Raw genomic sequence first — 72,089 nt, 5'->3', positions numbered from 1 at the left:
AGGGGTAGTATACTCTATCTGTTCATAACAAAATTTAGACATATAAGAATTTTGCTGTTTCGGAAGTGAACGGTCAATAGAAATGCAGAGATAACTGGTTCTTCACAGTGAATCGCCATTGTTGTGGTCACCAACAACCCCCCTCTTCATTTGATATTAGTAATAACATCAAGCAAAGGGGGACCCTTAGCCAAAAATCCAAAAAATATTTTTGTTTAAAAAATTCTTTTGTATCAGCTCCCTAAAAGCTATATCGCGTCGCAACGAAAAAAGGAGCGCTTGCCCAAAGCGCATAAATACACTAAAAAGGAGCGACGCGAGAACCCATCGCATCGCGCGCATTAAGAGCGTTTGAAAAAGGAGAACCTAAAGAAACGCCGACGGCCGATATGCGACGTCGCACGTCGCAATGCCACACGAGCAGCACAAAATGACAAAGTGAAAACCTTGCGATGTTGCGATCTGCGACCATGCAAATTTGCGATCTGCGATATTAGCGATCTGCGATATTAGCGATCTGCGATATCAACGATCTGCGATAACACTTAATGACGTCGCAGCCATCGATACTGTGATACCAATCGCAGAAAAAACTCATCGCAAGAATTCTCCGACATACACGGTAGATTCAAATTTGAAAGCGCGCCTTAAGGGAAATTAATGACCGCATGCTCGAATATCCAGAAATGATTGCATCGCATTTATTGAAGAGTCAAGTTATGATGAATGTCATTAATTTTGCATTCATTAGAATTTAATGCTTTCATGTCAATCTTTTCGTCATTTCCCTTCTTCTTTGCGTAAACTGCAAGACATGCAACTGATATAAATCTATATGCAGGAAACATCTAAGGAGAAGGGAAGAGCGCCAATAAGACAACAGAGAGAAGATGCCTCCGCAATTGGATGCCGCATGCAGCAGAGCCGCGGATTCCAGAATATCGCCCAACAGGCACTGATGAAAATAGACTGTCCAAGACTCAGAGTCAAAGGCGCACAAAAGCAGCGTGTTTACAAAAGATCCTGAAGCTCAGACTTGGTAAAGCAGAGAAAGAAGCACAAGAGAAGAAAGACGCTCCAGAAAAGCCTGGAACAAAGAACAGAAACAGTTCTCGAAACAGGGGATTGTCCATACAGCGCGACTTCTAAGTCATTGAGTCATTCGCACGACCGGAAACCGAAATAGCAACAGCAAAATCAGTTCGAAAAGAAACTGGGTTGTACTAAGTGTGCGCACAGCGAATACACCCAGCTAGAGAAAGGTTTTCGAAAATATCTTCTAATCTAACAGAAAGAGGTGCCAGCGCTTGTTGTTTCTAATTTTCAAGCTCGAACAAAAGGAAAGGACAACCAGCCGACTCTTTCAGGGCGAACAGCACATTGCTTACAGCACTAAGGAACAGATACAGAAACGGTTAGAAATTAGATTCAGTTTTTAGAAATAAATTTGTTTTTAGTAAAAGGGCGGTCATTTGAAGCCGTTCCCTGAATTTGTGTAAAGTAAAATTAGTCGGTTACTAGTATTTAACCCTTCTCGTTGCATTGGAGAAGGGTCCGAAATTTTGTCAAAAAACTTGTCCTCAGAACATGCACTTTTGCACCCTCGGAGGGGGTTTTTGATGAATGGACGGATCAAGATTTATTTATGTTTGCATTTTAATACCTGCTACTGATGTTGCACTTCTATACTCTTAGTAGGCATTAGAAGCAAGTAGAAATAGATCATTATTGCTTAAGGTCTGTAAGTTTAAAATCAGTCATAAATGGTACTTTTATCTCTTGACTAGTTTCTGCTTGCATTCTTAGAGTAATATACAGCTGATGTTATTTATATGTTAACGTATGAATGAGTGGACTACCATTTGGCACTTTTGTACGGTGGAGTCATTGATTTGTGCTTAATACATGAATAGATGATTATGAAATATGCTGTTCACAACCGTTTTGCTTAACTTCTTACGCAAGATGGTTCATCTTTATTGATTTATATTCTCATGATAGCTGAATAATATTCATTACCAGTTATTCTGTGAAATCTTTCTAGATTGCATAATGGAAAAATTCTGTCCCGGGTTAGTGTAGATTAGATGTATTGTTTTTGTTAGATTAAAGTAGTATAAAGTCATTTCAGAATTTAGAATTAGATTAGTTCAAGAATAATTACAGATTTTCTACTATCATTTTCTACACACACACATCACCATTTTCTACACACACACACACCCCTTAGAACGGGAAGCTGGTCCCGTCATCCCCAGTCGGACCCGCTACACCAAACGGGCACGGAGCCGCCAACCAGGTTCCCGACCTGGTGGGTATCCCCCTTGTTGTTGACCCGATTTCGGGGCCCTCAACATGACCTTATTTCCCTCTATTATCTTAATATTTCCCTCTACATTATCTTCCAGGTCATATCCAGCAGTTGGGATTCTATCATCGTCATAAAACTCAGATTTAGTAGTTGGGGTTTTCACGGGGCACATTAGATTGTTTATGCAATGACGGTTTTGGCTACCATACTACAGATCAAATTGTTGTTTCACATTCGGCAGGACCAAGACCTTGGGGTTCTATTACTATAATCTAGGCCACTGCAGTATTGATCAATAGGGAGTAAAAGTCCTTTTAGTGTTAGAAAAAAAAAAAAGAAACTTCACAATCATGTATGTGGTCCCATGTCTAAATCACTTGGAGGTCATCTATATTATGTTACTTTCGTTGACGATCATTCAAGGAAAACTTGGTTTTATTTACTTAAATCCAAGGATGAAGTATTCATACAATTTCAAGGATTCAAGGCAAAGGTAGAAAATCCTATAGAAATAAAGATAAAGATTCTTAGGTCAGATAATGGAGGCGAATTTGCTTCCAAAGAAATCATTTCTTTTTGTAAGGAGGTTGGGATTAGGAGGGAGCTTATAGTTCCATAAAATCCTGAGTAGAATGGAGTTATCTGAACGAAAGAATAGAGTTATAGAAGAAAGTGTCAAGGCTATGCTCCATGATCAAGATCTACCAAAATTCCTAAGGGGAGAAGCAATGAAGACTATAGTATACATCGAAAATAGAAGTCCTCACATGTCACTTCGCAATATAACTCCATAAGAAGTCTTCACTGGGAAGAAACCAAATATTGATCATCTCTGGATATTTGGGTGTCCTGTATATATTCACATTCCCAAGGACAAAAGAAAGAAGCTAGACCCGCAAGTAAGAAAGGAATATTCATTGGATATACAACTCTTACAAGCCTTATAGGATGTACATAAAGGAAGGACATCAAATATAAGTAAGAAGAGATGTCATTTTATGAGAGCATTGGCTTCAAGAAATCCAAATATCTCCCATTTGATTCTAATGAGAAGGATCTTCCTATGTTTGAGGAAGAGGTTAATAAGGAAGAAGAAGTCTCTCATCATCAAGAAGAAGGTCCCATTGAACAAAGATCTCTCCCTAAAAGAAGAAAGAGACCTAACTGGTTAACTTCTACACTTCAAGAAGTAGAAGGTCACACCAGAAGAGGAAGATTCAAGGAGAGAAAGAAATTGAAAGCATACTCAAGATATGAAAGATTCATGTCGAATCTCATTGAAGATGAACCTACCGCTTTCGAAGAAGCATCCAAACACCAATAATGGAAGAATGAAATGAATGAGGAATACCAATCTATTATGAATAATGGAGTTTAGGAAATTGTTGCAAGAATAGAAAATAGATCAATGGTAACCTATAAGTGGTTGTATAAGATCAAGAATGTTGCAGATAGAAGAATATATAAATTCAAGGCTAGATTCATGTCTCGAGGCTTCTCTCAGGAAGAAGGCGTTGACTATGAAGAGACCTTTTCTCCCACAATTAGGTATACCACATTCCGATCTCTAATATCTCTCGCCGCATCAATGGGATGGAAGGTACAACAAATAGATGTCAAAACAACATTATTGAATGGTAACACAGATCAATAAGTATATATAGAAAAACCATTGGTATTCGAGGTAAAGGATAAAGAAACTCATGTTTACATATTGAAGAAGGCACTTTATGGCCTCAAGCAAGCTCCTAGGCCTGGTATGGTAGAATGAATGCATACTTGAAAAGGTTGGGTTTCAGGAAAATGATGATAGATCCCAATCTCTACATCAAAGTAGAGTGATGAACCTGCCATCATTCTTCTATATGTAGATTATCTAATACTTGGTGATGAAGAAAGAAATTTTTGGTAGTTGAATTCGATATGAAGGATATAGGACTTATGCCTTATTACTTGGGACTGGAAGTCTGGAAGGAACCAAATGAAACCTACCTGGGACAAGGAAATTATATGATCGAGCTATTGAAAATGTTTTAAATGATGGAATGAAAACCCATGAAAACTCTGATGATCACGAACTTGAAAATGTTAAGGAATTTTGAATCAAGTCCAGTGAATCCTACTAAGTAAAGACAATTGATTGGATCCCTGATGTATCTAGTGAATACTCTGGAAGACATATGTTTTTTAGTAAATATTCTCAATCAATTTCAAATGGATCCTATACATGATCATTGGATAGCTGCCAAGCATATACTGAGATATCTGCAAGGAACCGTCCACTACTGCCTTAAGTATGAAAAAGGAAAAGATGTTCATCTAGAAGGATTTACTGATTCCGATTGGGGAGGAAGCGAGAAGGATGGGGGAAGCACTACAAGAGGATGTTTTAGCTTGGGACCCTCCATGGTCTCTTGGATGAGTAGAAATCAAGAGACATTGGCTTTGAGAAGTGTTGAGGCTAAGTACATTGCAGCGTGTGAAGTGAGCAAGGAAGCAATCTAGTTAACAAAGATGTTATTTGATCTATTTGTAGGATTGTTGGACCCTACCATAATACATTGTGATAATACTAGTTGTATAACACTATCTAATGACCCAATATTTCATGGAAATACAAAGGACATAAAAAATAAGTACCACTACATTCAAAATTTGGTAAAGTATGGTGTACTCAAGCTAGAGTATATCCCCACAAATGATCAAACTGCTGATATTTTGACAAAATATCTTCCCAATAAGAATCCTTTGTATTTTAGAAACAAGCTTGGATTGGTTGGAATAACTTCCCTAGTTGAGAGGGAGAGATAGACACATCATGCTTGCCTTCATTTTGGATGAAAGAATGGAGGATTGAGTAATCATCTGGGATCCAATAATCTTTGAGGATGTCATTGGGAATCTAAGATAAGAGTAGGAAAGAGGATTTATATTATTTGAGGGTTCGGGACCCAAGCTAAGAATAGTCCTAGAAGGTCATACTCGGTGAACACCTGTGTGGGTATGTAGCTTAAGAGACAATGGTGAAGGTGTCTATAATCATTGGTCTTGCCAACATTTTACTCTGATCTATTGAGAGATATAGTTGTTAGTCAAGGCCTTGCTATGTGACAATATTTGTTATAATGATGCTATACAGATGGATTATTGGTCTAACTCTTCTTATGAAATCTCTTCAGTATTGAGAATAGCCATGTACTATTTATGAATACCTCCCTAGTTAAGAGGGAGTGTTGAAGAAAGTGTAACTAGGTTTGGTCTCCATAAATATGAAATTAACTTTTGATTCTTGTATTTTGTAAAATAAATGAAAATGATTATTATTATTATTGAGCTTGGGTTTCTTGCCCAAGAAATTTGTTTTAAAGTTCAAGCACTAATTGAAAGTGCTTCTAGGGTTGTCCTGGTCAAGAAGTCAAATAGGGACATTGTCATCATACAGAGACCTCATCGAGCATCTTGTAAATTTTAAAAATAATTATTTTTTTATTTTACTGAGCCTTCCAATATGAAGTCCACCTCCCAGCCTATCAAGTTGTCCTAGAAGATGGAGTTCGTTCCAAGGAATCTATATATAGGAGATAGTTTGAATTCATTTTGACACATTCATGCCTCTCTCTCATGTGAAATAAGAAGTAGAAAAGGGTGGTGAAGAAGGCAGAAGAAGGAGAAGAAATGTTTCATTTCCTCTCTCTCTTTCTCTCCACACGTGCAAAGAAGAGGGCTAAAATTTTGCATTTTTTCATTAGGTTTTCTATTGCATGGCTAGGCTTTCATTGTGAGGGTTTTATCAGATGAAAAAGGAGTGAAGAAAGGGCCAACAAAGTCCCCTTCTATATCTATCAGACAAATTAGGTCAAGCGAGGTAGCTAGAGACAAACAAGAATTAGTTCTAGTCCACACGTGCGAAGTAGAAGCTATAGCCAGAGGGCCAAAGTTGCAAATCTGCATTTAGGGCTGAAAATATGTAGTTGGAGGTTGAAGAAGTGTTTCCAAAAGAGATTCTGCTAGGTTTGGAAAGCAGTAAAGCAAGCAAATTATTGAGAATATTATCTTGGTCTTGGAAGGGCTTTCATGTTGGTCAAAGGTCTTGGTATTCATCAATAAAGATTCTATAAGAAGAGATTGAAGTCTTTTCCTTTCAAGAGGATAGGTTTTTCCATGGCTTGGAGTGTACATCTTGTTACTTGTATCTTGTTGATATTCTTGGTTTTGGTAGTTGTTTAATGATTGAAGAACACACTATAATAATGTCATCTTGCCCTAGATCCTTCAACACTAGTTACAAAGTGTAAGCTCTTGAGGTGATGATTCATGTTATGTGATTTATATCACTAGTATAATTTCCACTTCTTCCCTATTGTGGGCATCACATGATGAAATTAGTACTGTGGACTATTAAAAATCATGAGAAATTTGGTTGGTTAAGACTAATACTCACGGATATGGTCATACTTTAATGACTTATTACATTTAATCTCGAAAATTTCATCTAATATGTTTCACTGTGAAAGCCCTATTCTTAAATAAAAATACTGAACGGAGCTCTAATTGAATTTTTCATAATGCATAATACTTTTTAAGGTTTTGAAAATGGTGTACCAAGCTAAATTGGCTTGATTGTTGGAAAAGATCCATAGCTAAGCCTACTTATGCCAAAGTAGTCTTGGGATGGTTGACCTCCCTTGAAGTCTTGGATACTGGTTGAAACCCAAATGGTGATGACTGATGTTATGTTATTTATTTTGATAGTATCAAACACACTTCTTCACCCCTGTGGGAATCACCTGATGCAATGAGTACTATTTTGAAAACTTGGTTAGTTGAGACTAATACTCATGGATATGGTCATAGTTTAATGACTTACTCTATGCAGTAAATCTTGAAAATGATATATAATATGTTGCATTGTGAAAGTCCCATGTTTAAATAAAAAAGAGTGAAGGGATATCTAGCTAAATAGTTCATATGACATAATACTTGATAAGGTGGTCGTCATTAAGGATAAAACTCCATAGTTGAGCATACTTGAGCTGGAGGAGTCTTAGGATGGGTGACTTCACTGGACGTCCTAGTTACTAAGGAAAGCCTTAGAGATGATTATTATTGCTATGTAATTTAATTTTCTAGCTCCAATCCCAGTTCTACACCATTGTGATCATCTCTTGAAGAAATGAGTGCCATATGGGCTATTCAAAATCATGAGAAAATTGATCAGTTAAGAATAATACACATGCATATGCTCAATACTTAATAAGCTACTCTACACAATTAATCCAAAAAATGGTATCTACTCTCTCTATCATGTGAGGAGGACTCTTAGGGAGATGTTTGAATGATAATAGAATAATTGATAAATATTGAACTTTTATTTAATTATATATAGTTTCCATGGTGTGTGATTTAATTAGTTAATTCAATTGGTTTCATTTGTATATTTATAATATATTAATTTCTTTTAATTATCTTAACTAAATTAATTTATATTGTCAATGTAGTGAGCGTTAAAATAAAGTAATATTGACACTTTATTCTATGGAGGTAGGGAACGCTCCAATAGAATATAGTGTTGTGTAGTTTAGATAGCTTCCTTAAATTATTGTTGCATAACTTAATTGTGTATTTATCTATTCGTATAGGATTTATATTATTTATTTTCAAAACTAGATATTTGTGGTATGATTCTATTTGCTTATGCAATTTGATAACTCATGTGAGATTATGTTTATTTGTTTATGTAGCTGATTATACATTTATTTATTTATTTACATTTCTTTTATTTTAGATTAGTTCACATTATTTTATGTTTTTTGAATCAATGAGCTTAAGAAAAATTGTTTCATTTGTTAATATAAGTAGAAATAGTAAACATCTTGGCAAGCATTAGAAAATGATCTCCACGGGTGGTGAAGAGTGGGAATTAGCACAAGTCACGCATTCCTTTCTAGAAATATGTTTCTTTTATATCCAACATGTGTGTTTCCTTTTAGTGTGAGGGAATTTTATTTCTTGCAAGTGTGTTTACTTTCTTGGAACTAGCCATAGTCAATTTACTTCTGAATTTATTGAACATGGCCATTCTTGAGAGCTACCTATACTCCCTTTGCAAAATTCATCAATGACACTATAACCATAAAACAAATAAGTGGAATAGAGAGTATAGTCTATGTATACAGTGCATGGTAACATGAATGTTTCATAGGAGCCCTACATTAACAAATACTTGCATAGTCTTTTGATTGTGTTTCTAAAGAAATTATGGATATATCTAAATGGCTTATTATTTCCATAACTATTGTTTTAGATTTACCAAAGGAACATTTTAGTTCTTGCATTACTTTGAATTTCATGTTTTTTCATGTGTATTTTTTTTGTAGAGCACACGATATAGGTTATTTAGACACATTAATTTAATACTTTTGTGGCATATTAAGAGCCATCGATATTGATAACCTCTTTTTTGAAATAATATTGGGAGGATGAAAGAAAAACATTAATGAATGTAGAGGAACAAAGGGGATGCCAAAACCTTCAAAGATTGAGTATGTATTGATTATCAAGGTATGTGATGCATTATTGATATCATGGTTTTGGTAACTTTGCAAATGACGTTTTTTTTTTTGTAAAATCCCTATATTATTCTCACTTGACATTTTTCTTTCTCATTATTCCCCCTCCTTCCCCCTCACCCCTTTCTCCATCAACTAACCCGTGGTTCTTTTCTACAGTATAGCTAGTCATTACTTTTGTGAAAATATATAGTGATGTAATGCTTCAATGTTTAAGAAGTTAATGGTTGGCAATACTATTTCAGCCTAATTGGTAGGGTGTAGTTACATGTATCATTTCCTTTAGTTTCTTCTTGGTGAAATACAACTTCACTATAAGTCCTCAGTGGTGGGTGCACAAAAGAATGTAGAATTGGCATTAGTACACCCTATATCTAGATCATTCTTCTATAGAATTAGTGAGCATGATGGTTAGTTAATTAGGTGACTTGGTAAATGGGAATATGTACATAGAATATTTAATGGTTCAACCTTACATTAATTTTGATGTTTGGCTTTGGAGTACAACAAATTCCTAGTAAATGTATGCCAATGTTTGGACCAAATGTATGCTTGGTTCCCAACTGGTATATTTATCCTAGTCGTAGCATTTAAAACAAACAAAAGAGTATCATCATTTCATATAGTTAATCCAAACTCTCCCCACATACTTTCATGTTTCATATTCTCTAATTTATTTTTGGCAAATGATTGTTACATTGTGAAGAATTCAGGATTTATGTTCGTACATCCTATATCTACATGATTCTCCTATATAGTTGGTGAGTTCCATGGTTCAATACCTAGGTTTCTTGGTAGATGGAAATATATCCATAGGATGACAAATAGTTCATTCCGTACATCAATGTTGATGTTTGTCCCTAGTACAATCGATTCTTGGTCAACTAATACTAGTGTTTTTCCCAATGGTACAATTGGTTCCTAGCTAGTCTATTGTTTTAATTCATATTATAACAAGTAAATTATAAGAGAATCATCATGCCAAAACAAAATTTGTACCTACATGAAAAATTTAGGCAATTTTTCTCCCGCAACATTGTTTTTACAAATTCTCTAAAAATAGAGTTCATCAACATCATCACATTCTTTTTCTGGTAACGGGGCACATTGTGGACTCCCATGATGGTTATGTCAAAATATCATTGTTACCATATTATTATATTGTACCATATTTTGAACAAAAAGCTAACCAAAATTTTCTAGCATGTTGGCTTAAAAACTTTACTGAAGTAGAGTTCAAACATTCCTGCTTTGAGAGGCCATATGGGCATGTTTTTAAAAGGTGTTTCTATCTCCTTGAAATATAGTTTCTAATCCAATTTTTCTTTTCCAATTGGATATAAAAATAAAATATTATGGTTGAAATAGTCATTCAATATCAAACAAAAAAACCAAGGACAATGTTGGGACAATCAGTTTTTGGATGCCTAAATGAATATATATCTCAAAAATGTTTCTATGGTGAATTCATCTATGGGTCTAGTTTACAACACAATTATTGTCACTTAATTTACATGCCTTATGAGAAAATCGTGCTTGAAATACTAATTGGATATCCTAAATATACACTATCTAAACTCTATTTCCTAGTCTATTCATTGACATATTTGACCTGTTGATTTTTGTTGTCTTCAAAATTTATATTGGATATACCCACAACGATTTTGTTTAACATCCAATTTCAATTATTAGAATCCATTAAAAAATGAAAATAAATATACACAAAACAATGGTTGTCAGTCTAGGTGAGAGATAAAAAACAACTCTATCATGTAGGTCATTCTTAGGCAGATTTGGAATAACATATCATGGAATTTTCAAAACATATTTCTACTAGAGATATCCTTATGATTATACCTTATTTGGGATTTGGAATCAATTTAATTTGAAAGAACATAAATAAGTTATTGGAAAAACATTGTTAGGTAGTATAGTTGGCCAACACCTTTAGCAAGTAAAAAATATTGAATTTATTTGTTATTCTTTCTTTGGATCTATCTTATTATCACTATTTGTGAGTTTCTCATATATATTAGGTGAAGAAAGACTGGTCACCTTCCTTCTTCCAAGATCTCATGTTTTCTTGTAGGTAAGTACTACCTCTCACAAGTTCTCAGTGGAACAAGTAGGTCAATCTATTCATAAAAAAAAATTTGAAGACAACATTTCACACAAAAAACATACTCTTTGAGAATTCTAATAGAGTTATGTTGATTCCTTCTATGCACCATGATTGTAAGATTAAATTATTAGAAGCTTGCACCAACAGTGTCTCAGGTAAAGACAAGAACACCAAAATTTTCAATCAATAATACAGATGGATCGAAGAACAAGACAAAGAAAGAATTGTTGTGAAGCTGAAGTAAAGGCAAATTTTCCAATAATCAAGTTCCATTACCACATTTCTATACCATTTCTATAAATAAATCATTTCCTCAAACTTATTATTCATCTTACTCATTCATTAGTACCATGGTATGCTCATGTGTTTCCTTCTTGCTTGTTGAAAATAATTGCATAGTTAAGTTTATGAAGCTCTTTTGCTTATGTTTATTTCATCAAAGTTTAATATTTTAAACCACTAATTTAGCTTAATCACTTCCTACTTCTTGCTACGATTCCGGAACACATATAATAAGGTCATTCAACTCACTTACAATTTTGAGCAGCCTTGTTATTCTATTATTTTTTATAATAAATTTGATTGTGAAAACAAACATCGTAACTTGAAAAATAAAAATAAAAAAATGTAATCCTAATTGTTATTGTGAAAACTCTGTATGTGTAGTTAGACTAATTTTATGTCAAAACCAGTTTGATGAAAATAGAATGAAACCCCTTTGGATAACCAACTACTTGTTAAATTTCACATATTCATCTCTACATTATAAATTACAAGTAGAGTCTTCTAAGTAGGGCCTAGTTGACTAGCTCTTAATGTGGCATCCCCTATAAGTATGGTGGTCAATCACAATAGATCAAATTACTTTAGAAATGACTTTATACACTTATTGAAGTTATTCTTGCACCACCGGAAATTTCCTTGTGTAGAATAGCACTCACTCAAGGGGGAAAGTTTTCCCCTCGCTATAACATCATTTAAAGCTTGGAAATGGCGATGAAAGTTTTTTACATCAATTTTCCAAATTAGGTCCAGTCTCTAAAAATGCTACTTCAATATGGATGAGCAACAATTTAATGATACAATCTATATCACTTATAAAGTGAAGCATATGATTTCAAAGAGCTTTGAAATACTGGATTTAATAAAAACATCTTTAAATACTTCAAATTCAACTTAAAATAGTACATTTTATCTGAACCTAAATATTACTCTAATCAAATTTGATATGGAACGTTCCAAGTTACTTATGGAAGCCTGTAAGCCTACAGTAACACCTTGTTATCAGCATCCAAGATAATCAAAATGTGTGGAGGTTTGCTATTACACCAAAACTCGCAAGTGTCGATAAATGTTACAAACCTGTAACTAGGATCCCCAGGGTGGAAATTATGGATTCTATAGAGGTGCGGTGATTCTTCCAACACCCCCCCTCAAACGCAACTTGCGGGAATCGAACCTGAGCCCAAGCTCTGATACCATGTGGAGGTTCTTTTGTTGAACTTGTGTTAATTGCAGATATGTTCGAAACCTACGGAGAGCAGCCATGTGAGTAGTAGCTATGTCAAGTGTTTCACATCATTTCTCTTTCTTACATTTTAAAATATTCATAGAAATAAGAATACATCATTTTTTCATGTTTTTGTGCACGGAAATTTAAAATTAAATTACTTAAATTGGTATTTTATAGATATTTAATATTATATTATAAAACATGATTTAGATAGTAATTCTAATTGTTTTATGTTTATAGTATTTTTAAATTATTTTAAATATATATATAGAGTTTTAATGCTTTTGGCTTTAAGGATTGAAAAATTATTAATTATTTAAATTTAAGTTATGTTTGAAATGAAAAATTAAAGTTATATAAGCTTTTTAAATTTATATAGTCTGAGTGGGCCTAATGGATAAGAGTATGTGTTTCCTCTTAAAAGGTCACAGGTTCAAAACCAGAGGGGTAGAGTATGTATGCTTTCTCAGACTTAGCATTCAAATCACTGCATTGTGTCTATTAGGTTTTAGGTTCAAATCTAGTAGGTGTAGATCAATTCATGTGAATGGGGTTTGTGTCTATTAGGTTTTAGGTTCAAATCTAGTGGAGAGAGGAACTCAGTAATATTTGTCATTGGAATACCAATGAAATATAGGTAAGTTATTGGTATTTAGGGATTCCACAATCATCATTGGTGAGTGTGTCAAATCTAGTGGAGAGGGAACTCCTAAAGAAAACTTTGAATGGATGTAATCATTTCATGTTGTATGAATATGTAAACACACAATTCAATCTTGGCACATATAAAAAATTAGCGCAATTAATAATTGATGAACAAGAGTATTATCAAAACATTCCATAACAAAAATAAATGATGATAAGTTGGTTCAAATTATCTTTATAATTAGAACTCCTAGAGGAGCTTTTGAATGGGTGTAATCATTCCATGTTGTATGAATATGCAAGCACACAATTCAATCTTGGCACATATAAAAAATTAGTGCAATTAATAATTGATGAACAAGAGTATTATCAAAAAATTTCATAATAAAAATACAAATATTTTGTTTATTCTCCCCTCACAAGGGGACTCCTTATTAACTTTAATAGTAATGTTTATATTATAATAAAAATTTCCAATTTTCATAAGTAAATATATAACTAAGAAATAGAAAATCAAATTTAATTTAAATAAATAATCACAACAATAATCATTATCATCAACTATAATACAAAATAATATTACTATAAGTGAGAAAACATACAATCACATTAATTAAAATTTATATTAAAAAGATAACTTTCAAATGCATTTTTAAATCTTATATAATTAGGTACATAAAATAATACAATATTAATAAATTAAAATAATAAAAGTTGAGACATCTGATTTAAAAGTAAATTTACAAAAACATGTGATTGCCTTTGAAGGACGTGCACACATTGACCTAGGTTTGAAACTCGACTATAATTAAGAAGACACCCACGTTAAAAGTTGATGTGGCCTACACTAATTTTGGAGTGGTTTTGATGGTTTAGATGATCCATGTAACAATTATTAGACCACAAGCTAGTTCTCCAAGTTATGAACACTATACTAAAAAACTCTTGTTAAATAATTAACATCATAGAGATGTAAAAACCTTTGTGATAAATATTTTAATATATATATATATATATATATATATATATTATAAAAAAATTATTTATTTATTATTCAAAAATTAAAGTTTGTCTTAGTGAATAGTAATAATAAATATCATCACCATAGGGAGGTAGGTGCAATAAGGTTTCTCTTTAACCCTAGAGGAAATAATGAATTTACTTTCACATGGACTTTTAGCTTGGCCTCTAATGACCAAGTAGAATCATATGCTTTGTTTCAAGTAGAATTAACCACTTCTCTAAACCCTCTAGAACTAATTATTCCTGACGACTTTAAAAAAACTAGAAAGAACCTTTAGCTTAACAAAACCTAAAAAGACTCCAAATTAAGTTTTATCTTCTACATGGTTCACTTTGTATCAATATATATTCCAATTGTGAAGTATTATATTGTATTCCATAACCTCAACACTAAAACAAACCATTTTTCCAATTTAGCAATTCATGACAAAATGGACAAGATTATTATTAATACTAACATTTATTACCAATCAATCACTTAATGTCCATTCTCATGTTCAAGGAGAAGTTAAGTTTCGAGAAGGTGGTAGGTTCCCATGCTAATGAATTTAGGTGCTCTTCACACCCTTCATTTCATTTGCATGTTGTGACATGATTTAGCCATTATCATATGTTTCTCTTACATAATCCTCATGGCCATGGTGGAATATTTCCCTCAAAGAAGTTATGCTCACCCTAGTGACATAATCATAGACTAATAAGGGGTGAGGTGCATTCTTTGAGGATCATGATGAGTCAAACAAATCTTAGTTGGATTAACGAGTTGAAATATCTATAGTGGAAGTTTTGATACGCATTCAACCTTTCAACATTGGGCCACTACTCTATTAGCTCTTCATCCCACCTTATTGCTACCCTTTTTCTAATGGCATCAACATTAAGACCTTCTACGATAGAAATCATAAGCTTGTTGGTTGCATTTGCAATGTTTGGATTACGCTCATTGCTAGATTGGATTATTGAGGATGTTGTTGTTTAGATTTATGTGTTTCTAGGTAATTTTTCTATGCTTTATCTTGGGTTGTTCTGCCTTCTTTAGAAAGAATTTATATTTTGTTTCTAGAGTTGTTGAGTTTATGCATCAATATTGTAATTTCTATCATCAGATATTTGCATGCTACTAGACTGAGCATGATCAAAGACTATCTCTTGTTGGCCACTTACAACTCTAGTGCTTTGAATTTCTCCTAAGGAATAATAAGTTGTATAAGGGCTTGCAATTGCATCCATAAAATGAATATTTTCTCAACCACATCTACAAGAACATCTACCTAGGCTTTAGCCAAATTAAATATATTTCCTCTTATAAATAGGTGGACTTCTCCACATAGTTACCGAGGATCTCAGAACAAGGATAGTCCATTCACTATTTCTCCTCACTCTATTCTCTAAAACTCTTTGACATACAATAAAAGAGAAGATAGGATAAATGGTGTACCTTTTACTGAAATCCATAAGTAATCTTAAATAGCATTGTTGTAGAAGCTCTTGCTCCAACTCCTAAAGATTGTGTTTCCACAACAAATACCTATATCCTACACATATAAGACAAGAAGAAACCTAGATATATTTTTCAACAATACTCCATCTCTTATATATCTTGTCCCCAAACCAAATTCTCATATCCTACACACATAAGACAATGTGAAACCTAAATCTACCTCCTTAGCAATAATTTGTTAGAGATATACTAGATCTACATTAGACTACTCAAGATTAATATAGATCCAATTACAATCATGCATTGAACAATAAATATTGGGGAGGAAAAAATGAAATTTATGTTAAAATGGAAGGATGATAATACACCATATCTTAAGTGAATGGTAACACATTAAGGCTTCTTAACACTAGCTCTTCCCTAGTTACTGTTTAGAAGTAAGGCTACCTTATGATGGAAACAAGGCTCTGTGAGAATTTTAATAGAATTTACTTACATATCTCTATGGTTTTTATCTCCCTTAGTATTGGATTCATTATGTAAAGTTGTCTAGAAGAGCAGAGGAATAACCTCGATGCATTGGATCTAGAGAATTTAGAGTCTAGTTAAAATTCTCCTAGTATTAGATGAAACAATTCAAACCTTCTCGAAGTGATCTCCTCCTAAACGAGGAATTCTAAAAGCTTCAAAATATGGTGATTCATTTCAAAGATAAATGATGTGATGCATCACTCCTTGGTAGTGAAAAAAGGAGAAATGAAGCACAAAAATTGATCTTTCCTAGGGTTGAAATGGAATGTCCCAACTATGTAACGAGGGAGGATTTTTAAAAAAATCACTACAACAAAACCAGCGATTAGCGTCCCTTTTTACTTCTTTTTTTGCATCTAGAGCCCATTTTTGGTGCTATTTGCGTCCATTTATCAAATATGGTGCAAAACTTGACACAAAATTTGCATCAAGTTTTGCACCAAATCTTACACCAAGTTTAGCACCAGGTATTGCAATAGGTTTTGCACCACGTTTTGCACCAAATTTTATGCCAAGTTTTGTGTCATCCTTTACACCAGGTTTTGTTCCAGGTTTTGCTTCAAGTTTGGCACCTAATTTTTATTTGACATACTTTTGCATCCTCATTTGCATCCACTTTTTGCACCTACACTTGCATCAACTTTTGCATCGACTTTTGCATCCTTTTTTGCATCCTTTTTTAAATCATTTTTTGCATCCATTTTTTCATCCATTTGTGCATCCCTTTTGTGCCAAGTTTTACATCGTGTTTTGTGTCTAGTTTTGCATAAAATTTTGCATCTACTTTTGTTGCATCCACTTTTCCCTCTTGTTTGGCATCCATATTTACATCCTCTTTTGCATCTATTATTGTACCCACTATTGCATCTAATATTTTTGTGCCACAATTAGCGCCTAGTTTGGCACCTCCTTTTGCACCCACTTTTGATTATAATTTTGCATCCACGTTTGCATCCTCATTTGCGTCTAGGTTTTCATCAACTACTACATCTATTTTTGCATCCCTTTTTGTATCCAATTTTGGACTGGGATTTGCATCGGGTTTTGTGTCTCGTTTTGCATCTACTTTTGCATCGACTTCTATTGCATCCACTTTTGCACACAATTTTGCATCCACTATTGCACCCATTTTAAATTTCACTTTTTGCATCCCTTTTTACATCTTCATTTGCATCATACTTTGATTCTTTTTTTGCATCTATCATTACATCCACTTTTGTTATGCCACAATTTGCACCATGTTTTGCACTCACTGTTGTATCCACGTTTGCTTCCAATTTTGCATCCATGTTCACATCCTCTTTTGAATCAAATATTGCATCTATTTTTGCATCCACTTTTATGTCAGGTTTATGCATTGGGTTTTGCATCTCGTTTTGTATCTACTTTTGCATCTACTTACATTATATCCATTTTTTGCATCCAATTTTGTTTTGCCTGTTGCATCAATGTTTGCTTCCACTTTTACATCCATTTTTGCATCTTATTTTGCATATTTTTTGTCTATTGTTACATCCACTTTTGTTGCACCATATCTTGCGCCTACCATTGCAACCACATTTTCTTCCACGTTTGCATCCCCTATTGCATCCACTTTTGTTTCATCCATTTTTGCATATACTTTTGTTTCCGTTGTTGCATCCACATTGTTTCACCACAATTTGTGCCAAGTTTTACACCTATCATTGGACCCATGTTTGCTTCCACTTTTTCCTTCATGTTTGCATCCAAGTTTGCATTGACAACTGCATCTACTTTTGCATCCACTTTTGTGTCAGGTTTTTCATGTTGTTGTGCATCTACTTATGTTGTATCCACTTTTCATCCAATTTTACTTCTATTGTTGCCCACATTTCTATGTTCGCTTTTGCATTCCTTTTCCAACACTCATCATATTTTCTGCATTGATGATATTCCTTATGGCATTAACAATTATGAACAATTGATGACAATGTCAATAATATTGACAATGATGAAAATGAAGATGATGGCGATGACATGAATTGTGATTATGATGATAAAGACGATAGTGGTTACAATGACAATGATGATGATGGCAATGATTATGATGATGACGATGCTAATGACGTTGGCGAATCTTCCCAATTTTAGATGTTGTCATTGTCATAATCATAAGCATTATCTTTAGTGTCAAGATCATCATTTTCATCTAGGTCATCATCAAAAACAATAATGGCATGAATGATGATGATGCATGATTACAACAATGTCGATAGAAATTACATTAATGATGATGATGGGGATGATAAAAATGACAATGACGATGATAATGGTGGTGATGATGATGATCATCGATCATCTGTCAAAAATAGAGTTGTTATTTCTCTTACGTATATCAATGTGTCCTAAACAACCCTTTTCTAGCACTGATCACATTTTTTGGGTTGATGATATTTCTTACAACATCTACAATTATGAACAATTGCAAACAATGTCCATAATGATGATGATGATGGCATGAATGGTGATTATGATGATAATGTAATGATGGCAATAACAATGACAAGGATGATGGTGATGGTGATGACAATGATTATGATAATGAGAATGACCTTACAATCTTATGGATTCGTGAACAATTACTAGTTTCAATACCATCTTCTGGATAAGTATTACTATCATACTTTTTAAATTTTCTGTCTCTCTTGAGGTATCTTACTATAATGGTGTTGTCAACACTAGAAAGATATCTTGTTGTAATGGTGGTTCTAATGTTAGCACTAGCAAAGTTTAGTAGGGAGGATGCTACTACAAGAGGAATTCCTTCTAAGTGACTATGGCATTCAAAATGAGGCTTTATGGGCTGCTTGTTAACACATGTTCTCATGCTCATATAAAATTAATGTGAAAAGTTTCTTTAATTGGTTCCCATGCATAATTGATATTGATAATGGGGTGGTATAAAATTGTAATGGGCATATCCGTTAGTTAGTTATGATGGGTCAACAACATTGAAACCATCCAAGTGACATTTCACCTTGGAACAATCGTCGCTCGTGCGAAAACACGAAGTTTATGTAAATGAAAGTTGTGATTGTAGTGGAATTAAAACCATCGAGAAATATCAAAGAAGACGCTGCCTACCAGTTTTGAAAGACACCCAAGGCATTGAACAACTATTTGCGTTAGGATGTTCTGAGGGAATCGAAGGAAATTTGGCAGCCCTAAGTTGCCATTACTATTGCCAATCACACATTCAATAGTAACCATAAAAGGTAGCCACATATAAACAGAACCTCGAGGTGTTGACAGTCAGAATCTATTGTAATAGCTTTGACGTATATATAGTTTTGTGTTTAGATGAGAATGAAGTGGGCTTCATCCAGGGTTCGGCTCAATCCTCGTCCATTCCATGCAGTGGTGTTTAATTCGCCAAGCAAGAGAATATTACGTGAGTGTTCAGAGTTAAATCAACAGAAATCAAGGACGTGCGATTGTCAAATTATTGCTCCTCCCTTATGATTGAGCGCTTGATGCGATGGTCATTATCCTTGGGTGATACTTTTATTCCCCATTTTCTATTGAAAAAGTAGCGTTTTTCTGTTCGATTATGATAGGATTTGATGAACGTCGGTTTGGGTGGATGTAGACCCATGTTTTTTTGTGGTGATCTTCAAATGTCTTGAGGATAAGAAAAAAATCCTTGACCAAGGTCCATGGTTTTGGGGATGAGTTGGTCTTCTAGTGAAGCCATGGTTTCCCAACTTCAATCCTCTCACTATGTTGCCGATGACTACTCTAGTATGGGTAAGATTCCCAGTTTTCCCATTCACTTTACCCATCTAGATCTCTTAGAAAAAGTGGGCAATTTGTTAACACAGGGTTCAAAATTATTACAACCATATACTCATTAATCACTAAATATGTCATTTGTAGGAATTGCAGTTAGGTGGGGAGGATAACACTCCTATCCATTTTTAAAGCTACACCCAATTAATAAGTTCTCCATGTGCCACAATAAATGCAATTTTTATGACTATAGTGACACATCCCTCGAGATTTCCTTCCACACCAACACTTTTATCCATGAACTAAAGAGTGACTATTTCATTATTATATTATACATACATGTTAATATAAGCATTAAAATTTGTATTCCTTTGTAAAAGATGCTAGTCCAAGAGATACATTTGATCACCTTGTCTTGTATCCAATATCCAATGTTGACCTCTATATCCTTAGATCTAGAGTGAAGGTTTCATTTCTAATGTTGTGTTTGAGCTTAAATTCTAATTAAATATTTGGGTTAGCCAAGGTCATTACTTAACTTAATGGCTTTGCAATATACAATGTATCATATTTTTTTTAAGTTCAATTGGTGAGATATGTCTGGGGGATTGAACTTTCGATCACTTGGATACACAAGGGCTTGCCAACATGCTTTTTTCCAATTGTGCTACTACCCTAAGAAAATATACAATGTATCATATTAACATCCACTTAAACCAAATTGACTTTTGGGACACATGTCTCTTTGATGATGAAGGGAATCCAATTATGTGATGTCAAACACATTCCCTCACAAACACTCACAAAGACCCTACACTTTTTAGGGTTCGAACCTAGGTTGTCTGTTATGAAACCAACTCACAAAAAGATAGAAAAGATAGATCAACAACTTAGAAATCAGCCTCTTCGAGGGGGCAACCTCCTTTACATTACACAAAAGAACAATTATTGGATGATACAAATGACAAAGCCTCATTTCTATATATAGGAGTCTAAGGGGTCACAATATAATCAAAGTCAACATAACAATAATAATATAAGGGCACAAAAATAACAATAGTGGGCTTCTATGGGGCACAATAATAACAATATGGGGACAATAACGGCACAACAATAACAGTAAGGGCCACAATGACACTAGTAATGGGGGAATCACTAGTGTTATAGGGACCTAACATTGTCTATATGGAAACACTGTATAGTTTTGAATTTATTTATTGTAGATTTGTACATAGATGGATATTCCTTTCTTTGCATTTATCTTTTAGACTTCTTGCCTTCACCAATTGATTTAGAGCTTATGGAGTCTCAAGTAGCACCAATCCACTTGCTTCTATTGGATTGAATAACATGATTCCTCTTTTGAAATCCATAATATCTCATTCACATGCTTCCTATTTCCCCCATAAGACTTTAGCAGAGACTCCATGATCATGTTTGTGTCCCTCTTAATAACGCACTCCTTGGAAGGGGCCATAAAATCTTTTATTAGGACTAAACTTGGATGTCTCTTCTTTCTTGCCCTTTGATTCTTCATTCAATCATACCACCCATCAACTTGTTATTTTTCCATTTTTCTTATAATGACCTTTGTTGTTGGGAAGGTGCCTTTCAAGTATTTTGTCTTTGCATATAGATACACATAAAGTATCATTATTTTAATCTAATGGACGTGGTTGTTAAAATCACCAATATTTAATTAAATATGCATTGTTATACCTTTGCTCAAGTCAACTTCAATTCAAATTCTAACACATGTGTGTATACCCTTCCTTGCTTAGTTTGTATATTGTTGTAAGTCCCCAATATATTTATGTTGGCTTTTGAAAGATCATCTCATCCCAAAATAAGTAGGGGGGATTCAATATTCAAATCCGGCAGAGTGGGGTTGAAGAAATGGATATTGAAGATGGATTCAATTATAGAAACTATCTTTTGAAAAAAGGTTAGTTTTGCCCCAAAAAGAAAGTCCCTCCTTTGAGACCTTGCCACAACTTCCATAGTTGTGAAATTTTACAATAATAGAACCTCTAGAGTAGAGGTTTACCATATGGCCGTCGATGACATCAGTACAACAGGTCAAAATATGTTGTTAAGGAACAAGTTGTACATAATGAGGAAATCAAAGGATTAGGATGTGGCATCCTTCCTCATGACAATCTCTCAACTAAGAGGCCATCTGTAAGGACTTGGGGAACCAATCATTGATTCTGAAGTAGCCATCTGTATACTAAATGCATTGCCACCATAATGGAGCAACTTTGCAACAAGCATCTACTCCAAGAAGGATTCAACTCCCTTTGATAAGTTGTGGGTGCAATGCATATTGGAAGAATCAAGGATCAAGGTCAAGGATGATATTGGATCAGATGGGCAATCTCAAGCCTTTCTAGCCTGAGTTAAGAAGTTGAAGAAGGGAAAGTTTGGCAAGGCCAAGAAGAAAGACATATCCAAAGCACAATGTTTTGGATGTAACGAATTTGGACACTCTAGGAGGGACTTTCCAAACTAGCATAACAATAAGATAAAGGAAAGGAATGAAGCTCATGTGGCCGAAGCAATGGGAGAACCTGAGAAGAAGGCAAAGAAGGAAGAAGTGAAGGATCTTTACTACTAAAGAAGGTTCACTGACTGTCCGGCTCTCTGTGAAGTTTAATATTTATTTTAGGATAATATGTTTTGTTTAACATCTTAGAAAGAAGCATATGATAGTAGCATGTATAGAATTTACATGATTAAGTTTATTTGTAGAGATCATCTAGATAGATGGATAGATAAACCATTTTTCATATTGACCATCCAAGCATTATCTAACATTATATTAGAAGATATCATCCTGCTTAGTTGAATCATCATGATTCAGGAAAGACCATCGTTTTTTGAAGGTCTTTGGAAAAATCATCATGGCAAGGTTAAGTAGACATTCCATGTAATGTGGAACCAATACTAGTAAAGGGATGAAAGAATGCAATGGTCAGGATGTAGGCTCTTTGCGAGATATATGAATATCTAAATGATTGGATGAAAGCATAGGAATGCATGATGGATCTAAAACTCTAGATAAGATTCTTGTGTATAGAATCTTGTGAAAGAAAGTTGGTCATAAAATATGCTTATGTATATGGATATATGATGCTTGAAAGGAATATGATTTGGCTTACTTAAGGATGTGTAAATAATTTAAGACTTTCTCTAAAATATATGTATAACGATGATTAACATCTAGTCTAGTCCCTAGAAGAAAAATTGTAACTTGGTAATAAAGTTCAATCCTTCGGCACTTTGATGCATGAAGGAAGATTCATATGGAGATGGATCATGAGGATGTTGATGGAATGAGAAGGTCATCATAACGAGGCAAGTCTAATTTTCATTATTGTTGGTTATTTGGTTAACATATTATTTTGCTACCTGGAAGAATGTCGCAGGAATATATGATGGCAGTTGAGGCAAGTGCAATTGTATGGATGAAGAATATTGAGGGAAGCTCAATATTTGGTACTGGAAAGCTGTAAGTTCAAGAAATGTTAATTTGGAAAGGGATGGTAGAAGTATGATAAGATAACCTGAAGGTTAAAGAATATCACATTTATAACAAAGCCATGATCAAGCTTCAAGTTTGGGAAAGCTCAATGCAATGCCTTCATGTTGAATATGAAAGTGATAAGCAAGAAAGGTACCCTGAAACTTGTCACAAGATTGAAGAGAGAAGGTGGCTCCATGATATCTTGAAAGAAAGAAAGCTCGATGATGTAGAGGAAAGAGGGAGCCAGAAAACTATGAAGAACTGGTAGCTAATACTCTTATGAAGGCAAATTGTAAGGCTTGTGATGATGACTTCTCAAATAAAAGGGAAGTCTAGATCTCCTCTATTTTTTAGAGGGGGTTATTCTCAAGATTAAAGGAGAATAGGGATGTTGTCTTTGGTTGAGAGGGAGTGATGTGGGACATCACTTGTACATTATCCTCTTCAAGTGATGAAGAGAGAATGGCAGAGAATTGGATAAGAATTTGCGGTTTCCTTGATGATATTACATTCAAGAAAGGAAAGGGACCAACACTGTTTGAGGATGTGATAAGTATCCAAGTGAAGAGTGGTCGAAGAGGACTGATATTCTTTGAGGACTCAAGATTCGAGATCCAAGATAAGAATAGTCCTAATAGGACATATCTTATAGACATCCAGATGGGGTATGTGCCTTGTAGAGGTAGTGCGGTATCACACATAAAGCCTCCCAACATAATGCTCTTGATTAAAGAAGAGATTGTCTAGTTAGGCCTAAGAGACAATGCTGGTCATGATGATGATGCTTACAATATGGCTTATCAATCTGACTCTTTTTGTGATAACTCTTCAATTTGAGATATGATGTTGTACTGAGTGTACAATTATGAATACCTCCCTAGTTAAGAGGGATTATTGAAAATGTAACTAGTTTCGGTCTTCATAATTGTTGTACTCATTTCAATATGTATCCTATGTAACAAACAAGAAAAGAAAAGAAAATATATTATTATTAAAGCATGGGTTTCATGCTCATTATTGATTGTGTTTTAGGTAAAGCATGTTCTTCATGCTTATAGGGTTTGTTAGGTCTTAGGATTTACTGTCTCGAGTCAAAGGAGTCAACATCATGTTTATAAGACCCTTATGGGCAAAAATATCTTTGTAAAAATAATTATTTTTGAGTTTAGAAAATCCTGGAAGCTCCTAAAGTACAAGTCGACCCTGGGAAAATCAAGTCGGCCTAAAGGAGAGAATTCGACCCCTTGAGAAGGATATAAAAGGAAGCAATTCAACCTCATTTGGAAAAACTCACTCAACAAGTTCAATCTACAAGAAAGAGTTCGATCTATAGCTGGGAAGAGCAGGAAAAGAAGAGTGAAGGCCAAGAAAGCACAAGAAGGACATAAATATTTTGTTTTGGGCTTTATCTCTCTCACACGTGCGAAATTCTAGGGTTTCTGGGCTGCAGGAAGAAGTGAAGTTACAGGTCTGAGTTGTAGGAAGATGAAGTGCAACATCTTGTAACTAGAAGGAAGGATAGTTGATCTAGAACTCATAAGGAGTTGTCTTGCTATTAGGAAGGTCCCAAGAGGAGGCTGCTCTAGGGTTTCCTTGGAAGCTTTAAGGTCGAAATTGCAGGGTCGAAGTTGCAGGTTGGGTAGCAGTATTGAAGCTGGCAGGTCAAAGTTGCAGTGTCTAACATTTTGGTGTAGAATCAAGGAAGGATTTAAGGAAGGGATGACTTGGTACTAGGAGAAGGATTGGTCTAGGGTTTGGGTCTTTGTATATCATTTGAAGCATATTTTAAGAAGAAAACCAATATATGTGTCTATTGTTGTTATTATTGTTCTTGACATTGTTTGATGAATAGATCTAACTAAAGAACACAAAGAAGATAAATAAGATTCACAAGCAAATATCAAGTTAAAGGAAAATAAGTACAATAAGCTGCCATTATCGATTTTCTAACAATTTCATCCTGGACTTCTCGTGGGAAGGCGGGGGGGGGGGGGGTAGTTGCATTGAAGAGGTAAACAACAATTAGGGCTTGCAACTGAGCACAGGGTTTGCCAAAAGGGCCTTAACCATCAGAGCCACGTCTTGACCACATCCATTGTTGAGGCATGGTGATAATGAGGCGAGTGAACCTAATTGGTGAAGTCTCGAAAGACAAAAGGATTTTAGGGGATTGAAAACCAAAGTGAGGCCAATGGACAATGTACAAAATGAAGGATTTTAGGGATAAAGGTGGAAGGTAAACCAAAGGCTAAAGGAGTTGCAAAGGAATGGTAAAACCAAGACACAATGTGAGGAAGATTGTCGTAGGCAGGAGGAGGACAAGGCTACCTCACCCCTAGATAACACGTTGAACCTTCCCCAAAGAATCCTAAACCAAGCAAACCAAAGTAATATAAATGTAGCTGACCCAGTGGAAAAAATTAAGAGCAAAGACAATACTAGTATACTTGTTGGAGTTGAGCTCCCATAAACCTAGAAGAGTTTAAGTGAAGGTACTCCCACCAGTGGGTATGCGGGCCACATGCAACCTTGCCAATACTTGGAAAATGTAGATAGTCTAGCTCATGAAATGGAGTGAAGGATGGAAGGCCAAACCAACATGGAAGAACAACTTGGACCTTCCACGTTGCTTAAGGAACTACTATAGAAGCCGCAGAGGAAATATCCCATAGATAACCCGACAACACGACATTGACACCAAATATCATCAATTTGACCCCAACAATTGTAGGAAATTGAGGAAGTTTCAAAGATTTCCAAATTAAAACAGTGCATTATCATTAAATGTGGGCGACACTATCCCTCTCTTTAATGTTTGGGGTGACAACGGAATAACAAATCCGCTCAGTAACCTAACACACATCTCAACACCCCATCAAATTTTTATTTATTTTTATATAATTTATTATTATATTTAAATTTTTAATCCCCTATCCTTATCACTAATGTAAGTAATTCATAAGGGAGTATCAATAATCATATTAATCCATAAGAGATAAGATATCCCTGCAAGAACTTAAGATTACCGCCTCGCTTGCCCGGATGGTCACATAAAGAGTGGCCCTGTCCCCACAAACCAAAAAACTCCTCAGAAACAACATAATTTCCCCACCCCACACTAACGTCTTTCAAGGGAAATGGCAAAAGTTGAAAAGCTACTTAAGGCGGTGCAAATATTTTGAAATAAAGAGAAGAGTATCCCCACCTTCGAATGCCTATAATACTAGATCAGTGAGTGCTGCGATCCGATGTAGTGTAGGGTTTAGTGGTTCTGCATGAGGGTTCAGGAAGATTCAAGGGGTTTATCTCGAGATTTAAGACTCCGACCGGATCAGTAGAGAGACTATAAAATTGAGGTGCAATGGCTGTGTCTTCTTCACCTTCGACAGATTTCTCTTTCGAAGCCCAAGAATTAAGTTCGCTATTATTGAATGCTTCCTCATCATCGTCTGATATTTTGAATTCATGCTGGGTCGTGGAATCCTTCATCGATAGGCACAGCTGGGATCAGAGCAGGCATTTTTACATAACATGCTTCGTCGTTCTGCTCCGCAAGATCTTCGGCTCTGAGGAGGTCTTACAACCGTCTGGCATTGGCGGATGGATCACGCAGACCTCTGAGCATTCCGCGAATGCGGTCGTAAATCTTCTCTCGCCGTCTGGAGCTTTGTTTTCGTCAATCTTTGTCGCAGACGAGGAAAATGTGGTTCGCTATGTGTTTCCATCCGGGCGCCTTCCGCCGTGGATTCGTCACATGCTTCAGTCGGAGAGGGGTTTGTATATATTATCTGAAGTCTGCCCTGCTTTATTTAAAGACCGATTGAAGGAGGACGGCCATGGCGGAGGATTCAGGTGTAGTTGAATGCATTTGAGTATTTTATGTTTTGGTTTGCTTATTACGCTGTATGCAAAGATAATGATATTATGCATCATTCGGATTCGGATGAAATGAAATTGGGGTTTAAGAAGGCTTCCCGGTCTCGTTTCGAGAAATGGGTGTCTTCTCTGCATAGTTTGCATGGTAGCCATGACAATGGAAGGCCTGTGAAGTTCAATTCTAGCCCTTATTTGCATCTTCTGAATTTGTATCTATACAAATTTGTTCCTATATCTGATTTTTGTGCTCCCAGTGTGTCTGTACATCATTTTTTTGAGGAGAATCCATCGATATTTTCTCGCGCCGAGTTTGTTGTTCATACCTTTGTACAGTTTTGGTTAGTGAATGACGATTTTTCGCCCTTACCTTCATGGGTTTGCCAGTCTTTTGGTATTTTGTTACCTGTTAATAATCGATATCATAGGTATGGTCTCCCCAGTGTAAAAATCACAGAGGCTGTGAAAATACTGGTCAATTATGTAAGCAGTACTTTGTGTTTTTCTCAAGAAGAGTTGAATTCTGGATGGAGAGCTGCATCACAAATGGATACCTTGAGATTGAGGTCATTTTCCTTGCCACGGAGTAGTTTGGTTGTGCCTGCTACATGGTCCCTTCTGTTACAGAGGCCTTTGTACAGGTTTATATTACGAGCTTTCAGTTATTGGCCAGTAGGTGCTTGTCTGAAGAAGGCTACACACATTATTGATCTATGGTTGGATTATTTACAGCCTTGGAATATTGGTGAAGAAGGCGAAATGATGCCCGCTCTCGAAGAGGATCATTATTTGGAGGCAGAGAATAAGATGCTTAGGGACAGGGATCAACGATTGTCTCCACTTTCAGGTAGCTTGCCTCAAAAGCAAAAGACTGGTACTGATTCTGTGGGATCATTAGTAAAAAGAAGCACGAAAGAAAGTTGTTATGGATATAATGATCATTGGCAAAACTATGTTCTGGCTAATTATCCTTTTTATAGCTCTCTTGTTGTTCAGTTTCTTGTATTTTCCCACAAGTTCGTGCACATCAATACCAAGGCAGTTCTTCAGATGACTCACAAGGTGCATTGCTCTTTCCTTTATTCTATTATGTCTTATTGATAATAGCAAGGAATAGATGAATAAACTTTGACACTTCAAGCAAGACCCCATGTTTATTTAAAGCAAGATCCAATGGTGGATTAAGGGTACTTATTTCAAGGTAGGATCAACAATTAGGATTATTATACCTAGGTTTTGTATCTAGAAAATTCAGGCATGAGGAATTTACTTTTGGAAGTGTGAAAATCAATTAGTTGGAACTTCCTCTTGCATGGGAATAATCACATAGCAGGAAAGGAGAAAAAGTGTTGTCCAGATCCGAATGTAGATTGCTGCCTTTTAAATATTGAATTTGCCTTGCTGTCAGTGCTATATTAACAGAAAAATTCAACATTAACAACAAATGATCCATTCCTGATAGATTAAGTTATGAGCAGTCTTCATGCATGTAAATGTAGGCTTGAATTTGATATAATTGTTTATTAGTTTAACAGACAAAAAATGTCCTTGGTTTATTTTATAGGCGTTTAAACTATCTTTCTTATTTTGCACTCAAATGCTTTGTATGTGAAAATTACGTCGTGTTATTGAAACTTAATTTGGTTGTTAATTCAACAAACAAATAATTGTCTATGGTTTAAATTAGAGACATTTAGATTACCGTCTATTTTTTGGATCTCAAATGCTTTGTGTCTGAAAAATACCTATCCAACTTATTATTTTATGTTGACAAATTCATTGTAGTTTAAATAGTTGTAGACAAGATTTCCAATCAAATAGCTAAGCACACCATCTATTTACAGTCTTTTGTGGAGGGTCATTTCCATAAATTATCATGTCTATTGCTCGAGAAACAATGGGTAAATTCAGCCTGATGTCATTGCACTGAAGTTACTTCTATTTGATAATTCAGCGAGCAATTTATATGCTTCATGTTTTGGACGAGTTCTGCAAAGAAGGATTGAGTTTTGCATTTTACATCTGATAGGTACTTCGCTAACTTTGTATAATGGGCATAGATATTGAATGGATATGGACAAACTTGTGATCCCAACCCAAACCTGGTTTGACTATGCAATTTTGAAGAAAATGTTTTTTGGTATATTCTTATGCACTGTCAAGGGTTCTCAACACAAATTGGGAGTGATCATGTTTGCTGTCTTTATAGTATAATTGGGCTAGGAGGCTCATTTTACAGCCCAGTGTGAACGTGATGTGTAAGTATGTCCGTGCTCAACTTGGACTCTAGAGTTGACATGTGTCCCTCTTAAAATAAAAATAAAATATTCTCTAAATAGAAAAGTAATGTTGGCTAAAATAAAAAAGAAAAAAAGAATATGCTATACATGTTTAATTAGTTATCCATTTGACCTATAATATAATTTCATGTAAAGTAATTAGAAGTAAAAAAAATTATGCGAGTAAGATGTTTAAACCTTATACTTTTCAAAAAATAAGTTAACACTTTATATAAATAAATTACTTGAAGATCTATATTAATAACTTGTGTGAGAGCCTGGAAGCGGAGAAAGCTCATCTCCTAGATGTCTTTGAGAAGAATGGTTACAATAGGCACCTAGGTCGAAAAGCCTTCCTCAGGGCCAAGAAGGAGCCTTCAATCCGGAGAGTCCCTAAAGACCATATCATAGGTGTGAACCTTCCTTACATCCAAGGGACCACAGATAGGATTGCGAGGGTTCTGAGAAAGTACGATGTGCCCGCAACTTTTAGACCTCTCCGCACTATCCGTAGCTCCCTCAGGTCTGTGAAAGACCCTATTGACCCTAAGGACATGAAAGGCGTCTATGTCATTCCCTGTTCCTGTGGGACCCTTATATTGGTGAGACTGGTCGCTCTATCAATCAACGGATTAGCGAGCATGCGGCAGACTTAAGACATGGTAGGACCAAGTCCTCAGCCCTGGCTGAGCATGCGGGGAAGACTAGGCACCATGTCTGTATAGAAGATGCTCAAGTCATTGCCAAAGTTGCACAGTTTCACCATCGTAAATTTAGAGAGGCCCTGGAGATTGAGAAAAGGCCGATCAATCTTAATAGGGATGATGGCTGGAAGATTAGCAGTTGCTGGGTCCCAGCCTTATCTTCCTAGCCTCCTCATCCCCCTTTTGTTAGGTCTTAGGGTTTCTGTCTTCCCTCTCCTCGTACTCTGTTTTTGACGGGTTTGTCATGGAGTACAAGAGTTAGTAATTTGTTATTTCAGGCTGATTTTGTTATTATCCTTATCCCAGGGGTTAATTAATATTAGATTAGATTCTTTGCATTAATAAAAAAAAAAATTAATTCTTCAACCCCTTGTTATTTCCTTTAACTGATTTCATTATATTGAATTAATAAAGACCCCCCTTTTTTAAACCTTATATGTAATAACATAGTTGAATTTAATAATAATGTTAGAGATTGATTAATGGATATGAATTACTATATTCATTATAAGACGTTATGATTGGAAATAGATGATATTGAGTTAATGGATAGACTTTTATTAACATGCACTTGAATTATGATATTTACAATATTATAATTATAAATTAATAAGTGAATATAGATTATCTAATAAACTTAAATTATTATATGAACTTATTAATTTTATTTCGAATGGGCCTTCACATTTAAATAATTAATAAAAATGATTTATTTTACCTTTGGTCCATTAATTTTAATAATTATTATTAAATAATTACATAGTTACCTATTGTAACTATAAGAATAATAGTGACTTAATACTATTTATTATATTTAGGAATAATAATAAATATTGTTATGATTTATGTAGTTTACCATTATTTAGTTTACCCTAATTTATTAATATCTAATGAAACATTGGACCCTTTGATTTAAACAATTATTATTAAATAAATACGCAGTTACCTATTGTAACTAAATTCTAAGGATAATAGTAATTTAATACCATTTACTTGGTTTTAAATAATTTTAAATATAGGTTATTTAATAAATATGAAGATGTATTGACCATTATATTTAAAAACAATAGATTTATTCAATTAACTTATATTAATAATAAAATCAGGGGTTTGACTTTGATCCTCTGGTTAAAATTAGCCGTTGCAATAGAGCCGTTGGAGTCTCTGCACACTCTATTTAATCAAGCTAAGCCAGATCAGTTCTTCAACTTGTCCTGACGATGAACCACACTTGTTGGTTCGAAACGCGTCGACAAAAGATTAATTATGTGATTTCGCCGAAGATTATCTAAACAATGTTATGGATCACAGAAGTCTAAATTCCTTAACTTGTGTGAATATCAACTTATGTGAATCCGTGCTTAAGATGGATCCATGCTGGTAAATCATAATGCTTTTCTGACCAAAAAATGTCTTGAATGTGTGTAGTAAGACTTGAAGATCTATATCAATAACTTATGTGAATATCAACTTATGTGAATCCGTGCTTAAGATGGATCCATGCTGGTAAATCATAATGATTTTCTGACCAAAAAATGTCCTGAATGTGTGTAGTAAGTCTGTTGCTTTCAAAGAAAATTGAAGTCCTAAGTTTCTCAAATCTTTCCCTATAACTGTTTGGATAATGTTGATATGCCAATAGTCGGCATTCGTAATCCATTCTCAAGTCACATAAGAAGTGAGTGCAACTCAATGTTACTTAGGTGGATCATGGTTGGGTGGGCAGTGGTCTTGCCTGAAACCTTGCGTTTCCTGCCAAGTTTGATGATTGTTTTTTAATGTCTTATTGAAAATGTTCCTGGATTTCAATATTTCACTGTTTTAGCTTGATCTTCTAACAAGTTCACTTCTTTGATAACGGTAGTAGTTGGTGGTTATTATTTCTAATTTGTTTCTTTTATCCAGATAGAAACAATACTTGAAATCCAATTTACATTCGTGCATTTTCGTTGTATATTCATGATCACTTTAATTTTCAACAGGTTTGGTATTTGGCTGAGATTTATGTCAGTTTATATTGGAGTTCATAGTACATGTATAATTTTGTTTGTTAATGTATTTTCTGACAAGTATATCAAATGGGATTCAAAAGGGTGGACTGTGGTTATTCACAATTGAATTTCCATGCGTATTTCATTGTATCATTAGAACTGAGATATGTAATGGCAATAACATCTTTTTCTGAACGTGTCCTTTGCAGTGTTACCTCTATTCTTTGCTTTTCCAGAAAACCGGTTTTATAATTTGTTAAAGTCTGTTGTATTCTAATGTAATATTTTGTTTTCATCTGTAGGTATTAAGTGTTTTGGTATCTTCAAAAGAGCTATTGTGTCTTATTCGAAGCATAGATTCGACATACAATGATGTGAAGTCGGGAAGTGCGCCATGCTGTTTTGACAGTTTGCATAAGGTTGTGCCTGCCATCCGAGAGCAGCTACAGGTCTTCCCTCTATGACCTATATATTGTTCTGACGTAGGCTACCTTATCCAATGCACCATTTTTAAAAAGGTTTTGTTTGGAAAATGCCTCATTATATTAAGATGTTTCTTTGTGACTACTACAGGACTGGGAGGGTGATTTATCAAATTTTGAGAAAGGCAGTGAAATTACTCACTCTCCTTCGCAAAAAGAAACACCGATGTTGCAACTTTTCAGCACCAGTGATAGTGGAGGCCATCAAATGCTAAAGGTAAGTTTTGTGAATAGTTTCTCTTTATCTCTTTCTTTTTGCAAGACTCATTTGGTTGATGGATAGGTTTATAATTTATTCTGCCCGTACATCAAAATTGGAACCTTACAAAGATAATTCCTTACAAACATTAATTCAACAAAATTTTTATTTATGCCATTATAAGGAGGTAACTGCATCAGTAATTGTTTATATTAATTTTCCCAGAGAAAGGTGTTCCCTTAACTTGCCCACATATTAACTATTCCAAGTGAGGAAGTTGGTACATTGTCAGAGTGATGGAATCCCCCTTTCTCCCTCCTTTCCCTGTATTTTTTTTTCTGGGTGAGGAATGGAATTGACTTCTAGTTGAAATACCAGCTGGTAACTGGATAGAACTACTTGGGAATAGATCCTGTAACCTCCCTGGGTATTATGCCTTCTGTAGAAAGGGTTGTGCAAACTGAGCTATACTATTGCGCTAAGTGTTCATTACATATGTACAAACATGAAATCAATCACTATCTTTATTGGGATTTTCTATAACTAAAATGGAAATGAATTCTATAAATCTTCCATACAAAAGGTTGGAATGACTTTAAAGCTCAAGTAGCTGGACATTATTTTCTTCAAGAGGAGAGCTGTGTTGGAGTAGATTATTCCTCAATTTTTTGACCACACTACAGAGCTCATCTTCAGGGTATAATTGAAGTTTGATTAAATTTGGGCTTGATAAGAACATACTTTTGAAGTTTGATTAAATTTGGGCTTGATAAGAACATACTTTTAAAAAATTGATTTCTGATTAATCTTAGCTGGATAATAACCTAGTTGTGATTTAATTTTGCTAGTTGGAAAATAATCTGCCATGGTCTGGATCTTCAACTTGTCCTGACGATGAACCACACTTGTTGGTTTGGAACGCATCGACAAATGATTTATGATGTGATTTATGCCGAAAAATCTTCTCAATAATTGAGTTTCTAAACTTTATAGATGATTTTTATTTTTTATTTTTGGGAAGGGGTGGGGAGGTAATTTAAAGGCCTTTTATTAACTGTTGATGATCACATATGATCCAACCTTCTGTATGCCTCTGGTCTGCCACTAGGGAAACCGGACCATTGGCAATACAGGAGGTCTGCTGTCCAAAAATATACATTTTAAAAAAATATACTGAGTTCTAAAAAAGCCTACAGTGCCTTGGCTTAACAGCCACAAAATATAACACATAATCCTACTATAATAGTAAAGATAGAAAACATAAATTTTCATGAGGAGACTAGGAGGTGGAAACCTCCACATCTATGGGTGCTTGATCACCTGGACTATCTAGATGAGTTGGGCCTTTTCCATGCAGTAAGACTGCTTTTATCCTTGTCAAATGCTTGTCCATGGCTTTAAATTCCAACTGCATCATGTTCATCATCATCAGAATTTTGTTTTTAGTGTCATTTTTGGAAAGGAGTACCCTTCCCTGCAGCTGTCTAGTTGTAATGGGACTGGTACATCTACTCTTGATAGATGACCTTTCAGCAATGAAGCAGTGATACCTCTCAAATTTCCATTGCCATTTTCCTACCCTCAAATGCTAGTTCCAACTCACACGGCAATTGATGAGCTTTCGGGGTTATGTATGCCCTGAGGAGGCCCTGCTGCAGATAGAATCCACCTTAGAAGTGCGTGCCCCGGCCAACTGAGGAGTAAGGACTTGACGAGAGCAAGAAAATAAAGAGACCTGAGTAGGAGCTGATCCCAAGAGGAGGGTAGCCCAAGATGGTCTGGTCCCTCTCTCACACCACACCTCGACAAAGCCTCACACCACCATAAACAAAACCAGAAAAACCATAAAGCAGCAAGGAATAACAGAGGATGCCCTGGATTCAGCATAATCAGATAGAAACTGCCATTCATGAATAACATTTACCATCATGAAACAACACAATGTGCCTTTGCAAAGCTTCCCAAATCTAAACTGAGACCTTGCAAAGATTGCTTTTCTCATGCGAGGAGTTTGGTGGAGAGTAAAAGCATCATCTGAGATAATGAAGGGACGTACAACTGTGTACACATTCTCATGAAGTGGTGTGGTGGGCACATCTACCTTGCTGGGGTTAGATGAAGTTAATTTGATGTAAAGCATCAAAGAGGAAACATGACATCAATGACTAGTTAAATGTGTTGTTTAGAAGTTAGACAAGGTTAGAGAAGGTTATATTGAAATTTCACATTGGGTTGGCCTATACTTCTACCCCTTTTTTGGTTTCTTCTCTTTCTTCAGCTTTTATTTGTTTACGCAGAGGAGAATTTGCATGTTTGCAAAATGATGCTTTCAGAAACATCTTCATCCATCTGACAAATCTATAATTTCTCCATAAGTATACAAAAATGGTGAGGAGTGCAGAGTTCCTAAACTACTGGTCTGTCTGATCTTTTGCTGTTAAAACTTAAAGTTAGCTCTAAGAGTCTAAACAAAACAATTTGATAGTTAATTTTGTATGAATTGAAACTTTTGTGTCTACCTTAGATAAAATTTTACTTTGAAGCACATCGTTGTAGATTATACAACCTTTAGGCATACATATTTTCTTGATTATCTCTTCTATTTTTTGCCTCACACCAGATACTTCTAATTGATTTATTCCAAAGTGTGTTTCCATCAATAGTATCAATAGATTTTCGTATAGGGGACCTTGCTAAAAAGATCTTGCATTCTGTCCCTCGTACCTTATTTAAGAAATGCCACCCATTTCCAATGGAGTAGAGGCCACTTGTTTTCATTTTTATCTCTCCAAAGGATGTTTCTAATGATGCTCTCTAGATATTGTATAATTGTAGCAGGGGCCATTAGAATGTTGCTTTGATAGAGGGATATCTGATAGGATTGGCCAGTGTCCAGTCTCTTGCCGTATGTTTCAAACTTGACAGGTAAATAGGATAGGCCAATGGGATTGCTAACTTCATCAGTGTTGATGAGGTAGGGATGTAAAGATTGCCCTATCTCTTCTATTTAAGAAAAGCCCCATCTCTTGTCCGTCATGCCCGTGGGGGAAGTTCAGTTTAGGTTTCAGCTTATTGTATAATACCAGTGTCCAGTCACTTGCCTTATGCTTCAAACTTGATAGATAAATAGGATGGGCCAATGGGATTGCTAACTTCGTCAGTGTTGATATAAGGTAGAGGCGTGAAGGTTGCCCCTGATAGAGGATATTACAAGTAGAGGAAGGTTCTCAACATGGCATTACTAAGTGATTGCATCCATCTAGAATTTGAAGAATTATATATTTTTGCTTGTCTCTGCATTAGATATGTCTACTAAATGCTTCCAGTTAATGGGGCATTGATTTGAGCATTCAATATATTTTTATTCTTTATCAAAGTATTCTTTTGTTGTATTTGTATTTTTCAATTTATGCCTTACGGCGTTTCCTTTGCAACATCTGGTGCAAATGCTAGTATATCTTACCTCATTTTATGGTTAACATTGTATAACAAAAACATGCGTTGTGTTATGTAATTAATACTAACATGTAATATTGATTTTTTTTGTCAGAATGCTATAGGTAATGATTGCCAAGACGATGATCCAAATTATGTTCAACATATATCAGGAGATGATGAGGATGAGGATGAGGATGATGGTGGTGAAGGAGGAGATGATGATGATAGTTGCGGTGTTGGTGATGATGTGGATCAGAGTAATGAGGATGGTCAAGATGATCATGAGGATGATCTTGGTGGTGGTAGCTAGGCATGCACATGCATTGTTTTTTTTGAAGAAATTATTGTGTAGAATGACATTGTTATGTTTAGATGGGTGTTGTGAATTTACCCTATATCAATGAGACATTTTGATTTTGTAAGCATACGATGAGTTTGATTTATGTATGTTGTTAATTTATCGTAGAATAACGATATTCATGAAATATTTTGATTTGTTAATCATATTTGAATTTTACTTGTTTTGATTAAAAATAATACTGATTTTATTAGTATTATGTTGTTATTTTATACATGTTTTGAAAATTGTTAATGACACATTGTTATTTTTTTGGATGGATGTTGTCAATTTCTCTTAAATTTCTTTACAAATGATTTTGAATTGTGATATCTGCTTTAATGATATTTAGAAACTATCATATATTTCACTATGAATCTATAAAGGGGGTCATATATGTAAAGAAAAATATACTCTATATAAGAAGTCAAATGCGGATGTAACCATGGATGCAAAATTGAAAGTAAAATTGGATGTTAAACTAGGAATTAATACAAAATGCAAACAATTGACATACAAAGTGTTTTAAATTAGAAGTGAAAAATTGTGCAATAGTTGACACAAAGAAGGGAACAAAACATGGCATACAAAAGGATATCAAATTGGGCAATAACAAGGACACATAAATGGGCACCAAATTAGATGCAAAAAAGACAACAACTAGATGTAAAATAAGATGCAAAGTTGAGCGTTAAAAAGAAGCAAAAAACGTTACAAATTAATATGCCAAATGATGATGCAAATAATGATGTAAATTTGGGATGCAAACTTGGGTGCAAAAAAGGAAAAAAAAAATGTAAGAAAGACATAAAACAAGATGCAAAATGGGGCTGAAAAAAGGTGAAACCAAGGATGCCATATTGGATGTAAAAAATGATTCCTAATCACATGCAAATTTAGGCTCGAACTCAGACACAAAATTATATGCAAATGTGGACACAAAATGAGGCAAAAAAAGATGCAAATTTGGATGGTGAAAACGATGTAAAACTAGACACCAAAAAAAATGCAAAATTGGATGAAAAAGTCGGTGTAAATAATGGTGCAACATTGGACACAAGTAGACACAAAAAATGGTGCAAAAAGGGACTTAAAATAGCTTAAAATTGGATGCAAAACTTGGTGCAAAAACAAATACAAAAGTAGACGTAAAAAATGGCTCTAAATTGAATGTACCATTAGACACAAAATAAGATGCAAAGGTGGACACAACACATGACTCAACATAAGATGCAAATATAAATGCAAATTTGGATGCTCAAAATGATGTAACATTAGATGCAAGAGATGGTGTTAAAAATGATGCAAAATTGGATGAAACAAATGACGCAAAATATGGTGCAAAATGAGATGGGAAAAATAGAGACAAATCAAACGTAAATGTGGATGTAAAAAATGGTCCAAAAAAAGATGCAAAAATGGGCACAAAAATGGATGCAAAATTTGGTGCTAAATCAAATTCAACACATGGTGCAAAGATAGGCACCAAAGCTGGTGCAAAAATAGAAGCAAAAACTAGTGTAAGACTAGATACAAAATCTGGCGTAAGACTAGATGCAAAAACTGACACAAAATGGATGCATAAAAAGACGTTAAATTGGATTCAAAATACAGTGTAAACTTGATGCAAATGATGGTGCAAAAATGGAAGCAAAGAATGACACAAAATAGGAAGCAAAAGAGAATGAAAAATAGATGCAAAAAATGACACAAAACTAGAAGCAAAACCTGTCATAAAATAAGATCCAAATCTTGGTTCAAAATTTGACGCAAAAAATGATGCATAGTTTGGTGTAAAAAATGATGCAAAATCTAGCGTGAAAAAGGATGCAAAATCAGGTGCAAAAAAGGACGCTTTAAAAATTGTACAATAGAGCCAGATTTAGCGCCAGGTTGCTCATCACAATTACAAACAAAATGCACTAAAATCTGGCGCTAAATCTGGCGCAAATCGTTGGTTTTGTTGTAGTGAATTGATGAGGTCAAGAATAAGGTTGTAATATATTCCCCCTATTATGCTATGTTAGAAGATAAGTCGATGGTAAAAACACATTATGACATTGTAATTTTTATAGTATTTATAGGAATGATCTAAATAACAAGAATCCAACTAGGAATTGTAATTGTTCAACCAATATTATATATCATCCTTGATGTAGGAATACCTATTCTTGGTACAAGAGATAAAAAAGAATGGCTGCCAACACAATACATTGTGGATCCATGAAATGAAAAGGAAAGACATGACCACGAAGCAATGCATTGTGGGTGCTTTCCATCAAGAAAGAGATCATTACAAGGAGTAAATATAATGCAGACCTATGTCATAGTATACATCAATAATACATTCGACATGAATGCTAATACCCCAAGTACTCTTGAAAATTCATATTATAGTGAAATACTCCATCGTAGCTTAAGAGGTGTATCACATATGAGTGAGATGACCCCAAGCCAAAATTCTTTGTCCCAACCTTGATGTTATGATTCTATTTCATGTGAATAGATGAGATAGTGTTAAGAAAGGTATAAATCACATGATTATAAACTTCATTAATGTATATCATTAACATATGTGAGGGGACCCACCAATGATGGAAATGAACCCCAATGTACCTAACACAACCTATAAAGTGTGAATAGAGTAGACAATGTTGAAAATTTGTAGACTTTATTGATATAGAGACTATGAGGTAAGCCAATTGTTGATCATGAGGAAACCTACCACTACCAAATGCAGTCTCCAAGGTACTAGCTAGTTTCTATATGCACTTCCCACATAATAAGTTGATGTGTATAAGAAGACATTTTTCAAAGGAGGACCTTTATGTATCTCCCATTACCTAAAATAAAACATAAAGTGAGTGATGATGTGAAGAGATAGAGCCACTTATTACAATTGATATAGGGATGCTTGACATTGAAGGTCAAAACAATTGTAAATGAATGACTCGTGCTTAAACATCACTTGAACATATTATGCATGACATAAGAATATATTGGAAATATTTACTAACAATAACCATGTAATATCATGCAAAATGCACGAGGAATTGAACCATGCTTTATAATTATTGGAAGAGTAACTTATTGAAGGTGTAAATGAGTCATATCTATGGCATGCCTCCAATCGAAGCTATAACAAATTTGTAGGAAAATAATGAAAATATGTGTGATGTTCAAGATGATGTGACTAACATTTTCCACTTACTGATGTGGATTTCAATGATCCCACAACTCTTTTTCTAATATCTCCTTCGTTGATTAATGGACACTAAGGATAAAATAAGTAAACTCAATAGTGTGATTTTTATTCAATTTTAATGAGCCTAAAAAGGAGGTAAATGCATCCTCAATGGGATGCATTCTTCATTGTCTAATGAGATAGAAGCAGAGTTAGTATTTTTATTCAAATGGTGTCTTTTTTGTGAGGTTTTAAAAATCTTGAAAAGGAGGTAAAACGATCATCAATATCCTTCTTATTTTTTTATTAGCACAAGAAATGTGGAAGAGTGAGTTGATTTCCTTTTAATTTTTAATGAGCATAAGAAGGAAAAAAAGGAAACTTGTCATGGACAAATGAGTGGTAAATAGATATGCATCTAGTTCCATATTGATGGAACTAGGCTAAGCGAAGTGACGCAAAGAAGCTATAAGGTAAACCCATTAATTGTAGTAATCTATTTAGGAATGGTAAGGGCACAAAATGGAGGAAAAACTAATTTAAATTTCAATAAGCCATGTGTGGCTACAATAATGGCTAGTGATAGAAAAGAAAATACCAACATAGTAGTAGGGAATTATAATTTAGCATTCATACACACATACAACCATTTGACAAAATAGAAATTTTGGAAACCTCCTTGGGATATGGACAGGATATAGATAAAGCGATAATAATGAGGATCAACTACATGCCATGCTAGGTTTATTGGAGGGTTCGTAGACAACTAAATGCCAGAGAATGGGCACCAAAATGGAAATTGGGTGCTAATCTAAGATTTCCATGAAGAGTAGGTAGCTACCATACAAGTTACAACATGAAAAATGAGAATGGCTAATTACATATCATAGAGGGGTTGATCCTAAGGCACATTGATGCTAACATATATGGTCAATAATATAATTAAATAGATGGAGATAAAACTACCCCTAGATTCGGGTATTAAGTAAAATGTGCATAATTAATAATGGATGTCGCACATAATCATTGTTTCTAAGTTATATCCATTAAGGGAATTTTGAGATTAAAAATGGGTTTGAAACTGAAAATTGTACTAACAAAATCAACTTTAGAAGAAACAATAGGATTCAAGATGATGATACCATCCCTTATGGTAAATATTTTTAGAGGGAAAATAAGGCAACTATTTTTTTAACCATCTTTAAAACTTATATCCTTATATGTTTACTCAAATTTCAAGTGTGAGAAATTGTTCGAAGCAAAATTGGATTTGACATCCAACCAGTACCCACTCTACATACTTTTCAGTAGATCAATAGTGAAAAGAAATAAAAATAAATGAAAAAACGTATTATTTCAAGAAACATATTTTTCATGTATTTTATTTCTTTCTATCTATTGATACACTAAAAAATATGCAGAGTGAGGATTCACTAGATGTAGAATCTAATTCTGCATCCAATGATTTCCCTCACTTGAAATTCGAGCAAACGTTTAAGGAGTTAATTCAAAAATACAATTAAGAAAAGTATTTCTCTTTATTTTCCTTTAAAAAATCATAGCTATTGTTTATTATTTTCCTTAGAAGGCATATTTTAGATCTAAAAACTCCCATAATGTCTGTAAAATAGTTAATATAGGTATACAATTTCATATTAATGTCCATGAAGTCTCATAAAAATAGAAGAGAAAAGCATGAAAAAATGAATGGAAAAGTAAAAATACATTGCCTTAATGTGAACAAGGACTTTTTCAAGCCACTTCCCATGGTAAAGAATCTATTTGAGGGAAAAAGAAACATTTTCACATTGAAATTTGGAGATTTAACCTACTCAAAGAAACATCCCCTACTTTTCCAACTAGTCTAGATCCAGGGAGATTTAGAGAATCATTCATCATTGTACTAGTTCTAGGTTTAGCTCTTGCACTCTTCCTCAATGTGCTTGTCTTTTTTGTTGTTAGCCTCTAATATTGGGATTGGGGCTACCTTGATTGCATTGCACAACTTCATCACTCTTATGTAAACCATCTAGAAGAAGTATTAATGGGATGATCACTCTATCCCTTTTAGTGTAGAGTGATGATATAGTGTAATCCTAGATCTACATGAATTTCTGTAGTGAATTGAAATTTTGGCTATTTAAAATAGTTCATTACTTTGTTATTATAGGATTTCCAACCATGATTGAGTGAAGAAAAATGGAGGATGAGGAATGTGACTTGGTTTCTCTTTGCCATATGTATACTCTAAATACATTGCAATATTGTGGGATCCTAAGTTTCTTCTAGATGCAAAACATGAAGTATAAATTTCCCTTACTACAATTATTTATCGGGGTTTTGGATCTTGTCAACCAATAATTCATGGTCTAAGAACGAATATTAAACCTAAAGATTGAGGATATATAATTCCTTACTAGGCTATGGATGCAAAGAGCCCCAATAGTGGTTTGAAGAGGGAAAAGAGGTGGAAAGGAGATATAAATACTTTTTTTCCTTGGCTTTGTTAGGAGACAGAGGGAGTGAGAGTGATTTTTGAGGTTTTCCTTTGTTAAAAGTTACCCAAAAGATCGGATTCCCATAGGGGATTTTAATTAAAATTTAAAGAGTTCTAGAGACCCGAGGTCACGGTATTGTGCGGTCAGCTAGGAATATTTTTATGTTTTTCTCCTTTGTAATCATTCCACTGTATTAAAGCTTCCCCTTACAATTTTAATTGGGATTTGATCCCATTGGTTTGAAGGAAGCACCTTTTAAAGGGACCAACTCCTAGAGGGATCTTCCCTGAGATTTGAATCAAACACTATGAATAACCATTTTTGACATGATATAGTGAATGAGAGGATGTGGAGAAAAAGACAATCATCTCTACAGGAGTTACCTTACATTACAACACTTTAGATTTCCTTGTTACTTATTTATGTTTTGACTTAATTTACATTCCTACAAGAGAAGAGTACAGTTTGATTTCCTTGCAAGTATAATTCAGTTCCATTCTTTGCAAAGTAGTATATTCTTCATTTCCTACAACTCTACTTTTTGAAAATTTTACTTTTTTGCAAACTTTATTTCTAGTGGTGTTGGCTTGAGGGGGCCTGACCCAGGTTCAGAGTTAATTAGCCAAACAAATCCCTATACTACTGGCCCTTTTGGCAACAACGCTTGGAGTGCGGATTGAGATCTCACCCAAAGCAGTATGGGGGGATGTTGGAACCAAGTTTTTGCACCCTTGAGATGTCTGAGGGGTCAATTTAGTCCAACTATGAATACCTTCATGCAAGTTGCTTTGTTATGAAACCAGCTCACAAAAATATAGAAAAGAGAGATCCATGCCTTAGAATTCAGCCTCTTCGAGGGGGCAACCTTTTACATTACATGAATGAGAAATTCTTGGATGATTCAAATGACAAAACCTCCTTTCTATATAAAGGAGTCTAAGGAGTCACAATATAACCCATCCGACCTAACAATAATAATATAAAGCCACAAAAATAACAATAGATGGATTCCATGGGGCACAACAATATTAATAAGGGATACAACTACAATAGTAATGGGGTAATCACTAGTATTATAGGGACCCAACATGCCCCTCTCCTTCAAAAAAGTGTTGTCCTCAATGCTTCAGTAGTTCTGGATGCTTCTGTATAAAATTATCATCCTCCCATGTGGAATCTTCAGCGGAGAAGTTCTTCCACTTGATAAGATACTCTGAAATCGATCGATTTCGTAACTGTCAAGTTCTTGTTTCTGTGACTGCTTTTGGTTCCAATATAATTTTTCCTTCCTCGTCAAGTTCTGGAAATATTGTTTTAACTGGGAGCTTGTCGCCTATAAACTTCCTTAAACATGAAACATGGAAAACTGGGTGCAATCAAGAAGTTGTAGGAAGCTCCAATTTGTATGCCATAGTACCAATCTTTTGCAATGCCTTGTATGGACCATAATACTTTGGTAATAATTTATTATCCTTCTTAGCTTGCTTGAGGGACATTTTCTTATATGTTTGTAGCCGTAGGAATACCCAATCACCTACATCAAAACTTCTTTCGCTGCGATGTTTATCTGCCTGTTGTTTCGTTCTATTTTGTGCCAACACAAGGTTATCCTTTAAGAGTTGGAGGACATGTTGTTGATGTTCGATGTGATGTTCCACTTCTTGAACCTAAGAATTTTCTCTTAAATAAGATGTGATGGATGGCGGCTGATATCCATAAAGTGCCATAAATGGGGTCATTTTTGTTGTTGTATGGAAGGAAGTGTTATACCACCATTCAGCCAGAGGCAACCATTTGACCCATTGTGTCTGTTTATCAGATACAAAGCAACGAAGATATCCTTCCAAACATTTGTTTACTATCTCAGTTTGCCCATCAGATTGAGGATGATAAGATGAGCTATGAGCTAACTGAGTACCAAGACAAGAAAATAATTTTGTCCAAAAATTTCCAGTGAAAATGGGATCTGTGTCACTTACAATAATCTTTAGGTTTCCATGTAGCTTTTGAATTGTTTCCATAAATGCAGTAGAAACTGTAATGGCTTTAAAAAGTGTACATATTTGGTAAGTCTGTCAATTACCACCATGATGAAACTCTTTCCCTCAGACTTGGGTAAACCTGTGATAAAATCCATTGAAACCTCCTCCCAACGATTGTTTGGAATGGATAAAGGTTGTAATAGACCCGGTGTCTTAATTGTTTCAACTTTATTTTATTGGCAAACCAAACATTCCGCCACAAACTTTTGAATATCTGATTTAAGGCCCTCCCAAAAAAAATCCTTCTTAACCCTGTGGTAATTTTTTAAAAATCCTGAGTGCCTTCCTAAAGGAGAAGTGTGCAATTCCATAAGAATCTTTTTTTTAGCTGGGAATTCTTACAGAGGTATAAGCGATCTTTGTACCATAACGAATCATTTTTCCAGCTAAATGTATCAAACGTATTGGATTCTTGTTGTAACTTTTGAATAAGTGCCCACACTTCTTCATCATTCTTCCATTCCTCCCTTGCTTTGTTTATCCATTACACAACAATGCTTCCACATCGTCATCCTTTCTTGAGAGTGCATCTTCCACCACATTTTCCTTCACTTTGTTGTACATGATTTCAAAGTCATAACCCAACATCTTTGTGACCCACTATTGTTGCTCTTCAGAGGATAATCTTTGTTCTAAAAATTATTTAAGGCTATCATGATCCGTTTTTACCTTGAAGTGTCTTCCCATTAGGTAGGGTCCCCATTTCTTAAGTGCATGGAGTATTGCCAACATTTCCTTCTCATAAATAGCTTTGTGTAAAAACTTTCCCTTGATTGGATGACTTTCAAAAGCAATGGGTCTTTCATCTTGCATTAAAACAACACCAATTCCATTTCCTAAAGCATCACATTCCACAATAAAGGTTTTTGTGAAGTCTGGTGTAGCTAAGACCGGTGCTTGGCACATTGCCTCTTTAAGATGCTTGAAGGCCTTTGTTGCTTCTGGAGTCCATGAAAATGCATCTTTCTTCAATAATTTTGTTAGAGTCTATGCAATCATGATTAACATTTCTTTTGTTCTCATCATGAGTTTCCTTTACTACCCTTTCACCATTAGTGACCATTTCTTGTAGCAACTTATTCATATTTATCTTCAATTCTTCCATCTTATCATCCATGCCATCAATTTTAGCTTCCATGCCATTCATCTTAGCTTCCATGCCATCCATCTTAGCTTCTACACCTTTCTTTAAACAATCCATCTTAGCTTCTACACCTTTCTTTAAACCATCCATCTTAGCTTCTACATCTTTCCTTAAACCATCCATCTTAGATTTTGTTGCTTTTTGTGCAAGTGACACTTGTTGCACTTGGTCTCGTAATTTTGATATATCATATTGCATTCCTTCCTCTTATTCATAAGTCATGCTAGAGCTTTCAGGTTGCTTACTAGGTGTTTTCATTTTCTTTCCTCGGGGCATCAATTACTGATTCAAATTAATTTTTCAAACCAAGCTTATGCAAAGATTTAAAAAAAAACTACACACCTTTTTTCACTTTGTAGAAGCTTGATATTGAATTTGATGTGTCTCTGCCATTTTAGATCATCCTGTTCTGAAATTGAGATCTGTAGTAGCCCTCTGTGTCCTCTTTCCAATGCCACTAGTCTGATCCAAGTTGGATTCTCCAAGGAAGAGATAGGCACAATCTCCCAAGATGACCTGATTATAGACTAGTTTAGTAGAGCGAACTTGTACGATATGCCATGAGTCACTGTTTCAACTTTTGGATCTGAAAAAGATATAAAAGAAACTAAAGTCCATCTGCTTTCTGTATCTTCTGACGAAATTTCAATCTGATGCTCAGAGAGAAAGTTATCATGATTTTCCCCAGGTCACCTGTTTGGAATGTAATTCAGGAGTCTGCAAAAATACCAACTTCCTCATATCATATCTCTGCAAGTATAGTGTGAAAAGCTCTGAAATTCGGACCCAAGATTTAGCGTGATTGCTTTTCAAATGGGTTTTTTTCTTAGCTTCCAAAACGTTTCAAAAAAAACTTTATAGCGAAAATTCCACGATGACCTGTTTGGAGCAGCGAAACCCTAGAATCCAAAGCTCTGATACCAAATGTTATGAAACCAGCTCACAAAAAGATAGAAAAGAGAGATCCACACCTTAGATTTCAGCCTCTTCGAGGGGGCAACCTCCTTTACATTACATAAATGAGCAATTCTTGGATGATTCAAATGACAAAACCTCCTTTCTTTATATAGGAGTCTAAGGAGTCACAATATAACCCAGCCGACCTAACAATAATAATATAAAGCCACAAAATAACAATAGACGGATTCTATGGGGCATAGTAATAACAATATGGGGACAATAGGGCCACAACAATATTAATAACGGATACAACTACAATAGTAATGGGGTAATCACTAGTATTATAGGGACCCAACACGCTTCTCGCATTATCCTAACCTGCGAGGCCTTCGTGATCTGTTATAATCACCTTCGCACAGCCCTCACCAGGGGCTGAGGTGATTTCGCGCTGCTAGGGCAGAGTTTTGCACTACTTCCCCAAGTTACACCGCGTATCTTAGAGTTTAATCACCTTCGCACAGCCCTCACCAGGGGCTGAGGTGATTTCGCGCTGCTAGGGCAGAGTTTTGCACTACTTCCCCAAGTTACACCGCGTATCTTACTTTTCTTCTTATAATAGTTAGTTATCTTCGAGTAAACAGATACTTTATCTTATATTCACCTTATCAACACATTCATTTAATTTCGTGCATCATATAAACAATAGAAATGCAATTTATATACAATACACTCAATGTACAAAACAGGAAAACGATACACATAAATGATGTAAAACTTCTCTTTATTACTTCTCCAAAGGTTACAGACTCGACTTGCCCTATGCACTCAGCTGCAGGGGTCCGCACACTAAGATGTAGACTACTAGGCCTCTGTGCAGTGATCTACAGAGCCTTCTCCTACTCTACAACCCACACACTCGACTCTACACTTAGATAAGACTAAATTCTCCATCTATTGCTTCCACTTCTCCTTCCCGGGTAATTTACAACTTAGAGCCTCGCTCTATTTATACCATCCCATGGTCGGCGGACCATGGGTAGATTCCTAAAGCCAACATTACATTACAAAAATGAGGGTGGACAACCCTATGACTCATTTACAATCTTCGTGCTCTGCGCCCACAAAACATGTAGTCTTTACATCAAATTTGGTGAAAATCTGGGCTTTAACCCCCAAAACTTTCCTTCAGGGATCCTGTGCCCAACAGCCCCCAACACAAACATCGTGACTCACCCTCGAGTCACTTTGTCGATGCAGAGATCTTAGCGCAGAGACCTCCCAACTCTGTCTGAATTGCTACAAGATTGGCAGCGCACTGAGCAGCTGCCTGTTGTATCTCCTGCACGCGTTGTTCAGAGATTGTTGTAGCTGAACTACTTCCTTGTATCTGCTCCTACGTTCCCTGCATCTACATGAGCTTGGCTTCGATCAAGTCCGTAATGATGAATGGATCCTCAATCGAAGGTTGGACATGTACCTTCAAAACTGCTTCTTTATGTCACGTTGTGTCTACCTGCTCCTTAAGTGTTTTGGCCTGTTGCATTTGTGCGAGCCTCTAAGTAAGGGCCACCGTTTGCACGGTCCCTTTTATATCATCATACTGTTGTTGCAGCTTTTGTGCCTCTATTTCTAAGTGTTGTATGGCTGGGTCTTCCTGCAGAGTGGTGAGGACCTCGAATGACTCTTCTAACATTTTGGTGCAGTTGTTCACTCTACTGTTGATCTCCTCCATCCCCGATGTAATGGCATTAGCGTGTTGTTCTCTTACCTCATGAGGAGTTGAAGGCAACGCCTTCAATTGTAGCGTTTTTATCTAAAGGTTTAGCTCCAGTTGAACCCTAGCCATCTCTTCTCATGCCTCGTGCACCCCTACTACTAACCTATGGATGCGAGCCTCTAGTCGTGCCTTTTTTAGGATGGTCAATTCAGGGACCATCTAGCAGGCCTCCTCAACCACCTGCACCATTTTCCGGTTCTGTGCCTCTACCTCGTCACATTGCAGGCTTAGTTCTTCCATATTAATTTTCTACTCACTCAACACCTGTAGTGCGCAGCCCTCCCTAGCCCGCAGTTCTACACTCACTCCATCCTGCAGGACATAGAATGTTTCCTAATGGAACGTAGCCATGTTGATCCCTATTCACTTCAATGCACTGACCGTAGGCCTGTCGCCCTCATTCTTTGTAACCAGTACCCCCTATGGCAATGCTATGGTGTTGGTCATGTGGGTGCCCAACATTTCCTCAGTCGTGGCCATTCTTACTGCAAAGCTGGTCAACAGAGTACCAGCCTGAGGAGTGCACACCTGCAACTCCTATATTTGCACCCAGAGAGCCCCCAACAAAATCTAATTCTCCTTTGCGAGATGCTAGAGGGCCTTCGTAGTGACGTCACACACCATCTCCCTAATATCACAGAGATTCCTTCGATGAGGGTGATCAGGTTGAAAAGTCTTAGAAGCTTTTAGATTCTTTCGCAGCCCCACCTACTCTCTCGGGCGCTGGCGCTTCAACTTTGTGGATGTTATTTCTGGGTCCGCGCCACCTTCCTCTATCTAGGGCTCTTCCTCGCGTGATGACGACTTATGGCCTTTGCGCTCCTTCTCTACTGCCTATTGTTGTTCTGTGGCTTCCTTCTATTGTTCTGTTGCCTCCTTCATGGTTTCCCGCACCTCCTTTGCCTTTGCTGCTACTACCTCTTTTCTTCAATTCTCTACCAACTGCACCATCCGTATTTTTTCCAACTCCTTCTTTCGCTGTGTAGCAAACTTTTCTGTTTCCATCACGGAGATGGCTAGAGTGCACAACTCCACTAGTCATGACTCAAGCACGGTGAATATAACATCGTCCGTGGTCAGGTATGACAATTCATTCCACTTCTTCGTGGGGTCCTTGTGCACCTTGATGTACACGTGATGAAAGTCTGCCTTGAACTCTGCGAAGCTTTGTAGACTATTATAGACACTGAGCAATAACCACGGCTTGCGGTTAATCCCCATTTTGATTTTCATTTCCATGAACACCCAAAATATCTTGCTATCTCAGATCCTTTGTGCATCTTTAGTGGCCCACAGCGAAGCGTACTTCGTTGCCTCCAAAATATCCCATGCAATTGTGGGGAACTAGTTGTCCTCAGGAAAATCCCAAGCTACCAGCACTATGGATAGCAGAAGCCATGCATAGTGGAAGGTCTTCCCCTATTCCTATGCCTTGCGGAAATTCTCCAGGAACTCCTTGCACAATTACTTCGACCAATTAAACTGGACACCCTCTACACACTACACGGCAAGTGCTACCACCGACGCGGGCACCTCATTCTTGCGGAAATCCCACATAACCTTGCCAGCCAATATTTGGGTCGCAACTTTGACTGCCTTATTGTTGATACTAGAGATCGTGTACCCTCTCTTCTTCTTCTCCAGCTTGAATTTTGCCTTCATGGCCTCCATAATGGCCAAGTTGGTGCTCTTACCCTTTGAAATATCCACTGGGTCCTCCCCCTTGCAAGGGAGTCAGGTAATTCTATGAATCAGGTGGTACGTGATGGGGATGGGCTCCTCCATCCATAAACACCCATCATGCACTAGGCAGAGTAACTGCCTGATGACAGAGATAGTTACCGGGGTTTGATGGTAATGTAGCACCCAGAGTAGGTTCAACAACCCTGATTTCTCTACTCCGCGCAACCACTTTTGCGGCTCCAAATCTATGATTGCCACCACAATGTTTCTCTTCGGCTTCGTGAGCTGCACAGTTGCCAAGTGTGGGAGCTTTTTGTGGTTCGTGAGATCCCAGTCTTGAAAATTTAGACTCAGCACCCATTCCAAGTGTGCTCCTTCAAAAATGATATCGTCAGGTAGCAGCAGATTCTGTAGAGAGCTCTTGCTCTCATCTAGGTCCTTGGGCACCCTTGCCTCTCCCTTACACAAAGGAACATACGCAAGTAGCCTGGTAAGAGGGTCAGCGTCCTCGGTTTCCACCTCCATGTCTTCATCCTCCTCCTCTTCAATAAGGATTTCCTCAAGGTCTTTCTCCTCCTCATCAGTTTCTAGATTAACTGCTTTCCCCTTTTCTTCCATGGTTAGTTTAGTTCGCAACAGATTTCTAGGGGACATACACATCGGGACCATGGGTTTCTTATCTTTCTTAGGTCTCGGCATGCATGGTGATTTAGGTATTTCCATGATGATCTCAATGCTCATAGGGGCATCTCCTATTATCATGGCCTACGCGGCCTCTTCAATGGTCATTTTGCTAATATCCATGGCTTCCTCTAGTGTGGTCATATTGTTGTTCCAAAAATCTCTCAACAACTCAGGTAAGTTCTCAAACAACACCTTTGACTTCAAAACATCAAATAGATCTAGGTTCATAGATCTCTTCGTGTGAAATAGCTCAATTCTCAAATGGCCAAGTGTTGTTTGCTAGGTATCCCTTTGCAATTTATACCGCCTTTTGAATTTGAATTTGACCATTCCCCCCAAATCTGGTTCATTAATTCTCCCTTGACAGTATATTTTCCCAAATCTAGCCCATAAAGCTTGCCTTAAATGCCTGCCACCCACTCTATTTAGTCTCAAACCAAGAATCACATCATGAATAGTGACTATAACGATCACTTTCCAGCCAACCCATGCAGCAGCGCAGCTACACTTGTGTTGTCACAGACCTTGTGACACTTTTCTCCTGCGTGCAGTCCTGTCATTGCGTAGCTATTGGGCAAAGTATTTTATAGTCCCACACCTCCTTTCAACTGCCCGGAGTGCTAATACTATGTTTCCCATGGCTAGTTAGGTGGTCAGGCCACCTGTATACAGCTTCAATTGACCATCAATCACTTTTCCTAGGAAAATTCCACCTTTTAACTTTACTATCTACATCATGCACTTTACCATCTACATCGTGCCACCATTGGTGATCCCTTTAGTAATATATGGCCCGATCCAAGGCATCACACTGACCAACTCTCAGCGATAGCCCCTAAATTTGTTAGTGGAACCGTGCGCCTCCTGTCTTATCACCAAGGCCTTTTTATCAAGAAATTCCTTCTTTATTCCTTCCTCAAGCTTGTTGACTTCTTCTTCTGTCATGGCGCTTTTCACCCTTAATCAAACTTTTTCCTTCATGAGTTCTTGGAGCCTAAGATCACCTTGTTGGATCTCTTCATTAGGTCCCAAGCGTTCTTCTTCATTCAGCTGTGTGATCCCTTCTTCCAAGGCTCCACGATCCATCATATCCATGGGTGCTGCTATGCGTGAACTAGCCATGATAGACTCCATAGGCATTACAACATTCGCTCCATAGGCCAGCCTAGAAGGCATCTATTCTGGCAGTTTCTTGCACATCTCCCTATAAGCCCATAAAACTGCTAGTACGTTCAGGACCCAATCAATTCATTGCGCATTATATACCTTGTTCAGTGCTCCACACACCCCGTTAAATTCTTCCGCATGGATAACCTTCTGTGCGCTTGTTCTCTCCACACCCTGTTGTTCCAAATTGAGGAACCATTCATACATTTCCCCCCCTACACATTCTTATTGACTGTATCTCCCAATGTGAAGTTCATGTGCATTTGTGTAGGTTGTTTTCCATATGTCGGCATCCACTTTGCTAGATGTGCGTGCGGTTTACCCTGCCCATGTAATTTATCTGTCAATCACACTCTAGGCTTCCCAAACTGCATGCGCATCATTCTTCTGCATTCGTGCCAGTCCTCAAAGCTTCCTCTGTGCATACCCCACTGCCTTGCGGGCGTAGTGCAATACCCAATTCAAGGCCTAGAAATTTTGCTTTTCCGCCACCTCCCTTTCAAACTTATCTAGGAAAGTATCTACCTCACTTAACCCATCATAAGTAAGAATATCCCTCACTTCTATTGATATGCAGCGTGGCGATCTTGTCATCATATTACAGTTTAGCATGGTTACCTTATGTAACCAGTTTTTCCATCACTCTATCTCCTCATCTGAATCTGAAGTACAAGAGCTTTCACGCTGCCATGAGATCCATTCGTCCATGGCGGGAATTACCCAATATTGCTCTCACAAGGTTATTTTGTAGACGTAGTCCAAATCATCATCGCTCTCACAGTCGCACACCGGCTCCATGTAGCACGATCCCTCATTAGGGTCTAAGGGTATAACTACGCGAAAAAACTTCTCCTCAAAAATCATCTTACGCTTCCTCAGATTAATCACCCTGTTCATGTCAGTGACCCAACCAATTCCTAAGAGCGTAGGGTATGGATTGTTGTCATCAACAATCTCTATCACTTTTACATCTACTAGTGGGCTCGCTCCCTCAATATCCATGATGATTCCTTGTAATCGTCCCATGGGTATTATCTTCTTTTGGCTCAACATTTGCAGCTGAATAGGAGACCATTACATCATAGGCCTCCCCATGCACTCCCATGTCTACTTTGGCAGAATGTTTTTGTCTGATCATAAATCCAGAATTACTTGGTCCATCATATTCTCCAATTTGCGTGGTTTTCCTCATTTCTCTCCTTGTCCTAGTCTTGTGTTTTCCAATCTATTAGACTACGCACGGTTCTCCTGGCGCGGTCCCAGCACAGCTGTTAATGAGTTCCTACAATCCTTTTACATCCTTACTATCACACAGTAGCTTCATGCCTGTTTCCAGCAATGTCGTAAGCATAGATGGGTCCATTTCTGGCTCCGATCTATCTTTGCGTTCTGAAGTGGAGGCATCAGCGAAGCTCCTCTTAGCTTCCATGAAGGTTTCCTTAATGTGCTCCAAGTCAAACTCTGCTTCTTTCTATTGTACCTTAAGAAACGAATTTCCTGGCTGTGTAGAAATTGTGCTTAAGACATTAATGTTTATAGTTATTTTCACTTATTTGTCACTTCAGTATATGTTCTATTCTCAAATGAAGGACCTGGGAAATCTAATTCTTAATCCTTAATACTTGGGTGTCAATAAAATATCAAAATTCCATTTGATTGCTGAATATAAATGATAAATGAGGAAAGCTTGAAGAAGTCATAGACAATATGCTATTTTACACAGAATCTACTATCTGTGAAACTTGGAGAAGTTAAAAATAATATGTTGTCTTACACAGAAACTATTATTTGTAACTTAGAAGAATTGCAAAGGTAAGAACTTCAAGTATAGGAGCACCCTTTTAAGGGATTTTAACTTCATTTACATAAGCAAATAAAGACCTATAGCTTCATTACCATACTTAAAGGAAGAAAATATATGATGACACATAGGAGAGAAGTCACAAAATAATACCCAACAATGTGTGGAAAACTTATGATTCATTCATTAATCAACAGTTGTATCGGGAATACAATGGCCTAGTATCTAGGCTCTCCAAAATTCAAACCTATTCTCTGTAAATTTTCCTCTTTTTATACATTATGAGACAGTTGGTGATCACCAAAATTGTCAAACTACTTAACTATTCTCCTAACTGTCTAAAGTAAAAGTTATTACAAAATATTACATAGAGGATAAAAGACACCTCGTAAATAAAATAACAAGAAGTAACAGAATTTAGAAAATGATGTTGGTTGTTAGCTTTGAAGCTCTATTTCTTGGCTACTGTTGGAGTTTCTATGTAAATTATTTAATAATGATTAAACTGTTTTAATCATAATATCACTGTATTTGACAAAACCTTATGCGTGGACCTAGGACCATGTATGTATCAGGAGTGTTTTGATTGGCCAAAAAACAGGGAAACCTGACCAATCACGAACCCTTTGAAGTTTTGATAATCTCTCTCTAATTTTTATTATTTTTCTTAAACACTGGAATTGGATAATTTACGTGGAACATAGTTTACCACGGAACTGAAAAGGATTGACAATCTAACTCATAAACCTGTCAGGTCCACCTTAGTTGTATGTGAACCATTTGATAACTTATTCAATAAATGGTCTAATCCTTCAGAACTCATGAGACTTTAAACATGTTTGAACTAAACCTTATTGATTCTGGCTTTTCAATGCTCCATTGACTACCATATGGACCCAATAGGAAATATAAAACCACCATTTAATGATCTATCGGGTCCGATTTTAACGCTAAAACCCGATTAATTTTTTAGCCAATATTCGTCGGATCCCGTCTCTTTGGATGGATGGCTGAGATTGGCCCAGACTTCAGAAAATATAAATTGTGTTTGATACATCGTCACATCTGATCTCCGAAATAAACCCATTCGAGTTAACTTATGTGATTACCATTGGATTTGTGACTTGTTGATTATACGGCCCAGATCTTCTCGTAGATTTTTCACTTTCAAAGCCATTGAAAATATAAAATCAACCATTTATTTCATATTTTTTTTGTTTTATCAAACTGAAAATAAAACTTAAATAAGAATGAACAATGGATGATACAACATCTGGCTCCACCTGGGGATAGTGCTTTTGCCATAGAAGCACTAAGCACCGCAGATCAATGCCTTCACCTTGGGCATGGAGTCATATATTTCTTAATCAATTTAAATTATATGGTATTTTTACACTGATTTCACTCTGATATCTACAATGATAAGATGCTTATGCTTCAGAACTAGAAGTAATGATGTAGGTACTGCCCACGGACAGGAAGCTGTAGAGTTTCACCATCAATATCCTTCAGAAGGAAAGTTTTATTGGACCTTGCTTCAAAATTCTAAAAGGGCAATACCAGAGACGATCAAACTTCCCATGCTTACCTTTATCTTCTCTTTTGGTATCCCATCTTAATACTATGTCTGCAACTTTAAAGTCAATCTCCTTGGCTTTTCTATCAAAAATAATTTTCATCTTTGATTGATATATAATCAAATTGTCTCTTACCTTGTCCCTATTCTCACTTAGCGCCACTACTTTATTCATTCTTTTTATCAAAGCATTGGGTTCTTATTTCGCCTCCTGAATCATTGCAATCACAAGCTTCACAAGTTGACTTGGAAGCATAGCCTGAGTTCCATATACTAATTCAAAAGGTGATTTGCCTGTAGATTTTCTTGTAGTCACTCTAGCAGCCTATAGAGAAAACTTTAACTTAGAATCCTAGTCTTTTTTGTTCTCTCAAATAGTTTTCTTAAGGATCTTCATCAAAGTTTTGTTAGTGGATTCAGCTAATCCATTTCCCTGCAAATGATAAGTTGTTGAATGAGACAAAATAACATTATAATTTTGACAAAAAGAAATAAAATTACTTGAATTAAAGACTTGAGCATTGTCTATTATGATTTTGATGGGGCATCCAAATTTGCAGAAAATATTCTCCTCTAAGAACTTCATCACCACCTAATCATTTGCCCTCTTATTAGGTATAGCTTCTACCCACTTGGTGAGGTAATCAGTAGCTGTGAGAACCCACTTGTGTTGTCCACTTGAAGGTGGGTTAATGTCTTGAACAAAGTCCATTCCCCATTGTCTAAATGGTTCTTCTATGAAGACTGGGATCAAAGGCAAGGGAGCTAACCTCTTCTTCTCTGCAAAAAGCTGACACTTCTGACAGCTTCTGAAAAACTTAGATGTATCACCAAATAAAGTAGGCCAATAAAATATTGTCTTAAGGATTTTATGTGTAGTAACTTTCTAACTGTAATGTCCTCCACATAACCCCTCATGATGATCTTTGATTTCCTCTGTAAACTCATCTTCTGTTAAACATAACAACAAAATTCCTACAGGATCCTTCCACTGTAATCTACCTTCCACAATCAGATATGGTTGTGCTTTGATCTTTAATGCTTTATACTTTGTTCTATCTAAGGATTGGGTATATGAGAGATAACACAAATAATGGATTATGTGCTTGTACCATTCTGCTCATAAAAATTTATACCTGATCTTCATACCTGGATCTGGCTTTTCTTCATTTTCTTCAGTTGTTCCTTCATCTACAGGTGTCAACAAGTTGATTCCCAATGCCTAAAAGTTCAAATCTGTCAACATTTTTGCCAATCCTTTCCCTTTCACCAACTTTGTGGGTTTTATGTCCAAGTCATACTCTTGGATCTTGGCTATCCATTTTCCTCTTTTGCCTTCTACATCTCCCTATACTAATACATATTTTACTGCAACATTTGGCACATAAGCAATGATTTGCGACAGTAGCACATAAGTTCTAAAGGCTTTTAGGGATTTTATCGAAGCATACACATGATTTTCAAGAATATTATACTTTAGCTCAGCATCCCTGAGAATCTTGCTGAAGAATGCAACAGGCTGCTCCTTCTCTTCATCATTCTTCTGTAGTAATACAACAATTATTGAAGTCGGTGATGTAAATGAAAAAAATTGGAAAGGATTTTGATAATCAAGGTTGATTAGGACTAGAGCTGCCTGCAATGCTTCTTTAATCCTAGAAAATGATTCTCTAGATTCCCCGGTCCAATGCACTTCATTCTCCTTCTTCATCAATATTAGTAATTTATTTTACAATTCTACATAATTGGAGACAAATCCCCTTAAGAAGTTTATTTTTCCTATAAACTTTTGAATATCCTTTTTACTCCTAGGCAGTGGTATTTTTTGCAAAGCTCGTACTCTTGTTGGATCAATCTTCACTCCATCTGTGGAAACAATATGCCCCAATAGCTTGCCCTCTTCCAAAGCAAAGATTGGTTTCCTGGGATTTAAGGGAAGCCTAAATCTTCTACATTTTTCCAATGGTCCAGATATTCTTCATGAGACTTTGAGAAAACAATGATATCATCCAAATATATTACTACAAACGTATCTCCCACAAAAGCAATGTCCATATCCCTCTAAAATGTAGCACCTGCGTTCATCAATCCAAAAGGCATTCTGGAATACATGAAGGTCTCCCAAGGAGTTGTGAATGCTATCTTCTTCTGATCTTCTCTATCCAAAGCCACATGGTTATATCAAGAGAATCCATCCAGCGTTGACATTCTAAAAGATCTTATTACCTTCTGCAACACATGATCCATTTTAGGCAATGGATAATTATCTGTCAAGGAAGCCCTGTTGATATTTTTGAAGTCCACACATAACTTTATCTCTCCATTTTTCTTTCTTACAGGCACTAAATTAGCCACCCAATCGAAGTACCTGAGTGGAACTATTATTTTGGCATCAAGAAACTTTTTGACCACTTTTTCAATTGATGGTAGAAGCTGAGAATTTATCTGTCTAAGCTTCCGTTAAAAGGGTTTAATTCCCTCCTTCAAGGGGATCTTGTGCTCAATAATATTTACATCGTACATTTTGAGATCCTCATAGTACCATGCAAAGACATCAACATAGTCCTTGAAAAGTTTAATATATCTCTCCTAATAATTAGGTGAGACTCCACTGAATAATTTGACTAGCCTGGGTTCCTCCTGAGTTCCAATATTATGATATTCAATGTGTTCATCCTATGAAATTTTCCCCGAGCCAATAGCCACATCATTACGGTTAAAAATCCTTTCAAGAGGGACAAGCCCCTTTGGCAGAATATTCTCTTTCAATTGAAAAACTTCTGATTAGCTATTGAATCTTTTAAACCACTAACTTCAACAACTTTTTCTATTTCATCTTCGTCCTGATCAATTTTTGTGCCCTAAAAATCTTCAACCATAGTAAAAAATGCTTCAATCTTCCGATCATCTTCAAAAACTTGCCAATGTTTAACATTATCAGGAACAGAAGGTCTGTGCATCATTTCTACCTCATATATTAGCATTGGATTAATAGGAGGCCTGAAAGTACTAGCTGCCATAGCCAATGAATCTTCTAATCTGTTTCCATCCCTTGGAATAAATTGAATGTTAAAAGCTTCGAAAAAGTTCTCAACCAAATCCCATACTTCATTTATGTATGCCCTAAGCATAGGGTTTTTTGTCTAACAGTGATCTTTTATTTGTCTGATTATCAGCTTCGAATCTCCAAAAGCAAAAATTGACTTAATTCCTGTCTGTTTAGATGTTTGCAGAGCAATAATCAAGGACTCAAATTCTACCACATTGTTTGTCGCTTCGAACTCTAATTTAAAGGAAAAAGGGAACATATTACCTCCAGGTGCAATTACAAGGAAACCAGCACCTGTTCCTTCCTTGGAATAGGAAACATCAAAGAAACATTTCCACATTCCTTCAGTTTGCATATTTGTAATTACATTGGCTGAAGCAAGTTGCTTCTGATTATCTTCAGCCAACTCTGCATTATCATGCAACATGAAGTAAGAAAAGTCATCTTTCTCCTGGCTATATACAGGTGAATTACTTGCTCCATTTTTTGTAATTGTTTTTACAAATCTAGTTTCTCTGTACAATATCTTCTCTTCCGCACCAAAATTTGGTATAACAGCATATGTGAAATCTAGTTTCATAACACCACCCAATTTAGGCCCCCATCACCTAGATAGTAGCATTCCAAATCTAGCAGGGATATCTGCTACTACTACATCCATGACCAAGCTTCTAGCTATAATATGGGCTAATGACACTACCAGATCCTTAATGACCCCCAGACACTTGAATTTGTTTGAATCAAAAGAGTATATGTCTCTATAGGGTTTGGTAACTTGTAGATTTAGTTGCTTCATCACTGATAATGGCATAAGATTATGTAAAGCTCTTGAATCAAGCGTACAATTATGCAAGATAAAATCATGGATCAATAAGGAAATATAAAAAGGAGGTGTTGAAGGGTCTACTTCCTCTACATGCGGACCAAAAACCACTATTGGTTTATCTTCCTGCAAATTTACAGTGTCATTTATATCCACATTTTCTTTTAAATTAATAAACCCAGCAATCTCCCTCTCATAAGTTGGTTTTTGTGCTAATTCTGTAAGGGGAACTTGAATTCTAACCTTTTCCAACTCTTTAGTAAGACTAAACAAATGAGCTTGTTTAGCATTCTTTTCATTTTCATCTTCTCCTTTCTTCATGACTGGAATTACTTGGGGAATTGAAACAAGTTTCTCCAAAGGAAATTTTCCACTTTGGTCTTGAGAAGACTCACCTTGAAGTAATTGTGTCTTTCCATTTGCATTCTGTTGTTGCTTTCCTTTATGTACTTGTTTCGTAGGCTAAGATTCTTGTGGAGTCACCTTTGGTGAGGAAGCTGGAACTTGCTACTCACTTTCATTTTCTTGACTTCTTGATCTTTTCATTGATCTCAAGTCATATTTATTATGTAGTTATGCCTGCATAAAATCAGAGAATTGCTTCCAATATTCATCAATTTTATTTTCATTGTAAATGGCATGTGCTTCGGTATATTCATACTCTTGTCCTTCAACACCAAGTTCATCTTCATCTACTGCATATAACATATAAATTTGATCTTCATGGTCCCTAGGGTGCTCTAGTACTTCACCAAGATCTGCCTCTATATACAATGGTGCTTGAATCTGATCTTGATCTTTTCTCTCCTTTTGCAATATTTGCAAAGGTTGTCTTCTATATTGGGGATTAGAGTTCTTATTATATTGTGTTTCTCTCTGAGAATTCTTATTTTCCAACTCTAACTTATTCAATTTATCTGACAAAGTTTTAATTACATTACTCATATCCTCTAATGTTTGACTTTGAGAGGATTCTATCTTTGCCTTTCCCTTGTTTTGGACAGGTTGTGTCTCTGGTGCTTTTCCTACAACCACCATATTTGCTTTTATCTCTAATGCATCTGTTTGGATCTGATCAAAGGTTGGGGATCTCCTCTCCCTCAATGTAGATCCAAAATCTGACTCAAAAGCCCCTACAAAAGTTATTTTTTCACCTGCAGGAGGGGGCTTAATCTCCACTGGAAGACTATTGTACAATTTCTTAAATATTTTGACAAATTCTACTATAGTTTCATCAGATTTCTTCTTTATAGCATTAAACACTATTATTGAATACCCATGGTCTCTTTTTTCTTCCCATCTCTGCGTGAACAGGCACTCCATCTCTTCCCAAGAAGGAAAATAGTTATTAGGAAGCCCTTTAAGCCATTTTCTTTCTTATCCATCTAAGGATTGAACAAAAAGTCTTAGAACGACATCCAAATGTTCAAAATTTAGGTTTTCTGCAAAATTACAAAATAATGATACATGATTCTCTGTTGTTTGTTCATCTTCCCCTGTAAAATGAGGAAGAATATTGAGGTATTCTTGGGGCATTTGATTCAACGGTTGTGGAAGTTGAAGAGGCGCATATCTATTAATCAAGAATGCAGGAGCTGCCATGTATGCTCCCAAATTTATTGAACCTTGATTACCAGTAGATGTGGAAACTAAATGAGGAGTAAATGGAGTGCGTAAAGGTGGTAATGCAGTTATAGGTTCAAGCTGAATAACTATAGCAGATTCTGAAAAACAAACAAACTCTAAAGACTATCCTTGACAATTGGGTTCTTGAAATGAATTGGATGCAAAAGGTGACTCTTGGTCAATAAAATATGAATGTGAAATATGTGATTAATTGTTGCCTGGTGTAGACTGTTAGCCTCCTATTGCAATAGGTGTTCATCTTTCATGATTGACATTTTTTACATGCCAAATATGTCATACTTTGCATGCTGCAATGCTCCATATTTTCTAAGAGAGGCCAAAGAAGAGGCCATGAAAGTGTGCCAGTATAAATGCCACTACTGTATCCCAATTTTGATGAGTTATCCATTTTTGAAGAATTTTCTGTTAAGGGAAGGCCAAACAGCTTAATCTTGGCTTCCCTAGGTTTCAATTTCTTGTTTAGAATATAGAGAATCATTATCTGTCCAAACAGTTTAATCTTGGCAGATTTGTAGATAGGTAGAGAAACAAAGGAGCCCAACTGCTTAATCTGGGCCCTTGGAATAAATAAGTGTAGACTTAGATAGAAGGACAACGAAAAGAAAAAAGGATAATCTGGGTTTGCAAGTCCAAGTGCACCTATGCAAAAAGAAGAAAAATGCTAGGTAAGTAGGCTAGGTAAGTAGTTTGGTGGTTGCAGAATCATGTTGTGTAATCCATTTCATCTTTTCAAGTGTGTTGTATCTATTCTGATTACAGGGCAAGGAAATTCCCCTTTGGAGGAGCTCAAGTGAGGCATGTCTAACTCCCCCTTCTTCTCATTCCCCAAATCACTCACTAACATCCCCTGGAGGACCTTGGGATCTGCCCAACCAGTCCTGTTATAACTTTATTTTTGTAACAACACCAAGTCAAGCTTTTACTTTCTTCTGTGAAAAGAAGCCACATTTCTTGTGTAAAAACATGTCTCCACCGTCCATTCACTTTCAATGTCCAAAGCTTGACCTCACAAACTTAGCCTCCCCCCTACACTTCACCTCATTTTCATATTAACCCCTAACTCTATTATCTAGCTCCCTATATCATTTCCCATCCCCATTTACTACTAAATATTATATGAAATCCCCAAAAAATATTAAATAGCCCCTCCCTTTGGCACTATAGCCATATTTCCTAAGTTCGGGAAATAGTAGTCCATCCGGGGCTACTACTAACCCTTCCGTGTCTTAACCTGGAGTTAGTATGACATCTGGTCACCCTAACAACCATTTCCCCTAAGCCCTAACCCCGCAACACTCATTTCCCGCCCTTATCCTAAGGTCATGCACATAAATATATTTTCCCCGCTTATATATAACCCATTAAACCCATTTTCATTAAGGGTTTCCCCCCCGCCGGATTAAACAATACATAATGAAATATGCGCGGGCACCATTTTTAACCGTCCGCCACCTTACTCGTGCCGTCGACCGTCAGATCTGGCGCGCCCAAGATCTATGGTGGGCAGGCCTTTTTGTGCCCCGATATGCCGAGGGTTAGCGCCCGGGAGATGGGTGGTTTTCCCGTCATACTCCCTCCACGCGTCACCCCCTCGGCTGTGGCAAAGCCCCCTCCTCCGATACCACCTGCGCACAAAAGCGATGCGCCCAAAACCGGATGCCGCCTTTCCTCCTCCTACATCAGCGCCACGTCATGCTGACGTCATCAGCCTGCTTCAGCCTCTTGCCACCGTGTCCTTGCCATGTCACTGCCACGTCACCTCCTCCACCGTACCGCCACGTCACCAGCCATACTGTTGACATCACCCTGCTGACGTCACCCTGCCACATCACCCACCGTACTGGGACCCACCACATGACATCATGCTGATGTCACCGTCAAAAAGCGCGAAAGGCGCAAATCGCAGCCTAGGAAGCCCGGAATCAAAATCTAAGGCAGTTTTTTATGCGCGATTAGCGCCTAGCGCTAATCGCACATCGCTATAGGAAATAGGCCAAAATGGAAAGCCCTTTCATGGCTCGGCCTCCAGCAGGCCCGAAAGGCGCAGAATGACATGAATTTCTTCGCGCAGCATTTAGAAAGGGGCAAACACAGTTTTAAAAGCAAACATAGGGCCAAATAGTAGCCATGAAAGGTCGACGCAACAGTTTAAAGAGTATCAGAAGTGAGAAAGGCACACATTCAGTGCCAAAGCATATCAAGGAAGCGGCAAAGAGTATCAGTCGAATGTTTTAAATGAAAACCTTTATTCCCAATGCAGGTGAACATTGAATGACCTCCAACAAAGTCAAAGAAAGCAGTGAAAGCCAATCAAGGCTCTCCCATCACAGTTAATGCACTTTAGAACCACTCAAGAGCATGGATCAAAACCCAAAGCACAGTTATGGCTAAGTGATCAGCATAGAGCCATAAAGACAACACATTAAACTCCTTTTGGTACAGCTGCCCCTAGCGCAGCTCGAGGATATTTTCCCGCATTTATTTCAGACATGTGTTAGGTTAAAGACACTTATTACAGCAGATCTATCTAAGATCTGATCTTTATAGATATTTTACTTATAAAAACCACCCTAATTCACTATTGAAAGGGTTGGTTGGTTGTATAGCTCCAAGAGAGACTCGCTTTGTATACGTGATGTTTTACTTAATCAAAGACTGCTGAAAAGCTTGGAGGAATGACTATGTGTTGTGTATGAATGTTTTGAAGAATTGAATGTGGAATTCTTGTGCTGCAACATGACTCAATAAGTGTTTCTTACCTTTGTTTTCCATTGATGTACCATCCAAAATAGCAGAAAGAATGAATAGTTTAGAATTGGTTTAATTGCCCTCTATGCTCAATTTCTACTGTTTCTATATGTTTTCATCTGAATTAGTAATGAATATGAATTCCCTGTGGCTCATATTTCCCCTAATTCACTCATGTTTGACAGTTATCTAGGGATTCTTCACTGCTCCTAAATAGAGCTCATTCACCTTCCCTCTGCTAAGCTGAACGAGAGATTCTTAACTACCTCTCATTCCTAGCCTTCACTCCATCCTTTAGCTTGAATGATTGTTTCATGTGCAGCTAGCTTGCTCCATATTCCCTCTTGTGACCAAGAAAATGCACCTGCAGTCCTACTCCTTGAATCCATGCCCAATGGTTCTAAAACTTTCATGATATCCCTGCCTCTTTACTTGAAAGCATCACCCATCCCACCAAAACTAAAACAAAACCCCTTGTACTCAATAACTAGCCTAAAATCATCATCAACAAAGCTAAATCCTAAAGAGAGAGCCCTCTCTGACTACTGGTGGGCTAGCACTTGTAGTCCAAAGATTGGTTTATGGTTACCTCGGCCGTATCCCTCAAGGGGCTAAGGGACAACCCGAGTGATAACATAATGGCGACTCCGCTGGGGAACATCCTCGGTTAAATCTCACAAATCAAGTTGGAAATCTCCACTGGGGAAAAACAACGAATTTTCCAATTGCTGCATATTCCTTAAAACTACAGATGAAACCTGAATGTCAGCCAGGAAGCCTTTGAAACTGTTCTTGCTTTGCATTTACAAGAGTAAGAAAATGCTGCTTCAGTCAAACTTTGTGCTAGTTTTAAGTTATAGATAGCTATTCCAAAATTTGATCAGTTCCTTGCTAATTCTAAAAAAGCATTCACAAAAAATACCAAAACAAGTTCAGAATCTGGCTCCCAAAAGGAATTCACGGTATACAAGGTCAAATCCAGACCCAAACCCCCCAGCTATTTTTGAAAATCCCAATTTAATCCCAAGGAACCTCAGGAAGCTAGAGCAAAGAGAAGATTTTGTTGACTTTAGCCCTGAAACAGTTCAGCCAAGCTGTGTTCCAACCCCTGTCAAGGTTTTATTTCGTTCAACCCCCACTTCCCCTTGTTCATCATCCACCTCTCAAAGCACTCCTTCCACACCTCCATTTACTGCACATACTCCCCTGACCGTTGTTGTTACAGTTGTTCCAGTTGTTCCTATTGTTCCACTTATCCCCGTAAACATGGCTAATAGATATGCACCCCTGCAATTACCTGCTAATCCAGGGGCTATGCCTCAGGATTATCAAACTAAAATCACATACTTTGATAGAACTGGTTCTTTCACAGCCCTTCAGCATACAAATAATATGCAAGACTATTTTGAGAACTACAAGATAGATGACGATAGCGTCAGAATGAATATTTTAGTCCAAAGTTTGATAGGTGATGTTAGAACTTGGTTTAGAGCACTCACAGCCAATTCCATAGCAGACCCAGAAGCCTTATACCAGTCATTTATCAATAGATGGGAGAAAAAGAAAGACCCCTTGCACATATTATCTGAATATGACACCATCAAAAGAGGCCCTCAAGAATTTGTCTTGGACTATTGTGCATGATTTAATAATATTTATAATGCAATACCACAGAACTTAAGACCTCCACCTGATCTTGCTTTGTATAAATTCCTTGATGGTTTTGACACTGACATGGCTTATCAGTTAAGGGAAAGAACCCCTCAAACCCTTGCAAACATGCAAAATGTTGCTATTAGCGTAGAGAAAATCTAATTGCCAAAAGAAACAGAGCTAGAACTGAGAGAAGAACCACCTTTAAAGAGGAACCCTCAGCCTTAGACCAAAAGTTGGATGCTATTATCACTCGCATGCACAGGCTGGAAGACAGAGTAGAAAGTGTTGAGAGGAAATCATCATGGGAAGGACAACAACCTAGTACCATAAGGAACCCAAATTTCTAGAAAAATCAGAATACAAATGTTGGTAGGTCTAGCCCAGACCATGATGTAAGGCCTCCTTTTCATGAAAATTAAGCTGAAGCATCTACATCTAGTGAACAGACGGAAGATACTCACATGAACTTGATGGATTTGAAGGCTGTGCAACAAATTTTCCTAACTCAACAAGACCAAGATGAACATGACCTTAATCAATTTCAGACTAAGTCTGGTGAGTCTTTTGATTTTAAACAAGGCTATGATGCTGCTGTGTATGAGATCCACAAACAATATAAGCTGAGGACAAGAACCATAGATGTGCCTGAAAAGGTTAAGGCAAATGATACCAAGCATCTGAAGAAGATTAAAGAAAAGGTTTCCTTCATGGAAACTGCTAGTAAAACAGTCCCTAATCCAAAGGATGTCACCATAGAGGACATAACAAAAATGAAATCTTCTAATGATCATCCTCTGCCACCTTCTTCCTCGAAAGAGAATTTGTGCAGTGTTCCAAAAAGCCCTCCTAAAATTGAAAAACCGCAAGAAATTACTTCCCTTAACGCTGATAAACAAGACCAAACTGCTGATACTCCAATAGAAAAAGGGAAGCCTGCCTCCCAAAATACTAAAACCCAATCTGAAAAATCGTTTGACTTAGAGGCAGAAATAGGTAAACTGAAGATTTCCATCCCCTTATCTAAACTTGCCAAACATAAAGTGTATAGGCAACAAATTCAAAGATCACTTCAAATGCCAGAGGTTAAGGATGATGTGAATGTTCTTGATGATTAGCCTAAACTGTTGTTCGGTCCCGAAGTTAATGGAAAATCAACATATGGATCTCTTCTACCTTTTTATGTCAGTTTACACATACATGATAAAGTCTTGCACAATGCTATGTTTGAATCAGGTGCCTCACATAACCTTATGCCCAAAGCTGTAATGGAAAAACTCAACCTTGATGTCACAAGACCCTACAAAGATCTATTCTCCTTTGACTCAAGTCAAGTCAAGTGTTTAGGCCTTATCAAAGACTTATGTGTCTCCGTAGTCCAATATCCCAACAAGATTATCCTCATGGATGTGGTGGTTGCAGACATTCCACCAAAGTATGGCATGCTATTATCAAGATCTTGGGGAGAAAAACTCCAAGGATCCCTCCAATTAGACCTCTCTTATGCCACTATCTCTGTCTTTGGGCAACCAAAGAGACTATATAGAGAAACACTGATGAAGTATGTGGTAACTAGTGAGGATAAGCCCCAAAATTTTCCTATTCACTCAACCCATTATGATATGGATTCTTTTATTCTATTTAATGATGAAACAAATACTCTCACTGATGACAAGCCCTTGGCTTTAGAACTGAACACACACACAGATGAAGAATTGGTTGTTGAAATGTGTGCAACAAGAAATGCTTGTTGAGAGTGCAACAAGATGATGGAGCTTAGTGAAAAGAGTCGCCTTCACTAAGTGGGCTCGCAGGCTATTTTTGGCGCAAGTCTATTTTTAGACTATGTCTATTTTTAGACATATGGATCATGTCTATGGATTGCAGGTTGTTGTTTATGGATGATTGGTCAAGTTGGGAAAAATAGATGGATGTCTATTTTTGATCAAAGTGTGAGTGATCACAGTGTGAGTGATCAAAGTCTATTTTTAGACTGGCTGTCAAAAATAGAAAAGTCAAATATTATTGTCTCGTAATAACATTTGGACTATAAACTTGATCTTATTCTCTTGGAGCACTTCAGTTTGAGCTACAGAGGTGGCACATGCAGCGGTCAGAAGGAAATACACTTTTCTTATGATTCAGTTGAGTTGTTGCATGCATGACTTCAGTTAGAACTCAAGTGAGTTGAGTTTAGTGGACTGGAGGTACAGTTGATGGAGTTGTGTTCAGTTTAGCTTTGTTAAACTAGTTGTATTTAGTCTAACTGATCAATAGACTAGAGATGAGTTGGGTGAATTAGTTATTAATTAATTCACAAGTTATTAACTCATAATGCAACTATAGAATACATCAGTTAACTCAGTTGCATGTCAGTGCATGTTCAGTTCAGCAGGGACGGGTGTTAGAGAATCAGATTGCTATCAGTTGTGACTATAGTTGTGCACCAGATCTTGCACAATCAAGGGATTGAGGATGCCAATGAGTTTGCTCACGTATTTGCCCAGTATTGTAGCCTTTGCTCACGTCCAACAAAGTGTGAGTGACTATTTTGAGGTGAAATACGAGTTTGGGAAGCCATTCTCATCAGTTCTTGAGCAGGTATTGAGCAGTGGAGGTAGGAAAGCAGCGGGGGAGATTTGGAGATCAAATCTGAGCTGTATTGTGTGTAACAGGTGGAGATACTTGTGAGAAGTATTATGCTTTGTAATGTTACATGATTCAATCAATATAATATACAGATAGTGTGGGGTTTTTAGCGAGATGCTTTCCCCGGGATACATATTGTGTTAATGAGTTTGATTGATGCTTCTATGTGTGCCTGTGAATGTTTCTGCTTCTGTAAATTGATGATCAATGTAGAGGAGGTTATGTATTATGCATGTTCCTCTTATAAGTGTATAATCAGGATAATCTCTGTGAATATGTGTCACATTATTCAAAATTTCTACATGGTATCGGAGCTACTTGATTTGTAGAAGAGATTTTTACAGGATATCAAGCGAGGATTGATCATCAGATCTACTATTCAGGAAGTGTTTACATTTTATTTCTTTAGGTAGAGTCTGTAATCGGGCCAGGTAGCCTCTGGATTCATCCTTCTTTTGGAAGGTGAAATATCCGATGAATTCCCAGACAGTCGATCTATGTACAAGAAATACTGTGTTCTCACGAATTCTAGAGCGGAAGTGGTTGAGTTTTTGAGCTAGAGGAATTCGAATTTAATTCCAAAGCAAGAGATAAAACTCAGAAACGTTAAGTGTGAGAATGCAGACAGTATGCCCCAGTATCTCACGAAGTTCACCCAATGTCGGGATGAGATGGGAGGTGTGGGGGTGACTGTCGGATGAGGATGGTGAGTCTAGCACTCCTTGACCTTCCTAAGAGTTGGCATAGCTACCAGGACTCAGTGAATGGAAGGGAGAAACTGCCAGGATGGGAGAAACTTTGGTCGGATCTTGTGCAGGAGGAGATTAGACGGAGCACCAGAGACGGTTCTTCATCTATGCAGGATGAGGAGAACTGTGCCTTAGTGAGTAAGGCGAAGAAGGAGAAGGGGAAGGTTTCTCTTTCCGAATCCGGTTCTTCCAGTGGTGGGAAGAAGGTTGACAAATCGAAAGTGCGATGCTTTCGTTGTCATGAGGAGGGTTCACGGGTCAAGAACTTGTATGCTCTTGAGGTTCAAGATGCATGCAAAGCCTTGAGCAGCGAGGCAACTGATGGAGACTTGGTGGTTGCGAGGGAGCGTATATTACTTCTCAACATGCAGAGCCAAAAGAAGTCTCAGACGATTTTGGAGGAGCCACGATTGGTGCAGCAACTTCAGGAGGTTGTGGAGGAGCCACAACAGGGGAAGCTGAGAGGAGATCGAGTAGAGACATCTACTCATCCAAAGACCTCCAGTATGGTGAAACTTATAGCCAGGTGGGCTGAGGGATCGAATGCAGCCATACCTCCAGGTAGGAGGTGGGGTGATGTGGATTGATTGTCCCAAGGAGGAGGGGCAGGATCCTTGAGGTACCCAACCTCTTGGATGAGACCTTGCTACGGGAGCCCCAGATGTGTAGTAGCAGGAACTGACTGATTGGGTAGAGACAGATGCGGATGGAGCGGCAGAGAGAGCGACAGTGCAGGGAATCCCAGGACAGCGCATAGCTAGCAGGCTGTAGTAATGCGAGAGGCACAAGTGTTTTGCACAGTGCTAGGTGGCACAGAGAGGTGTGCAATGGTGCGAGATGCATGGAGATGTTGCAGTAGCGCAGATGTCAGAGAGGGAGCACTTGTCAGCAGCAGGTAGAGCTTCAGCATCAGAGGGTGTTTCTAGCCCAACAGGGAGGTCAGTTGGGATTTGCAGTGCGGATGCAATGCTGGGAGATAGAACCAGCAGTAGCACGGATGCAGTCATAGATAAAAGTGACAGAGGCTAGAGCAGTCAGATACTGAAGAGCACAGAGATGCAGAGTTTCAGTCGACAGAGGCAATAGCAGTCAGAGACTTTGATGACAGAGCAAGTGGACCGGCCAGATGTGTTGCATGGAGAACATTCCAGAGTTACAGGATCGGGTTTGAGAGGAAGCCTTTCTTGTTGAGAGGGAGTGTTGAAAAGTGTGCAACAAGAAATGCTTTTTGAGAGTGCAACAAGATGATGGAGCTTAGTGAAAAGAGTCGCCTTCACTAAGTGGGCCCGCAGGCTATTTTTGGCGCAAGTCTATTTTTAGACTATGTCTATTTTTAGACATATGGATCATGTTTATGGATTGCAGGTTGCTGTTTATGGATGATTGGTCAAGTTGGGAAAAATAGATGGATGTCTATTTTTGATCAAAGTGTGAGTGATCAAAGTCTATTTTTAGACTGGCTATCAAAAATAGAAAAGTCAAATATTATTGTCTCATAATAATATTTGGACTATAAACTTGATCTTATTCTCTTGGAGCACTTCAGTTTGAGCTACAGAGGTGGCACATGCAGCTGTCAGAAGGAAATACACTTTTCTTATGAGTCAATTGAGTTGTTGCATGCATGACTTCAGTTAGAACTCAAGTAAGTTGAGTTTAGTGGACTGGAGGTACAGTTGATGGAGTTGTGTTCAGTTTAGCTTTGTTAAACTAGTTGTATTTAGTCTAACTGATCAATATACTAGAGATGAGTTGGGTGAATTAGTTATTAATTAATTCACAAGTTATTAACTCATAATGCAACTATAGAATACATCAGTTAACTCAGTTGCATGTCAGTGCATGTTTAGTTTAGCAGGGACAGGTGTTAGAGAATCAGATTGCTATCAGTTGTGACTATAGTTGTGCACCAGATCTTGCACAATCAAGGGATTGAGGATGCCAATGAGTTTGCTCACGTATTTTCCCAGTATTGTAGCCTTTTCTCACGTCCAAAAAAGTGTGAGTGACTATTTTGAGGTGAAATACGAGTTTGGGAAGCCATTCTCATCAGTTCTTGAGCAGGTATTGAGCAGTGGAGGCAGGCAAGTAGCGGGGGAGATTTGGAGATCAAATCTGAGTTGTATTGTGTGTAACATCTGGAGATACTTGTGAGAAGTATTATGCTTTGTAATGTTACATGATTCAATCAATATAATATACACATAGTGTGGGGTTTTTAGCGAGATGCTTTCCCCGGGATACATACTGTGTTAATGAGTTTGATTGATGCTTCTATGTGTGCTTGTGAATGTTTTTGCTTCTGTAAATTGATGATCAACGTAGAGGAGGTTATGTATTATGCATGTTCCGCTTATAAGTGTATAATCAGGATAATCTCTGTGAATATGTGTCATATTATTCAAAATTTCTACATTGGTTGCCCATACTGATGAAACTGTCAAAACAATCAAGGCAACTAGCATACAAGAAAAACCTCCCCAAATAGAAATTTCAAATCTGCCCAATCCTAAAGTGACTGAAACTCTTGATACTAACTACAAGCAAGAAATCACATGGTATTTAGAGTTTGATGGCTCTGTTAACAAGTTAGGAGCAGGGGCAGGTGTCTGGATTCACAATACACATAACAATCATGCAAAAGGTCATGCCTACAGACTAAATTTCAAATGCACCAATAACATGGCAGAGTATGAGGCTCTCCTTTTAGGCCTTAAAATGCTCAAAGCTTTAGGAGCTGCAAAAGTGTCTATTCTAGGTGACTCTGATTTAATCATACAACAAATGAAAGGCAACTTTGTCACCAATGACAATAGAATGAGGGCCTATAGGATTGCTGCTACTAATATACTCAATGCATTCACTGAATCCAAGCTTGCCGGGATTTCAAGAGATCATAACATTCATGCACACAGCCTAGCCACTTTTGCTAGTACATGCAAGCTTCCCTTTGAGCCAAATCACCATTTTACTGTTGAGATAAAACATAGGCCTGCTATCCCAAATAATGTTAAAGATTGGAAAGTGTTTGAAAGTGATGCCTAGATTAACAACTTCCTCACTCTTGAGCATGAGTTTTCAAATATTAACATTGACATGGATGCTATGACGGATGAACAATAGCAAACAAAGGAAAATCAGCAGGCTGTAATCGCTGTAATAGCCAAGCAAATCCTAAACCCAACAGTTTTTGACAATGTAAACATAGAAGAGCTGAAACAGATGCATTTGGAGGAAATAGTAGAAACAGAGGCCGAGATCGTTGATCTGAAAGATAACTTTCTCCTTGTTGGCCTCACTCCATTAGAAGATATGTTTGATGCAAATGATGTTCCCAAAAAGCTAAAAATACAGCCCCTAAACACTGCTATAGAAGAACACAACATTGGGACAGCAGACAAGCCCAAAATGATCAAAATATCTCAAACTTTACCACCCGATCAAAAACCCAAATATATTGATTTGTTCAAAGAATTCCAAGATGCATTTGCTTGGAGTTATGAGGACTTGAAATCCTATGACACCTCAGTGATCCAACACACCATTCCCTTAAAACCAAACCAAAAGCCCTCAAACAGAAA

General features: G+C 36.8%; 1 protein-coding gene across 1 annotated transcript; it reads left to right on the top strand.

Annotated features, from left to right (window-relative positions):
• Positions 1-27,355: 27,355 nt before the first annotated feature.
• On the top strand, positions 27,356-36,825 carry LOC149255676 (uncharacterized). Its single transcript, XM_089455111.1, has 4 exons — positions 27,356-28,366; positions 32,581-32,727; positions 32,852-32,977; positions 36,510-36,825. The coding sequence occupies exons 1-4, from the start codon at positions 27,356-27,358 to the stop codon at positions 36,705-36,707; spliced, it is 1,482 nt and encodes a 493-aa protein (XP_089311237.1). The 3' UTR covers positions 36,708-36,825.
• The last annotated feature ends 35,264 nt before the right edge of the window (positions 36,826-72,089 follow it).

Source organism: Pinus tabuliformis, chromosome 7 (genome assembly GCF_031772625.1).
Source record: "Pinus tabuliformis cultivar Carrire ecotype Pingquan chromosome 7, CPIR1, whole genome shotgun sequence".
NCBI lineage: Eukaryota > Viridiplantae > Streptophyta > Pinopsida > Pinales > Pinaceae > Pinus > Pinus tabuliformis.
Note: the sequence above shows the minus strand (reverse complement) of the source record. Positions and strands in the feature narration are given on the sequence as shown.

Bases quoted from the DNA above. Each gene is read 5' to 3' on its own strand.
- LOC149255676 (XM_089455111.1), top strand. From the start codon at position 27,356: ATGCATCATTCGGATTCGGATGAAATGAAATTGGGGTTTAAGAAGGCT. The intron at 28,367-32,580 runs GTGCATTGCTCT...TTTCATCTGTAG, and splicing joins TTCTTCAGATGACTCACAAG to GTATTAAGTGTTTTGGTATC. The intron at 32,728-32,851 runs GTCTTCCCTCTA...TGACTACTACAG, and splicing joins CCATCCGAGAGCAGCTACAG to GACTGGGAGGGTGATTTATC.